General features: G+C 44.4%; 3 protein-coding genes across 3 annotated transcripts; all 3 read left to right on the plus strand.

The window, feature by feature from the left end:
* Nucleotides 1–4,369: 4,369 nt before the first annotated feature.
* Nucleotides 4,370–17,551, plus strand: LOC149359279 (uncharacterized). Its single transcript, XM_089569003.1, has 6 exons — nt 4,370–4,486; nt 7,634–7,785; nt 11,771–11,838; nt 14,707–14,790; nt 16,732–16,872; nt 17,422–17,551. Exons 1-5 carry the CDS (start codon nt 4,391–4,393, stop codon nt 16,869–16,871), a joined length of 540 nt encoding a protein of 179 aa, XP_089425129.1. The 5' UTR covers nt 4,370–4,390; the 3' UTR covers nt 16,872; nt 17,422–17,551.
* A 9,916-nt stretch (nt 17,552–27,467) lies between these two features.
* On the plus strand, nt 27,468–35,558 carry LOC149359280 (uncharacterized). Its single transcript, XM_089569004.1, has 5 exons — nt 27,468–27,578; nt 30,713–30,864; nt 31,814–31,881; nt 32,404–32,487; nt 35,419–35,558. Exons 1-5 carry the CDS (start codon nt 27,483–27,485, stop codon nt 35,556–35,558), a joined length of 540 nt encoding a protein of 179 aa, XP_089425130.1. The 5' UTR covers nt 27,468–27,482.
* An 11,945-nt stretch (nt 35,559–47,503) lies between these two features.
* Nucleotides 47,504–56,080, plus strand: LOC149359281 (uncharacterized). Its single transcript, XM_089569005.1, has 5 exons — nt 47,504–47,616; nt 51,103–51,254; nt 52,239–52,306; nt 53,003–53,086; nt 55,941–56,080. The coding sequence occupies exons 1-5, from the start codon at nt 47,521–47,523 to the stop codon at nt 56,078–56,080; spliced, it is 540 nt and encodes a 179-aa protein (XP_089425131.1). The 5' UTR covers nt 47,504–47,520.
* Nucleotides 56,081–72,089: the final 16,009 nt, after the last annotated feature.

Consider the following 72,089-nt stretch of genomic DNA (forward strand, 5'->3'; position numbering starts at 1 on the left):
CCCGTGGACTGAGTCAGCGCGTCTTCCGTGGTCTTAACTAGTGCAACTAGTGCTGAACTGCAGACGTAGAGTCGACGTGTAGGGCAATGTTGCACCTTTCATAAATTTTGGTCGAATTAGTGGGTTTTTCTTTAGGTTTTATTTCTGTGGTGGGGGAATGGTAGCAACGGTTCCAGATATACTGTATAAAAGACTGCGCTTATAATAAACTTTCTGTGGAAGTCGTCGCTTGTGCTGTGTAGTGTAAGTTTTGTGTCGTCGTCCATGCCAGGCGCTAAGGACTGCAGGCTCGAAAGTTCTGTCTTTCCGGTTCGCAAGGACTGTGTACGCTCGATTTGCTCTTAACGATCTGATTTAACATACTGATGACTCAGAATAGCACCGCGCCTTACTACGGTACTTGTGCCATGCTGGTGTCACTTGGTGCCCGAATTTTGGTGATGTCAACATGCGCGATGCGTGGCTGGGAATATTTCTAACCAAGCAAATAATGTCAAGAAGGCATTATGACTTTCCTCCCTGCGCAGACATGCTCTTCATGGAAACAAGTTTAATTGTAATATCGAGAAGGATATGACGTGCTGTCTGCCTCAGAATGTGCCCGTAAATTGAGCTGATGTACTAAGAGAACGTGTGGTGAAGTGCCGTAGAAGCTTGTCGACCTCCTATGTTGGACATTGCTAGTTTGACTCTCATGTCGCGCTCATGAGCCGCAATTCGTCTCAGGTTTTGTCACTCGTTTTCCTCCAACATATCCGCCCGAGTGGTGCACGGCGCTCAAGAATGCTAAAACCCCTTTGTAGCAAGCACTATCAGACACGCCATCTAGTCTGAGAAAATTACCAGCTGTAAATTAAATGCCTCATTTTTTCTTCGTGTACGCAACATTTCGCTCTAGCTGTGGTGATGATTAACGAACAGCAGTCCTGAATTTTTAATCGCATGCTGGTATTAGATGCGCTTTTGAGAAAAGGGCCTCAAGCTGATCACGTAGAGTCTCTGGACGGAAGTTCCTCTTCATATCCAACAAGCTGGTCTATCACGTGGCATGTCTTAACTTTTCCAGGACTGAGCAATTCCGTGATGGGTTTTCATTTTTGCTATACTGTAAACGATGGAGGCAAAGAAAAGAAAGGCAACTATGCCGAAAAAGCATTACTTGGTCATGATTTCACGGAACCTCAGCCTGGTACAAACCGCTGCTGCACGAAACTGTCAAAGAACGAGAATATCAAGATCCTCGCTAAAATCTGTTGTGTACATATCACCTTCTGGGGCACTGCTGGTGTTTTTCACACTGAGAGGCTGGAGTAGTAACCTGCTCTACTTCATTGTAATGCACAGCAACTAGTACGCGGTTTTCGATTGGTATGAGAGCCTTAAAATGCCTTTTAGCACTCCCATAGCGCGTCTTGCACCACTATAGCAGTTTTCCGGAGTGGAGCTATTTGAGAAATGAAATTTATCCTTGTCTGGAAAGAATTTTTCTATACCATAGAGATATCTATAAAAAGCCGATCCATTGGACAGAGCAATATTTTAGCATGCCACTACGTCACCTCTGATACATAATTCCATGAGTGAGTGATGAATGAGGGAGTGAGCGAGTGAGCGAGTGAGCGAGCGAGCGCGAGGGAGCCAGTAAGTGAGTAAGTAAGACATTGACTGAGGAGTAAGTTATTGTTGAATTTAAGCAACCTCCATTAATTGCTAATATTGTCGCCTCAATTGAGACAATGTGTGTTCTGGTTGACGCACTCATGCTATTAAGAACTCTAGATACAGTTGTCACATTGATAATCAAGACGGTTACTTCTACTGAAAAAGAAAGGCGTCTTCCATTGAGCGCGAAATACTACCACCCTGCAGCGCTTACAGTAACCTTGTCCAAACAAACTTACTGCTCTCATCTCCAAAACAGATCGTCGCCTGGCTTCCCTTCCTTTGCAATCTGGTCTCCTTTACGTGATGCCCCATTACCTGTTCTTCACTTTACATGTCCCCTAAAATTGCATTTTCTCCATCATTAGTCCCAGGATGTCGTAAATTTCGGACAGCTGTGTGATACTGGCCAAAATTTTAACCCAAAACGTTTTCATCACAAGAATTTTTGAGATCCTCTCTCTGATACTTCTCAAACCAAAGTATTCAAACCGTCATGTCATTCGAAAGAGATGAAACTGTTCAAGGCTGCAGAAGGGAAAGGCATTTTAAGCGGTTGGTGTTGAAGTCAATTTATGGGTAGCTTTACTTATCAGTAGCACATATTTAGAATGAAACTTTACTTTGTGCGCATGCGGTTTAGAAGGCTACCAATACCTCGATTCTGACACCAAGGGTGCAAATGTGTTCTTCACTGTCAGCGCGCCCGTTGGAGTGTCTATGCTGGAGGCCAGGTCCCCTACCTTCGAGAACATAAATTAATGAACTTCTATTCCTCTTTATCCATACAAATGCTCCCTTGAGCTCTCTCATCTTTTTTATACCCGTGTGAGGTGCTACGCTTGCGTGAGACACTTTGTGCGCAGACCCTCTGCGTACAGCTTAGGTGCACTGGCGTCTGCAAGGCTTCGTCATTCGGGTACTCAATCTTTATCACCAGATGAGCACGTGCGCAGTGAAACAGCGAGTTTGCATGAAAAGGCTTTCTCTGCAGTCGTAAATGTCTACAAGGCAGACATTTTAAGTTCTCACGTCATTTCGTATAAAAATTGGCCGAAGAGAAGACTCCTAAGAACAATGTGCGCATACAAGACTCAACTGTTGCTGTTTTCGAAGGAAGGGGATGGAAACATTGAATTAAACTTCAAATATTGATTGGTCTCAGCCCGTGAGCCCAATAGACTTAAGCACTGCTCGTCCCTTTTCCGCTAGTTTCATCTAGACGGCGGGGTCCTCGCTGCGCAGGGTGGCCTCCTAGCGATCTTATGTTGCGTGAAATGTTTCTTCCAAGTTGAAGTTTCTTGATCACAACCATGTGATATTAAAAATTGTGCCCGGTTCCCTACGTAAGGGGCAGGCCGGTTCTTAAATGTCGGGGCGCCACTTATTCAAAGTGACTGAATTGGGCAGGGTGTTAGTTTGTATAGTCCTAATTATCTGTTCTTCGTTCTTCTCCCTTATTGAGTTCTTGTTAGGTATAGTAAAAACTGTTCTGTTCACCCTATAGTATTCTGTGATGTCAGCGTGACTTAGTAGCTAGTTTAACGGGTTGTGAACAGAGTATGACGGCTCCATACTCAGGTCTTGGAAAAGCTTGGCTGGAGCCCCATAGTAAGCCATCTCGTTCCCGTGCGTGTTCGTGTGCCCAGGGGCCCAGATGAACAATACATTGTTCGGTTCTGCTTCGTTTAATATGTTCGAGCAGCCATCCCGTTCTCGCCCTCCGACGACATTTCGTAGTGCTGTTTGGGAGGATTAGTTAAAGCTAAGTGCCTGACGCATGGGCCTGGTATACAGCTCTTAAGCGGTCGCATGGGGCATAGAAAACGAAAACGGCTTTAAACTAAGTTCCGGTGCGAAACGCTTAAAACAGTTGCTTTTGCCATTTACCAGGAACTCTGTTAAATAAAGTCAGTGCAGAAGCGGAAAAAACTGAGATCAATCAGTATATTAAAGCATTTATAAGTTGATATTTACACGACCGCGAATATATCGAATCAATTCATCGCCGATGTGCTTTTGCAGGAATTTTTTTTTTGCACCTCAATCCCAGAAGCAATTAGAGAATAAGTTTTCTAGTTCTAAGGGTTTGCTTTCAAACTGAGTTTAGTTTCGGAGTGCTTGTTTGGTATAAAGCCCACTTTTAAGTTATAAATATGTCGGAGGCGTGTTAAATCCGCAAATAAAAGCTGTTTACCAACTTTATTTTTCGTCGATTCTGAAACAGCACAGCGGGGACAATCAGCGAAAACACACCTGCATGCGTTACGTTTTTGTCACAATGGTGTCGCCACAGGATTGACAGCTGTAAAATCGCGTAAACAATATCTAACAAATCTCTGTTTTTTTTTTATAGAAACTGAATCCTTATTTTCAAATTGCATTCAAGTGGTTTGGGATCGCTGCACCCGCCTCGCTGTAAGTGAAATAAGCAACGCATGTCTGCAAAGTGCCTTGGACACGTGGGCGGCGCTTAAAAACAATGAACCGCCTTTGAACTTTCAAATTGAATCAGGCTGCACGATAATAAGGGCAATTTTATCGGACGTACCTCTGAAGCCATTTAACTGATGTCATTAAAACATTGCAGCTGTACTGCACAGAGTACGATTTATTCGTCCCTTGACGGCAACGTCGCAAGGGCATTCCGGTCAAAAAAGAGAATATATAGCGTGTTCGGCAACAAGTTACCTACCTCTCCCGGCCACTGCAACTCGTCGAGTGAACCATGCAGCGCATTTACTTCGCTCTCATCTTTGGTGTCGCCATGCAGCTGTCGCTGGCGGCGGCTGATGAAGCCAGCGAGGTTCCAGACAGCATGGAGGTAATGTCCGGGGAAGGGAGGTGGGGGGGGGGGGGGTAGGGGGTAGGAATGTAGCATACCGTTACAATGCTTCGTCTTCTCTGTACGAAAGTACGGTCGCCTATTCATGCATGCGTCTCGTTTCTTACAAAATACATTGCCGATGTCCCAATATTTATGCTCCTTGAGTGCGTAATCCTAAGCTTTTTACGGCGCCCTACTCTTCGCTGCTAGCTGTATTCGCTGTCAAAAATTACAACATTAATGCCGCCATGTAGAACTGTTCTCCTGGACATGAAAGCAACGTAATTCCTAAAACAAGAAAAAAGAAATAGAAAAACACGCCCTAGCACTGTCAGCTAGTAGAGTATTGACATCAGCCCCTAGGGCAAGTTCTACGCTCCTCTGGGGATTTAAGTCGTCACGAATGAAGTTGAAAGCTAACTTTTCTGTTCTTACAGCGCGCCGTTGTTCCTTCCTTCACAAACCAGCTTTAATAGTTTGCTAACGCAGACACCTTTGCTGCCGCTGACGGCACTGGGTTAAAGGGATTGCTATTCGCAACGGCGTAAGAGAGCGTCACGAAGCCGCTTTGACTAGAGAACTCGCGAAAGCGGGCTCGTCGGGTTTATGAAACCGGTGAGGAACGGCAGACACGTCTGGAGCAGCAGATTCACAGTATCTCAAGCGGAAAAGGGCAGCGGATGCTGCCAACGTCTCCGCGTTGACATCGGCCACTGGTTCGGTTGACTTTCGCTCCGTATAAACTGGCTCAGCCGAGTGGAGCTACAGGCCTTTTTTACGGTTCCTTCACACATTAGCTGCGCGTTGTGATGGGCTGGAGATAAACAGCAATTAATACTGAAACCGCAGCACAACTTACAACGTATGGAGGGGCTTCGAAAGCTTAAACTTTCGTCCGAGTTGGCGTTCACCAAAAATAATTCTACACCATCGGCCTCAGCTGCGCTCGGAAAAAATGCTAGCGGGAAGGTGCCCGGTTTGCCTTTTGACGCATTAGAGCACTCGGAAACCTCAGCGCCTGCGAACCTAACGTGTTGTATACGGAATGCGGCGTCACTACACGACCACATTGAACTATATTGATATGAGATGGCGCTCTTTTTAGAGTGCTCGTACTGACTGCGTGAGAGCAAATGTAATTTAAGGTACCACACTCAAATAAAGGGGCAAAACTGTCACATAAAAACCGTATTCTTTGAAACGTATTCTACATAAGAAAAAACACGCCTGTTAGGCCACACTAAAAAAAGGTGGATAGACTATGCCGCCAATGGTAGCCTAACGTGGCTGCACACATAGGTTCAAAGGGAACGGTACGCGCTGCACCGGCAGTAAATAAGCGGGTGACACTAGGGAGTGTAGTGTAGCGATTGTAGGATGGGACACCAAGTTTGCGGTCAAGCTCTGAGAAACGTTATTGCACGCCAAACGTAGCAGAGTTTTTGCCCGGCCCTCCTAGATTTCTTCCGCAACAGATATGACCCGGTCAAAGTGCCCGAAGTAATTTGTTGCAAATACATCTTGGAAGAAACTTTTTCAATCCATGAGATGGTCCTTCGAATTTCGAAGTGGGATTAGTCGCGTATTAGGCTTTAGGCTCCGTACTTACAAGATCCCAGTAAAGACACCAAATTCAGCACGTCACATCCCTAATAGGATTATAATAACGTTTTTTTTTTAGGTGAGACAAAATATTTAAAGTAGAACACCATCTCCTCGCATCATTGTTGTCCCCTATAAAGCCATCGCCCCGCCCAACATCAACATGGCAAAGTACAAAGCCTATACTTGCGTTCCTCGCGATTATAAGTCGCTGGAAATAATTCGAAGCCTAGATAAAATTATTTCAACGTACGCAAACTGACGATACGATAGCCTCAGTAAGAATCTCTGAAGGCAGCATGCAAGTTTTATTAGTGTCTCAGCGTAGGTTAGTGTCGGTGCATTTGCTGTGGAGCATTTTCGACCGGACTTGGAAGAAGTAGCTCTGCAGTCAGGAATTAAGGTTCGGTTTAATATATCTTAACCGCCCTAAGTAGTTGATGTTTAGAGGTCTTGAGGAACTCCAGCACGAACGAGACAGTAGCAATAAGCCCTCATGAACTTTAGGCAACTTGCCAAATTTCCGTCTCGATTATGTAATAAAAGCCTGCACTCTTCAGTGACTGCTCTACAGGACGCATTCGGTGTGCCCGCGCGGTCGATCACAACTTCTTATAGTATACTGTTAACGGAATGCGGCCATTTTTGGGTAATACAGAGAAAAAAAACGTGCACGCGTTCGATACCGAAAACTGAACAATCCTTCCTTTCCTCTTCTTCACATGCAGGCTATATACAATCAGACATTGCTTGGTTAACCTCCCTGCGTGTGCTTCTTGGTGTTTATCTCATAGACTTCGTTTATTATTAAGGCAAAAAGAGAAGCCAACACACACACACACACACACACACACACACACACACACACACACACACACACACACACACACACACACACACACACAAACACAAACACGCACGCACGCACGCACACAAACACACACGCACGCACGCACGCACACAAACACAAACACACACGCACACGCACACACACGCACACGCACGCACGCACGCACGCACACAAACACAAATACAAACACGCACGCACGCACTACAAACACAAACACGCACGCACGCACACACACAAACACAAACACACACACAAACACACACACACACACGCACGCACGCACACACACACACACACACATATATATATATATATATATATATATATATATATATATATACATATATATATATATATATATATATATATGTGTGTGTGTGTGTGTAGAGAGAGAGAGCTTATCAATCCGTGCTTCAATTCAGAGGATTACCAAGCAGATGATCTCGGTAAAGCTTCAACACCAGTGGTCGCTTTGTGAACACATGGCGATGCTTATCATTAAAGTTGCTGAAAGTGTTAATAAATTATGAATAATTTTCAAAGCATTACTTTGCTCTAGAACTGCCGATACTGTTCAGAATTGGTTCTGTGCTAGATGCTTTTTAATTATCAATCGCTCTAACAATAATGCTTTAATCTAAGTTTTAATATTTTCTTACATTGCTTTACACATATACCTCTCCCTCACGCAGATATTCGACAAATTTCCGTTCGCCGTTGCCATTTCTGACAGTAATAACGACACCATATACGAATGCCTGACGGCTAAGAGAGCATGGTTTGACAAGGATGCCAAGAAAGGGGAATATATCTGGCTTCTGAAGGGTCATCATCAGAATCCCAAGTAAGTTCCTGCTTTGCAACCACAAGACGTCATCGACAACAATGCATTCACCAGTCTGCTTAGGAATTCTCCGTGACTGCTACGTGATTGTGTTAGCTTTTGCGGCACACAAGAAATTAAAGCTTTAATGCGCCTAACACCATCTCGAAAATGTAGCTTTCGTTTTGAGCGGTCAGCGCGAACCAAAGCACCCTCAAAAGAAGGAAGTCGATGTTACAAGAGCTTGCTCGTCGTCTTCCTCCTTTCGGTGGTCATCAATACTTCAAGATTCCTTTTCATGATGAATACTTAAAAATTCGCCCTACTCGCCGCCTTGTTCAGTGAAAATACCTCTTTGTTGCGATAAACAATCTCAACGCATTAAAGCTATATTTCTTTATAAAATTCTTTCTTCTGGAATCCAAAGGCACCGGACGAGTCACTTTTGCATTTCCTGCTAAAATTGAGCTGGGTTGGAAGGCCGAGTAATCATTGTTAAATGCAGTAAAATGGGTTATTCGAAGTTCCTGAGTTTTAGTTTTTACTTTGTCTTGGCCTGCAATGTGTTAGTAAACACATCTAATAACAACAAGCTGCGAGGTTTACCGTCCAAAACGGACATACAGGATACGACGGACGCTGTAGTGGAGGACGTCGGGCTAACTTAGATTACCTAGGATTCCTTAACGGTGGCTGACATTGCACAAAACTAATGTGTTTTTTTTTTGCCTGCACCGAAATGTGGCCTCCGCAGCCTGGGTTTGATCCCGTGAACATGAAGTCAGCAGCCGAACGCCAAAGCCGCAAAGCCACCGTGGCATGTTAAATGATGAAAATATCCTGCGTCCCTTTTTGATTTCACCCAGAAATTGTCAGTAAAATAATGTGCAGTGTTTTATTCTTAGAAACCAGATGATACGATAAACCTAGTCTTTCTCTTCCATTGCTGTCACTTCGTTGAAAAGTGTCTCGCATCGCATTATTTCACAAGTTGCACCATCATTCTGAACTCCGCGATCGCCTTATCCCACAGCCATTTCATGTATATCATCGTGCTGAGCATCATCATAAAGTTGGTTACGATTCCTGCGCCACCAAATATTCTTCTCAGTCATTCTTGCCGCGTACCTCGTGTGACTGGAACCACCTTACCGCCGTTATTGGCAACATCAATAATTACGCGATGTTCCGTGAAGCTATAGCTAGCATTGTATACTCGGTGTTTTTAAGTTTGTCTCTGTAATGTCTCTTGCCCTGAGAGGTACGATAACTAACTAACTAACTAACTAACTAACTAACTAACTAACTAACTAACTAACTAACTAACTAACTAACTAACTAACTAACTAACTAACTAACTAACTAACTAACTAACTAACTAACTAACTAACTAACTAACTAACTAACTAACTAACTAACTAACTAAGTAACTAACTAACTAACTAACTAACTAACTAACTAACTACCCCTGTCAAGCGCGCAAAATAAAGTGCACTTACGAAGAGTGTCACTTGCTGAAAGTGCACTCTAGCACAGCTAAACGGCGTAACATAAGTGCACTTGCCAAAGTGCGCACTCAAGTCGGAGTGCGTTCACAGAACGCACTTTGAGAGCTGAGTGCTTAGCCTCGCCAGCAGCGACTTCAAAGACACAATACGTATAGTGCATAAAAAGTACTTACAACTTCATTTTACATGCTATAGTACTGTTTTTAGAAAAAATTCGTTCGTTGTAGCTACAGGCGAAGCAGCAAAACAAAGGTACGAGATCCGATGCAACAACGCTGCCCGCCGCCATCTTGTTTGTTGCCGCAATTCTGGATAGTCTTGGCTTTTCTTATATTTCTATTTTTTTCCTTCGTTAAAAAATGTGGAACCTTGTTTTATTTGTGCTATCACGTTAAGCAATCAATTATTATGACTCCTTTTTTTCTTTTCCATCGACCTCTTCACAAATTTAGCTCATTTTCTGACGGCATTTTTTTTTTACTACGAGTGCACTTTGCTTTCCCGTTTAGCACCGCGTAGCCCAAAGTGTCACTCGGGATGCCGAAGCGCACTCCTCGTAAGTGCACTTAACTTGCGCGCTTGACAGGTCGTTAACTAACTAACTAACTAACTAACTAACTAACTAACTAACTAACTAACTAACTAACTAACTAACTAACTAACTAACTAACTAACTAACTAACTAACTAACTAACTAACTAACTAACTAACTAACTAACTAACTAACTAACTAACTAACTAACTAACTAACTAACTAACCAACCAACTAACTAACTAACTAATTAACCAAGCAACTAACTAACTAACCAACTAACTAACTAAATAAATAAATAAACACGTACTGAGAAATTCTCCATTATAATATATTAGTTCGATAGGAAGATTCAAGATCGAAGTTGATAGAGCAGGCATGGATTATTGCAGAAAGCAGCCAAGAAGCCAGTTTTGAAATAAATAAAAGATATGGCAGTAAAAAAAACGTTTATTATGTCAGTGTTGTATATGTATACACCGGGTCATTTTTCAGTACAAAAAAAAATTGCTTGAAGAAGCGAGAGAGATACGTAGGTGCTACCGGCGCATGTGCATCTTACAGAAAGGCGGAAAGTATGGGAGTCATAGATTGCTATTACAAGGTGATTGGTTAATTGGATTGATATAATCAACAGAATAATTTCTTGCTTTATAGCGCAAAGTATTGCTGCTAACATTAGTGCTGTTAACATCGAATGCGAGCCCAGCTTAAAATAATCACAATAGATATTGAGCAGACAAGGAAAAAGAAATGAAGGGCTCGTTAAGACACATGTAGTGATTGCTGCTTTCGTGGAATCGATATTGTGGTTATAAATATAGAGTGTAAAAAAGAGCTTTTATAAGGGCGTCGAGGTGGCTTTCCCAAGTCGCCAATTTATAAAATGGTACCGATGCTCGTGGTATCGCTGTCGAAATCACATTCACTTTCACATCTTAAGACATGGAAACTCTATCTCTATTTGGTGGGCTAAAAATTCGAAATACCGCATTTTCTAACTGTGATAGGCGAAAAAACTAAGCAAGCTTTGAGAGGCGCTGTTTTCACCTTCTTTATTTCAAATCACGATGCCGATTAGGAAAATGCGAAAACTTGGTTCGCCTTCGCAGTTTACGACCTTCATTTTTAACGCACATTCTTCCCCTTAAAACGGAATAAGAATAGATGAGGTAATTTCATAAATTTATATTCTTTCAGTGGATCTTTCGCATACGTCATTCTGGCCTAACAGTACAGTGCACTTGCACAGACGGCAGTAGCCAATCTCTCACGGTTGCTAAGGAAGAATCTGCATAGATAATAAAAATCATCACGTATAAGGGCCACAGCAAGCAGAAAGCATTGAATTAAATAAAATTAAAAATTCAGGGACTTGAAGTATTACGGAGATTGACATGGCTCTGCTATTTGGAAAGTGGTGGACGCCTGCGACAGAGAGTTCCCACAACAATGAATGAACATCTGCCTATTTGCCATGCAAGTGATCGAAAACTCTTGCGAATTCTGGTTGTGTAGATGTTTCGTTAATCATCTGAGAATACTGCGGAGGCATTCACAGAGGCAGTTTAAAACGACAGGAGCCTGATCGCAGAAATGGCAGGATATATATGATGCGCAATGTATACAAGAGTTGGTTATCTTGTCAGGTTCAAACAAGTTAGGTTATTCGAATGTCCCGCAGCCACTCGAAAACAGCAGGGCAACGGTGGAATTTAATACACAGCTTCCAGTGACACGTCCGGTGGGTGCCATGCGCCAGGGCTTTTCTTCATGGCACACGAAGCCTTCCCGACTGTTGGCCTCCAGATCTGGATTACAAATATACAGAGTGTCTGAAATTCCTGGCTGGTTCTAGTTTGAAAGGAAGTTTTTTCCCGTTACTCAAATTTAACAAATAGTGATGACTATAGATGGTAAGAAGTAAAAAGGGCTGGCGCTTTAACATTTTTTTTACCTCTCGCAGGAAGACCGTTGCTTTCTATGTCGCGGATGGAAGTAGCCCCGACACTTTCCTGTACATGGAAGGATCAGGTAACAACTTTCAAATATGTCTTCGTTCTTTGTGGAGATGCAGGTGTCGCAATGTCACGCACAAATCTGATCTGTAGCAGCCAAGCATAACATGCGAAGGCTAAATGAGGAAAGCATGATAAAGAAAATGCTAATCTGGGTAGCATATGCTAGCTAACCTGAAGAAAAAGTAGTGGTTTTGAGCACTTCTACGGTCATCAGACGAGAATGATTTCCAAAATATCTCAGAATTATTACTGCGATATGGGGGGTATCAGATAGTATTGACCCCAAACGCCAGACGAAAAGTTTGGGTATATTCGTTAATACTCGACTAATAAGGGTGGTGCCACAATTAATGGTAATAATGATGCTGGTGCCTGACAGCGCCGTTTCCCAGCAGGGATTGTGGCCGAGGAGCTTCAGTTCTTGCTTCTGATTAATTTCGACCATGTTTTGGATAAACTACTGAAAACTTGGGTGCCTGATTTTGCGGCATGCGCTTTCCCTGAATTCAAAATAGTTTCGATGCTCTGCTGCACTCAGTAGGGAACAGTCTGCAAGTACGTATATAATCGCTCAGAATAGAACTATGCTTTCCCTGCTGCGGCACCACAAGGACAAGGACATGTAGACGGAGTAACCACAACACAAGTGCTCACTAAAAACTGACAAAATTTATTAAAAGTACAAAATATATAGAAAAAACCAACGGTTACAAGCGCAGTCCAGAACAAGGTTACAAAAGCGCCAGGCAATAACACATGTTACGGCACCATGAATCTAGCTGTTATCATAGTCTAATGCTCTTTCAAGATAATCAACCTGAGCTTCAAGTAGCAGCAATGATGGAAAACTCACACATTCATCAACCGACTTCCTTATACGGAAGGCCTCCATAATCTCCCGGGAAGTCTTATCTATATGTTTTCGGAGAACGCGTGTTTCTTTGAACAATGGGACACACTTGCGGCTTTTGACATGCTTTGTCGTGAGTTCGCCATCATTGCTGCTACTAGACGCTGAGTTTGATTATGTAGAAAGAGCATTACGCTATGATAACAGGTAGATTCGTGGTTCTGTAACACGAGTTATTGCCTGGCGCTTTTGTAACCTTGTTCTGGACTGCGCATGTAACCATTGGTGTTTTCTATATATTTTGTTCTTTTAAAAAAATTTTTCAGTTGTTAGTGAGCACTTGTGTGGTCGTTACTCCGTCTAAGTCCTTGTCCTTGTGATGCCACAGCAGAGAAAGTATGAATTCTTACCTACTCACCTAATTCTCAACCCTTTAGAATTATACTATAGACGGTGTAGTATAGCTCAAGTTCTAGGCTGAGTTTTGAATTGGCAGCGGATGCGTGCAAATATGATTGCGAGTTTTTATGGACCTAAGATGAGTGCTCCGTGTATTCTCATCGCTGCTTTTTACAATAGCGAAGAGAAACGTGGGGATTACCACAAAGCAGTGAAATCAAAATTTCGCTCTGTGTGAGACCTCTCTGCTGCATTCACAATTTGAATATAGTAGTAAAAGTTGCAAACAATCATTACACGTTTTTCTTCGCGGTGTTTGCAAACGTTCGCAACATGGCATTATCCTTCTACTCACCAATCTTCAAAAATTGGAACACTTGAAAGCCAGTTTTCTGTTTCCTTGCGAAACGCATTCTTCTTATTAGCTTTCGTTTCCGCATACTGATTGATAATTGTTGAAAACTTCCAAACTACATTATTTATTACTGCTTAGTTGAGACCTAGAATGATTGCAGGTACACGAACATATTTTGGGCCTTGTCAGAGCCTAGTGACTGTGGAGCCTTTTCGCATAGCAAAAATATTAAAAGAAACAAAAACGAAAAAAGTAGTGAAAAATAGCTAGTGATTCCTTGAAATAAAAATAAAATGCTAAGCCTCAGCGTATTTCAGGTTCCGATGGAGATGGCGCAGCTAGCAACATTTTTTACCTTCCATTTTTATTTTCATTAATAATAGGTAGCCACTAACAACAACACTTATTTGCGGTGGAAAACCTCCCTCTCTTTTGAGAAAAGCAAAGGCACATAGCAAGTCCATTTTCTGGTTGACGCTTGAAGCGCGCCACGCACGCCGACTAGAACACTATTACCAAGCTCTTAGTTGGGGTTCGTAGGGGTACACCGACAAGGTGAACTAGATATGCGCTTTTCCTTTCCTCAAAACCCAGTCTAATCTTATTCGCGGTGTAAAGCCTCTCTCGGTTTTGAGAAAAGGAAAGGCGCATAGATAGTTCACTTGGTTGGACGCCTTAAGCGCGCCATTAAAGTAGTTACCACCTAGCTGAAGCTTGAGTTTAAACGAGGGTTCGTGCGTCTACTTGCACCGACTGCAACATAGCAGCTCATAATGCAATTCACAAGGTTAAGATGCTACAGATTGAGTAGAACGCCGCAGCTGGGATCAAACCCGCGTCTTCCGGGTCAATGGCTGTGGCGCTCAGCTGCTGATCTGGAATACGGGGGTTTGATCCCGGCCGCGGCGGTCGATTATGAATGGAGGCGAAATTCTAGAGGCCCGTGTACTGGGCGATGTCAGTGCACGTTAAAGAACCCCAGGTGGTCTAAATTATCCGAAGCCCTTCACTACACCTGCTCTCACGTTTTGGGACGTTAAAACTCCATAAACCGAACCAAACCGAGTAGTTTCAAACCGTTAATTCTGCATAAGAATGTGCATCATTCCTTAAGCATAGGTTCTATACACTAAGATGCGCAAGAGATAGCCTATATAAAGCTATTTTAATTTTATATTTGCATTTAAACCTCCATGTGTGCCCGACTATTCAAACTAGATTTCACAATATACAATTTCCGTGGCGCATTAACAACCATCTCTTCTGTGTGCTTACAGAGGACGCAAAACCCGAGGTTGGAACTTTCTACTACACGGACTATGAGACTTGCGCAGTCCTCGGGATGCCTTACGATGGAAAGCGTGAGTACACTGTACATTCAGAGCTTTCAAAGTAATGGCGTACTCTTCGCATCCGCTGCAAATAAAATGATTTATAAAAAGTTGCTCAACTCTTTTAGACTAGTGCTGACTGCTGTACAACGTAAGTGGTGTGTAATAAACAAAGAAAATAGCCAGGAGCGATTTTGGGCTGATTAGTGACAGCTGCGTTAAGTTAGCAGGTATTTCTCCGTTTTCTGGGCTAGTCAGTGTTCTTTCTGAAATTCCCACTTTCACATAAATGTATTTGTGGTAAGTAGCACTCGTAGCAACATTTTGACAAGTTTGCCACTGGGTAAATAATTTATCACATGCCTTTGTTGATGCGCGTGAATGCCGCATAGCCCCCCCCAAAAGCGAACGTTCAGTAGACTATCGGCACCGATCTGTGCCTTCATAAAGCCCTGGATTGATCTCAACGGGACACTGAGCAAATACTGCAGTTCGCTTGTATCTATATATTACCGCTTCCTAACTATAAAAACCTTAATCTCACTGCAAACCGAGTGTTGACCAGATAGGGAGGTGAAAAAATTAAGTTCATATGCTAGAATCATCGCCTGATTTCTCATATAATCTGCGGTGCGCCGATAGTATTTGCTGCCGCTCTCGGATTATAGGTATTCTACCCCGCCAATCAGAAACCGATGATTACGGAGCACATATTTGTTGGACAGAACAAAGCTCCTGATGTAACGTGCCACAGTCAGCCACTTTTTCTTTGCATCATCAGATAGTTTCTTTTCTGATACCCGTCGGTTTCTTCGAGATGCGATTTTAAAGAACCCAAAGAAAATATTGCATAGATAAGCTTGCTGTAATAAAAGACACGAAATTTTAGCATCTAATGGAATTTTAAAGGAATAAAACATGCACAAATATAATGCGAGTATTCCCGGTGCAGGTCATTTTTACATGTGAACTGCGTTGACACCCAGGTCAATTTTCTCACACACCGTAGAAGCTGGGCTCCTCTCCCGGGGAGTTTTAAACGAGGGTGACGAATTATTTTTTAGGTTTTAAAGTAGTGTTCGCAGTTTCCCCTCAGTCAATGAAATTTTGTCTCGGAATAAAAATAAATACAGCCACAAAGAGGCACTGAGTCAACTTTTACTAAAAAGAAGCTGCATGAAGTTGTCGACAGCGCCTGTTTAAGGCTATCGCACCTTGTGTGCCTATTCTTGTAACTGAACCTCACTGAACCAATTATTAAGGCGAAAGCCTTTAATGCCTCATACTGTCGTTACCAGACGCGACAGCAGCCGTGTCGACAGACGCGTCGGTAGGAATGTCGACAGACGCGTCGGCAGATTTGTCCGCCTTTCGGCGTCACTGCTTAAAAAGAAACTGCGCCGAGGGTGGGAATCGAACCAGGGCCTTCGGCATTTGAAGAGGAGACGCTACCAATCCGCCACGAAGGCTCAAGGTTCCAGCATGAATAAAGGCGCATCTAGTGAATGCATAGGTTTCATAAATAAAACAAAAGGAATAAAGTCAGCAAAAGAAAAAGAAAAAGAGAAATAAGAAAATAAGCAAAAATAAAAAGAAAATAAGATATGAAAATAAAAACTATAAAAACAAGAAAAGGAGCAAAAATAAAATGAAAAATAAAAAAGTAAATGAAAACAAACAGTGCGCCAGGAGACGCTTTCGCCTTGCAACACTTTAGGGAGCCAAAGTGCCCCCTGAATTTTTCTCATTTGTTCTCGGTGTGACGCTCTCGTATACGTTTCATGATTATTCGTCAAAAAAGAAATGACATGTTGTCAGTTCTGAAAAGTGGCTAGAGCCATAGCTACAAAAAGGCAATCGTTTTTTAGCCACAATTTTCTCTGCAAATTGCGATGAAAGCACATCTTCGCCTGGGTGATATGTACGCATCCGCAAGTGTTAAAGGGTACTTTTTTTTCCTTTGCCCCTCAGAATGCATCCTCTGGGCCTCCGAAGCAAGGAAAGATTCGCTGCCCCCGAAGTGCCTGGAGGAGTTCTCCAAGCATTGCGGTGTCGGAGCTCCGCTCTACAGCAAGGACATCTGTAAGGGAGAAGAAACTGCCCACTGGTGATGTACGTGTTTTTCGCATACAGTGTCGAACATTATTACTGCCCTAAATTCACATCGCTTTATCGGTATCGCTAGAATAGGGGAGTTTGAGCCAGCGAAAATTCAGCCGCTAATAGAGCACACGACTCAGGAAAAATCTGAAGCAAAATCACCGTAGCGCCCCTATAAAACAGTGCTTACCCCATTAAATATTTAGAATAGCATCTTCATGCATATCCATTTTGGTATCTTTTAAAAAAACGCTTACTTTCCAAAAGGCAATTTTATTCTAAAGAAACTACGTGGGTGACGACATGTCTGCCCTTTTGCAAGTGTTTACCGCTTCGTAGAGCAGTACGTTGGGCCAGTTGGTGTAGCGACATATTTTTTAAAAAAGTTTGCAACTGTGCGCTTCCCAACAGGCGCAGTTACATATTCGTGTGCTATCCGTTCTCGTGTTTAAACACTAGGTCACTAAGATAAGTTATCACATTGGTGGAATACGTTTTCAATTGAGGGTTCATTTTGGCTGTGCCAGTACTGAACGGCGTTTTTGTCTGATGTGCTTTCAGGCACGGTCAAGAAGCACCCGGCCCACTGATGTAACAACAGAATGCCAATTACAGTGGTGCCTGTTATTCTTTTCCTGGAACGAAGATCTTCTTCTCGAAAAATAAAGAACACACTAAAGCATTGAATAAAGCTTTTCTGCTTCTTTTTTCTACTTGCTCGTGTACTGTGCGATGTCAGTGCACGTTAAAGAACCCCAGGTGGTCGAAATTTCCGGAGCCCTTCACTACGGCGTCACTCATAGCCTGAGTCGCTTCGGGACGTTAAAACTTATAAACCAAACCAAACCATCTTTTTTTTACTTGATAAGTTCTTTGGAGCTTATAGCTCCCATTCAAGAGTTCTCTCTGCTCTTGAAAACGCATGATCCGGTCCTCGATGCTGATGTAAACCAGAAAGAAGATTGAGTCAAAGGTTCCAGTTGTCCGAAAGGAGGGGGGGAGGGGTATTTTTTATAAAGCCTTTATAACATATGTCCGAAAGGGGAGCCGGTCGTACCAACCGGAGCAGAGGGGGGCACACTTCTATTCTTCTTTCTTTTTCTTGCCAATTATAACATCTACATTCGAATGAGAAATATTGCGAACAGTCCAAAAGACCTTTTTCGCGACGTGTATAGTGTATATTGTTAGAAACGCTTTTACTTTTCGTATCCCGAAGTAAGGTCCATACCGCGTTCAGGAGATTACGTAAAAATGCGCTGGTGAAGAAGAGTGCGTGTGCTTCACCGTGTGCTTTCCATGTTCAGGAAGAATATGCTGACGCACTTTGGAGATTGTGTTCAGGAAAGTAATACTGGTGGGAAGCTTCCTGGTTCGCCGTTTGACGCATTAGAGCACTCGGCAACCTCCGCGCCTCCGCACACAACGACATAAACTACATTTGGAGAGTGGTATCAGATGGCGCTCTTTTTAGAGTGCTCGTAGTGACGGCGCCAGAGCGCACATAATTTTGGATACCACACTCAATTAAAAACAAGGGGCAAAACCAGCACCATCAAAATCGTCTTCGCTACCGCACTCTAATACATGCGAAAAGATACGCCTGTTACGCCACACCAAAAAAAAGGGGGATAGGCTATTCCGCCAATGGTATCTTTACGCGGCTGCACATACAGGTCGCGAAGGTAGCCGTACACGTTGCTGCTGCAGAAGAGAAGCAGACGGCACTGGGGCGTGCAGTGTAGCGATAGTAGAATTGGGGGCCCAAGTTCACGGTCAAGCTCTGAGATGACTCATTCCATGCCAAACTTAGCAGAGTTTTCGCCCGGCCCTGCTCGATTTCTTCCTCCAAATATAGGACCCTGTCGAAGAGTGCAAAGTAATTTCTTGGAAGTACATCTTGGAAAAAACGTTTTCAATCCACGTGACGGCACTTCGAATTTAAAAGTGGGATTAGCCGTGTATTTAACTTTAAGCCTCATACTACAAGAGCCCAGTAAAAATACGAAATTCGGCTCGCCACATCGATAACAGGACTGTAATAACGTTGTGTCTTTTTATTTGAGACAAAATTTTCAAAGCTCAACGCCATCAGCTCCGGTCATTGTTACACCCTATAAAGCCATCGCCCTGCCCGATATCATGGCGGCAAAGTACAAAATCTGCACTTGCGTTCCTCGTGATTGTAAGTCGCTGGAAAGAATTCGTAACCCTGATAAAATTACTTTCAGCGCATGCAAACCGACGACGCGATAACCTCAGGAACAATCAGTGAAGACATCATGCAAGTTTTTCTATTGTCTGGGTGTAACTTCAGCTCTGTGTATTTGCCGAGGTGAATTCACGATCGGACATGGTGGAAGTGACTGTGCCGTCAGGAATTACTTAGCGCTCTACATACTTCAGTTTTAGAGGTCGTGACTAATTACAGCGCCAATGAGATAGTAGAAATAAGATCGCCGTTAACTTTAAGCATCTTGCCAAATTTCGCTGCCAATTATGTAATAAAATCCTGCAGTGTTTAGTGTTTAGCTCTACAGGATGCATTCGGTGTGGCCGCAAGGTCGATCAAAACTTCTTAGAGTAGACTGCTGACTGAATGCCTCCGCCTTTTGGGATCAGAGAGAAAAAAAAAAGCGGGATGCCCGCGTTCGATATGGAAAACTGAACATTCCTTCTCTCTTCTTCTCTTCCTTTATATCCGCTTAATTTCTAGGCTAGACAGTCAGACATTACTTGGTTAAGCTCCCTGCATGTTTTTCTTGGTAGCTGATCTCATAGACTGCGTTTATTATTAAGGCAAAAAGAGAAACCAAGACTAATGTATATAAAGATGAAGACCCTTTAAGAAGAAAAGCAAGAACCATGTAACTTCAGTTTTGAAAAAGGACAGGCTCTTTCCGAAAGGTCGACTCCCAATGAATATATATATATATATATATATATATATATATATATATATATATATATATATATATATATATATATATGAAAGAAGCCAACAGCCACAGAAACCAAGGGGCACAGGGGATTTTTTCTTTAATTAATTTATTTATTTTGTGGTGTTGATCAATTTAGAATATTACTGAATATGTCATCGCTTAAAGCTAATTGATTAGAAAAGCAGAAGAAAAAACAACCACATGCCGCCGGTGGGATGCGAACCCACGACCTCCGAATTACGCGTCCGGTGCTCTACCTCTGAGCTACGGCGACGGCTGTCAAACCTTCTGCTTTCGGGGGTATTTATGTTTACAAGTAACCTAACATTGAGAGTGTTCATCAGCGCCACCCACGTTCATAAGCGGCGGACGTAGAACGTCCTGATTTACCGCAGGTGTGACGTAGAACGTCATCGAACGGAGAGGGTGGAAGCTGTGTGTGAGAACCCTCTTATGCTTCCTATGGCATCAAGGCTGCCAGAATCGAGGCCCTCGCTAAGCAATTAAGCAAACAAGGAAGGGGATTGAGGGGCTCATTGTAAATATGACAGAAGCCAACAGCCACAGAAACCAAGGGGCACAGGGGATTTTTTCTTTAATTAATTTATTTATTTTGTGGTGTTGATCAATTTAGAATATTACTGAATATGTCATCGCTTAAAGCTAATTGATTAGATATATATATATATATATATATATATATATATATATATATATATATATATATATATATATAGCGAAGTATACGCTTCGTTAAAGGAAGCATATTTATTCGACTCGACGTTTCGATCGGAAGATCGGTCTTCCGATCGGAACGTCGAATAAATATGCTTCCTTTAACAAAGCGTATACTTCGCTATATATTCTTGTAAGCAGTAAGGCACTTCATGCTTTCGCAGTATATATATATATATATACATATATGGAAAGAGAGAGAGAGAGAGTTTGTAAAATCCGCACCGCAATTCGGAGCGTTACCAAGCAGTGAATCTCGGTAAACCATCAATACTAGTGGTTGCTTTGTGAACACATGGCGATGATTCACATTAAAGTATCTGGAAGTGTTAGTAAACTACAAAGCATTTCCAAACCACTAGTTTGGTTTAGAACCACGCATACGCCTCAGGATGAGTTCTCCGCTAGAAGCCTCGATTATCAAATCGCTGTACATTAATTGTTTTACGCTATACTTTAATATTTTTTTACATTGCTTTACACATGTACCTCTCCCTCACGCAGATAATCGACAAGTTTCCGTTGTTCGCCGTTGCCATTTCTGACAGTAATAACGACACCATATACGAATGCCTGACGGCTTAGAGAGCATGGTTTGACAAGGATGCCAAGAAAGGAGAATATATTTGGCTTTTGAAGGGCCATCATAAACATCCCAAGTAAGTTCTTGCTTTGAAAGCACAAGACGTCATCGACAACAATGCATTCTTCAGTCTGCTTAGGAATTCTCCGTGAATGCTAGGTGATGGTGTTGGGTTTCCCGGTACACAAGCAATGACAGCTATAACGCGCCAAACATCACCTTGAAAATGTGCCCTTCATCTCGAGAGGTAAGCGCAAACCATGATGCCCATAAAAGAAGGAAGACAATGATAGATGCTCTTGCTCTTCGTCTTCCTCCTTTCGGTGGTCATTAATACTTAAAGCTTCCTTTTCATCAAGAATAGTTAAAAATTCGTCCAACTCACCACCTTGTTCACTGAAAATGTATGTTTGTTGCAATAAACAAACTCCAGGTGTTAAAGCTATATTTCTTTGTGAAATTCTTCCTTCCCAAAGCCAAAGGCACACGACGAGATACTTTTGCATTTGCTCCTAAAATTGAGATTCGCTGGATTGTCGAGTATTCATTGCTAAATGCTGTAAAATGCTAAAATAGGTTCTTCGCAGTTCCCGAATTTAAGATTTTACTCCGTCTTGGCCGGCTGATTGTCAGTAAACAGATCAAATTACAGCAAGCTGCGGTGTTTGCTGTTCCGAAGGGACATACAGGATAGGACGAACACTGTTGTGGAGGACATCGGGCTAACTTTGATTGCCTAGGTTTCCTTAACAGGGGCTGACACCACACAAAACATAATGTGTTTTTGTTTTTTGCCTCCACCGATATATGGCGTCTGCGGCCTGGACTTGATCCCGTGAACCTGTTATCAGCAGCCGAACGCGAAAGCCGCAGAGCCGCCACAGCATGTTGAGTGATGAAAATGTCCTGCGTCCCTTTTTGATCGGACCCAGAAATTATCACTAAAATAATATACATTGTTTTATCCTCAGAAACCGGAAGATATGAGAAATTCTCATTAATAATGCATTAGTTTCAAATTCAAGATTCAAGTCAAAGCTAATAGAGCTGGCATGTCTTATCTTACAAAAGTGTCCAGAAGCCAGATTGAAATAAAGGAAAGTTGTGACAGTAAAAAAATATTTTTTTAGCGTTGGTTATGTACGAAAACGGGTGATTTTTTTCGATATGAGTGAGTGAGTGAAAACTTTATTAGCTCTAGATTCGGTTGTACTCGGCGATTTTGAGATAGCTTCGTCCATCTTGCTCAAAGGTCGGTTGCCCTTAGTCCAGGGCTCCGCTGGATGCTGCTGCCAGCTTTGCTCGCCGAATCAAACCTTCTTGGTCGACCCGGCGATCGCTGGAGAGCACTCCCTCCCATTGCTCAGCACTCAGGTTTGTTATCACTGGTACCACGCTTATCCTCTGGCATGCCCACGTTATGTGGTACAGCGTGGATGGTTCTTGGCACCAAGGGCATTTGTCATTGTATTGTGTTGGATACATTTTGTTGAGTACGTGTAGGTTCGGGTAGGAGCCCGTCTGTAGCTGCCTCCACGCGACAGAGTCCTCTCTGCTAAGGGAGTTGTCCGGTGGTGGATACCGCTTTCTGCAGCCCTTGTAATAGTTTAGTATCGCCGAATAATCTTGGGGTACAGGTTCGTTCCTCTCGAGGTAGCCTACGTTGGATGCTCGGTAATAAGTGTACCCTCGAGCTATCCTGTCCGCCTCTTGGTTCCCTGTTACTCCCGCATGTCCCGGCGTCTATACTATCGTATGCCTGATTGGTTCTTCGTTTGTTTGTCGTTGTGTTATGTGGCCCCCAGAGCGGAGTATGCGGAGCGCTCTGTGCTCTATTCTGCCGCGTAGGTAGTTGCGGCATGCTCTTTGTGAGTCTGTAAGGATTTTTACAAAGTTTCAAAGAGTGGCTTCTAGCCCCTTCGGGCGCGAATTAAGATAAACACGAAAGAAAATTGCGATTCCTTCACATATTGCCTCTAAATAACAATCCGAAGTGAGTGATATGAAAAAAAAACATGTTTATTGAGCGAACAAAAATTTTTTTAATGTGTACGATTGTACACATGGCGCCTCTATGCCGCGAAATATGTCTATGTCCACTTACTCAAGGAACAACCATTTTCAGGTACTGTTAACTTTTTTCAAGTACTTAAGAGTGCATTTTCAATGCCTCTCAGCTTGCTTACTTGGATGGTTAATACTTTTTGTGATGAAATTCATAGTAGCAGTCCTAGGTGGCACTCAGGCAGAGGAAAACTCCGCATTTACAACAGTAGATTCGAGACTGACAGACAGCCCGCGTTTCGGCACCTTTGCTGAAAGTTGGCGTTGATGTGAATGGGCCAGTGGTTGTTTCCATCAAATCTTGTGGAGTTTGCCGGCAGAGGTGTGCCGACATGTGATTTTCGGGCAGGCTTTGCTGTGCTCGAGTGCTTGGTCTTCCCCTCCTGTTAGGCGCTGTTCTGTTGCTTGCAATCAAGCTTCGTGCAATGTCTGACTGAAACACCATTACATCCTTCACTTCCCTTTAGAGAAGTCCCTCTGCATTAGCATCGCGAATGTACTCAAGCCAACTGTTGCAGATGGAGAAGGAGATGAAGTTGGCGATTACTCTCACTGGCCATTTCTTTGTCTTTGAATGGCGGGGGTACAAGGACATCAAAAAGTCGAGCTTGTCCACGCCACCCATAAATTGAATGTACTGGGCGATTACCTGCGGACAGTCGATCTCAATATGTTTTTCTGCTGCTTCACTCCACCTCTTCGCCTTGGTGATGTTGCCTATTCCTACTAATGCAGAGACCATGTTGACTGGACCGTTGTCGTGCCATTGAACAATCACTACGTCTTCTTCTTCAGCAATCCTGAAGTCGTAGCTTCCGCGCCCCTCCTTTTTCAACTCCTTTTCACTCTTGAGCTCACAGCCTAGAAGTCTGTTGGCCCTGATCGTACCAGAGGCCAAAATCCCAAGCAATTGCAGCTCTCGGAAAAGCGGCACCGAAGAAAAATAATTGTCCATGTAGCATCTCATGTTGAGACCATGTGGGAGCGCCTCCACGAGCCACATCACAACTGAATGTGCCGGGTCATCAAAAATTTTATCTGGGAAGTACTCAAGAGGCTCAAGGACAGCTGATCCTCTGTTAGGAATGAACTTGCACTCAATGTCCACCGGTGAGAATTTCTTCTTAATCCACTTGACCACGATTTTCTTCCTCTTCGTTGGCGGTGGCTGCACATTCTCTTCATCGTCACTGCTACTGATGTTGTGGTCGACTAGCACAGGATCTCCGTTTGAAGCAGGCTAGAATAAAATAAAAGAGTGATAGAAATCATCATGAAGTAAATTTTAAAACTGCTTTTGTGTAGTGGCAAAACTTACCACAATTTCGGCAGATTCTTCGAATTCATCATCTGAGAAGGCCCCATCCGAGATGTTTCCATCGGCTTTTCTGGCCAAAAGAGCTTGAGGGGCGTAGTCGATGCTTTTTGACGGCATACTGAGTGCTCTCTAAGACCTATAATACATAAAAGATGTGCATAAGTTCTCCATTACCGCTTAGAAACGAAATAAAAAGCAGAAGCAGCGTTATCAGGAGGGGCGGCCTTGAGGCGCCATGTGTACAATTGTACACACGCATCTTTCACTCTGCGGCACACAGCCATCTTTAACACATGCAGCAAAAACATTTTGCACGTGAAAAGCCGAAACCTTATATATTACGTAATATAAACGCCATTGCTCTAAATAAAATTTAGAAACGAAAAAAGAAAAAGAATTGCAATGCACTCACGCGCTCCTCCATAAAAGGCGGTGGCGTCCATTTTCAAGTTTTGCTTGAGCTTCAGCTTTGGTGCGAAAAAACTAGATGGCGTTAGTTGTCCACTTAGGAGGCATGTTTACGTGCCCACGTGATGTACCATCCCGTTTGAAGCAAGGGCGGGAGCGCCCCGCAGCGCCAAATTTGATGTGTACAATTGTACACACCGCCGCTGTAGGGGCTAGACGAACAACTGTTTGGGAGGCATCTGGGAAGAAACAGGTGTTTTACCTTCTGACTAAGCAAGCGTGCCCCAGAGTAAGAGAGTGCGCTTAATACGCTAAATCATATTGTACGGCGTGAACTCCTTCATCTCTTCGGTCATAGCGCATTACTCTGGCTGGAGGTCACCCTCATCTCCATCCCTGAGCTTAACATCAATTTGCGCCTGTGGCGCATGTCCTGTGTTCGGAGATTATAATGTTTTTTATCTATATTTCCAAACTCCTCCATACGCTCTCGGTCACCGACGATATAGTAGACCTAAAATTCTTACTGTTTCCGCATTAAACATCAATTGCTTGTAATTTATACTAGTGCTTTGCTTCACTTCGCGTTATGCCATTGGTGAGGGGCAGCAGGTTCTTTACGTATGAGAGCAGCTACACTGACACGTTGCTTTTTCAGCATTCTTACTGCCCTCGTGAAGTCTCAGTTGTTGCAAGTGTTGGAAAATAAGTCTGTTGAAATAATCGCAACGATTTAGTTGAACTTACTGTTAAAAATGTGCAACTTCGTTTCAGGTGCCGTGTTTAGTGTTGCCAGTTCCATCATCGGTTCATATATTCAGCAGCGCGAGAACATTCAATGATGGAAGAGGCGGACAGGAAAGAGCGTCAACTAACAACTATATTGGAGAAGGCTGCGTCTAGAATATATACAGCTTCAAGGCAACGCCCACCTTGAGGTTATATATGTACGGACCACAGCCTTCGCCAATAATGCTGTTAGTTCAGCGCTCTTTCCCGTCCACCTCTTCTATCATTGAATGTGCTCGCGCTGCAGAAAATATGATCCAACACCAACTAGACCAACAACCTCTATTTTTCTATCATTGATACTGAAATTTCTTTTGTCTTGTTAAAGGCACAAGGAAAATCGCCTTACAGTAAGCGGATGTGATGCCTGAAAATGACAGAGTATGATGCGTGAGAATGATTGCGTTTGGTTTGGTTTATGGAGTTTAACGTCCCAAAGCGTGTCAGGCTATGAGACACGCTGTAGTGAAGGACTCCGGAAATTTCCACTACCTAGGGTTCTTTATTCCGCACTGACATCGCACAGTACACGGGCCGCTAGAATTTAGCCTCCATAGAAATTCGATTGCCGCGGCGGGGATTGAACCCGCGTCTTTCGAGAATGATTGTGTAATCTTTACCTAATATGTGCCGTTCCAAATCGGAAACCAGCAGCCATTTGGATCTTGCTTCAATAGAAATCCATCTTGAATGCGGAGCACGGTCCGTTCAAAGCTGCTGTGACATGAAAAATTTTGCAATGGTCAAAGTCTGGATATCATTTTGGGATTTTACTTTTAAGCCACACTTCCCTTTCACACTTGAAGCGCGCAAGCTGAGTTTTTTTTCAGGACAGAAGAAAATAAAATTACATGGCTCGTAATGCAAATGTTTGAAGCAGTTGCGTTTGCCTTCAACGGGAAAATAAATACAGTACTGTAATTTGCAGATCTGTGAACAGACACTCGGTAAAATATTAAAGAATCGTTACTTCGTGTTACGATGCCGAGAGTATTTCTTTGAACTTTTGTTTGAATAAGACTTTGCAAGAATGCTTTTAATTGCATTCATAATACTCGCAGATGCCATTAGCAAATTTTTTGAAGTTTTAAATATGGCTTCCCAGCGCACTAGGCTTTCTTGTACAGAGTACTAGCTGGTTGTACAGCGCAATTCAGAAATGCGAAATACGCCGGAGCCTCCCTGTAGAACGTACAAAACGAGCTCACGCACTGCGATCGTTCAGTGCTTCTAAAAGGATTCAGCGGCAACAAGTTAAAAAAAACGCCCAAGCATGCAATCCCCTTTATCATGATTTGATCGTGACGCAAAGTGCAGTTGTGTATACCAGAAAATATTATGAGAACAACAAGCGAAGCTTCTGTACAGAAAACTTCTGGAAGCTTTTAATCAGAACTATGGTATTTTGTTTTCATTGAATAGAACTACTTTGAGGTCGTTGTACCCAACCCCCGCGGTCAATGGCATATGCAACTCGTGTGCGCAAACAATATGGGGACAGGTAGCATGCATAAAAAAAAAGAACTGCCTTTTCACGAATCAAAGTTCATTATATGCGTATAATTGAATTCGGCTACGGGATATAATAAGAATTGTTATTCCACGTTCCGCAATGCTTGTTTAACTCATATCATTTAGACATGGCAGCTGGATTACACTATCTGGTTATACGACCCGTCACGACCACGGTCTAGGAGCTTCGAGGACAAGTTAGGGTATATAAAGAGTGTTGGGAAAAAGCTGCCTGACAAACCCGACCTTTGCAACACACGTGGAGTCGAGAATGCAGCGCATTTGCTTGGCTCTCCTGCTTGGCGTCGCCCTGCAGCTGACGGTGGCAAGAGCTGATGAAACCAGCGAGGTTCCGGACAGCTTCAAGGTAATACCATGGGGGAGTGCAGTGGTGTAGGTGAAGTTAAGGATGGCAGTTTCCCGCGCTCACGAATGCTGGATGATTCGTATAAGATGCAACTCTAATATACCAAATGTCATGGCTGCTTTCATGCTCACCCCTATTTTGAAAAGAACTTTTCATAGAGTTTCGGTCTCAATTATTTAGGAAAACACTATTCCCATTGTGTCATGTTAATCGGTTTGGTCCCAGCTTGCAAAAAATAGCCATCTTGATTAGGTCGCTGACTATAAAGACTATAAACCTGATGTATAGGCTTAGTTTCTTCTTTAAATACTTTCTAGGGTTTCCTTTATTCTTGGAGTACACTTAAAAATCAGTATGCTAGAGTTATTCCCTTAGTGTTTTTTCTACGAAGGCTTCGGCAAATTTTATAGAACGCGTTATGCCCATACTAAGCATTTTTCAGGGAAATATTGCCGCCCTTGCTCTCTCTGATGATGATGAATTTTGCTTTCATGTGGCGAAGTGTGACTTACTCTCTTTATTGATATTGCCGTTTATAACACGGGTAGTAGCTGTGCCTGCGAAAGTAGTTGTTACTCTTACAAGTTTTCGTCAGCGTTCGCTGCAAAGTTGTCAGAATTGCCGCATCGCATGTTTCAACACTTAACCACAGCGACCAAAGCCACCAGCGATCAAACTTTCTTTACTCATCTGTTATATAAGCGCACGTTGTCATCTGAAAGGTGGTCACGCAGTTTCAGGAAACTCGTTATTAGAGCAGTGGGAAAAATAAGGAGCAGCAAAATCCGCACTAACATATTAAGATAAAATCAGCGGAGCTAAATATTATTTCAGCGAAGTATAGTATAACGCTGTATAATATAATGCTATATACAAATAGAGCTGTGGCTGTATATCCTGCAGCTCCACATTACCTCAAAATGAAAGTTTGGTTTGTTCGCATGGCGTCTTCATTACGAAGATGAGATTTAGCTACTCTACTGTCCACAATATTGTAGTTTAGGCCGGTTATGTTGGGCGATTTACCCGTCTCCTATTCATCCATGTTAAGCCTAAAATAGTCTGCTGTCTGTATTGACACCCTGGCAGTTGCTGTGCCAAGCATATTTTATTTTGTGTAAAATTATGATTCCTGGTCATGCGAGCTCTGTTATTGAGTGTTCCGGTGCTCCAGTGCATGCCATGCAGTGTATACCATGCATACCATGCATGTCCTCCAGTGCATACCATGCAGTTGAACGTGTGCGTGTTTCACGTCACAGCTGTGTCGACAGGGTTAATATACTGTTCGTTCATAATGTGTTTGAATACGACTTCCATTCGGAAGCTGCATTAGCATGCGCCTTAGTGTGACACTAACGCTGTGCAATTATGTAATATCCAATGCGAATTAAAAGAATCCAGTTGACAAGAAAAACGACATAGCACAGCAATGCTTGTGTAGCTCGGACGGCTTACTGGGACGGCAAAGTAGAGATCAAGACTTGCCATGGCGCTTTGCAAAGTCAGCATTTACTTTCCAGTGTGTGGCATACGAGCCATCTTGAGTGTCCCATGTAAAGGCCACATATTGTCGTCCGCTCTCCCCCCGTCACTTTTTGAGCAAGGGTTGCCACCGGAAAAGCTGCAAATTCAACCAAAGGAGAAGACAGATCCGCATAATATCGAACAACCGGGAAGAAAACCCGAGAATAGGTTTGCTTTTAGCTACGGTATAAATGCCTTGCCGAAAACATCACTGGGGCCCTTCCTGACTGAGACGTACTTCAGAGTTGCAAGCTGTGCAACAAAATCCTCGAAAATTGCCTAATCTTAACTGTCATCGTGAGTACACGTTGCAAATAATAATCCAACATTTCCGCTTAGGCGATACCAATTGAAATATTTTTTTTACAGCTACCTAGGAAAAACCAATAGTTTTGCCTGTTTTATGATCCTTGCTGTTCTTGTTTATAAACCCCCCCCCCCCCTTCCCCGTAAGTAAGGCCCCGGGCAGTTAGGGCATGTAAATAAATAAATAAAACGAATAAATAAGAACGTAAGAAAGAAACGATTACGATTCAATAGCTATCTCGTATGTCTGGTGGAAATAACAGCCCGAACGGCAGCAACATTCCAGTTATTAGTGTCAGCACCCTTACAATCAACTTCGTAAAGGGGAGTTATGAAATCGCGTACTGCAAAATATTTTTTAATAGTGAGGTTTTGTAGTGCAAAACCAAGAGATTTGACTTTTTAATAATAATAAATCAGTGGAAGCAATCTGTGCGCGAAGATAACAGCACAAACTATAAGCAACTTGCATGAAAACAGGCTGAGTGCATACGCAAAAACTTCAGTGTGTTAATCTCCGGCACAATCACTGAATGAAGCATGCAATTGTCTAGGCTTAGCGAAATCTACGCCTCGTCTGGTGAATACGTAGAGGAAAAAAACACAAATCAGGTGGAAGAAGTAGCTGTGCAATCATCAGTTAAGGTTCAGCCTAATACAACTTGCACGCCGTGAGTCTTTTATGTATTAAAGGCTTTCGCTCTTCCAGTCCTGCAAGATGCATGCAGCATCTCCGTGCCGTATGTGAGAACTTCGTAGATCTCTAGACTGCCGGTTCCGACCTTAGTTGTCATAGGCCAAGGAACTTTATTAGAACACCGTAGTGGCACCAAGAGCTCAAGTGAATATTCACATTCATCTTCCCTTCTTTCTCTCTTTGTTTTTACCCTTTGCCACGTGTAGAATAAAATCATGCATTGCCTCGATAAGCTCCCTGCATATCATTTCTTCTTTGTTTGTCTCTTAGAGTGTTATGCAAATAGCGCATCTACATACTCCAATAACTATTAAGTATAAAAATTTTAAACCCACGCATCTATTCCTTGTATCAACATGATGCGGTGTGTCTGCAAAACTTGCAAGGAACACAAGGATTGCTTTGTGAGTGCAAGACAGTTTCTGTGAAAACTGTCGCAGAGTGGTAAGATATTGAGAGCTATTTTCAAAAACGTGATTTTGATTTGTCGCCACTGATTCTCAATATTATGCGTCCGAAAAACGCTTTTATTCACCATATGGTGTAGAACCGCCGCTCTTTCTCTGCAAAATGCCTTTTTTTTCTGTACTTCTCTCTTACGCAGTTATTCAACAAATTTCCCTTCGCCGTTGCCATTTCTGACAGTAATAACGACACCATATTTGAGTGCCTGACGGCTAAGAGAGCATGGTTTGACATGGGGGCCAAGAAAGGCGAATATATCTGGCTTCTGAGAGGCCATCATGAGAATCCCAAGTAAGTTTTTGCTTTCAAAGCTCAAAGCACCATCGGATAAAACACTCTGTGCAGTATGCTTGGGCTTTCTCAGCGCGGCGTCGCATTCTATATAGTAGGTTTCCGGAAAACGTCCAGAGTTGGGCTTCATGGCTGTAGACTGGTAATGAAATATTTTATGCCGTTTTTCCTCCTTAAAACTAAAAGAAACGATTTGGGACACACTCCAGAATAGTAATAGAAAAGAATTCGTCCACTGTTAAGCATTCTAATTTGAACTTCAATGAGGTGACATGTCATGTCAAAAACGGCGCGAAAATTACGGTGCTAGCAAGATGATAAGTCAATGGCTTTTCTGGGCATGAGAACAGAGTACTGGACACGAAAAAGTAAAAAGAGTTGCGAACTGTAGAAACAAAACGAACTATGCCGCTCCGTAAATTAAACAGCTGCCAAGGCCTGCAAGGGACAGGCTTGCTAAAACGCCAAAAGACAGGCACTACGCTTCCTAGTCAGGAAAATATTTCGTAATGAGTGCCAGTTCCTGTTATTCGTGTGCATTTTGAATATCTTGTGAATACCTCAGACATTGAGAACAGCAATAACACGACGGAAGGCAGACCAACTAAAGAGCAACAGATGCGAGTTGTGCTATCACGATTGTGCTATCACGAGTTGTGCTATCACGGACTTAAATAATTTAGTCCAGTCGTCCACCAAAGATTTAAATTTCGCATAGAAGGTCCAGGAACAAGTTCAAAGGCTCATTTTTTTGTGATATCTTATCTTCATAGCATGCGTAGCCACTTCGAAATTTGGGCTGCACAGAAATGCCGTGGAAAATATTGAGTGGAAGTTATATTTGCGAGTGCTGTTTGGCTTCTACTCAAATAATAATAAAAATGCTTAGCAGGGGCGGCGACCCTTGTAAAAAACTCGAGCGTTCACATTTCTTTGTTATTGTCTGCAGAAAGACTGTCTCATTCTACGTGGCGGAAGGAAGTGGCCCCGACACTTTCTTGTACATGGAAGGCTCAGGTGAGCACTTTCAAATATAATTTATGAAGAGGCATGTCTCAAAATTCCGCCGCACGAAGTGGACACATTCAAGCGTGGCTAGCTTGTAACAGCCGCTTGCAACTGCTAAAGCGCAGAGAAGAATGCATTATCAACAGACCGAAAGGTCGTGTAGATTGTGATGCTTGACTGCAAATAAAAAAAATTCATGACACAAAATTCATTACACTTTTAAATTCGTTACATTGTATCAAATGCGAGCTGTTTCCAAGACATATTGGAGTAGTTATTTTGCTACCGGCGCAACTGCCTAGTGAATCAGATAATACTGCCGTATTGCTGTTGAAGCAGGGCTTTAAACCTTTTCCGCAACAGAGAATTAATAATAAACATGCTTTATATGCAGATCAGGAATCGTATTGGAAGCGTATTTAGCTTTAGATATGCATTCCACTGCCTGTCTCTGATCAACAATGTAAAATGAATTTACTAATGTACAACTTTCATTGGGAACGCATAACAGTAGTGTCTGTGTACTTGCAGAAGACGCCAAACCCGAGGTTGGGAGATTCTACTACACGGACTATGAAACCTGCGGCATTCTCGAGATGCCCTACCATGGAAAGCGTGAGTACTGCACTCTAAATAACATTTATCTTCCTCGGGTGCAGGATAACATTTCTTCTACAGTGAGAGTCTCATGCTCGTCTTGCGGTTTGCCAGACAAAACTCCGGTTCGAACTGGTTCCATCTTCTTTATATGGTATGCATGAGTCATCACCTAAATTGTCGAGTACCTTCATTGGAATAGCATATGGCATTATTTAAACTTACCAGCTATTTCGCTTCAACCCATCCGCTAATTCTTCCTAATCATCATTACGACATTTGGTTAGATGGGCCTTCAACTTGCAAGTTTTAGCGGTCCTCAGATCTTCAAATTTGGCGGTCCACTGCTGTTTATGTGGTGTTGATGACGTCACGACGCTTTCAATCGCATTCATAGACCAGGGGAAGTCCTCATACCACTTCTGCAGCATTGGTGCAGCAGATAAGCGATACGCGACTGCCATTGCAGGCAGCTATTTGAAACCCAGCCACCGATGAGTACTGTGAGACCCAGGTTGCTATTCTATTGCTCCCGTAGGGCTCATGCATGGGGACACGACGGGCAGGCGGCCGTTGCATTGAATTTGCTGAAATCATTTCATTTCCACGGGGGGTGGGTGGCCCACAACCCGGTGGACAGGTTGCCACGTACCATGGTGGCCAGGTTCTGACGACCTCGCCAGTTCACGTGATCTCTCTTGACCAATCAGAAATTTGACAGCCACCTCGAGCACTTGGTCTGCAGTTTGCCCCCAATCTGAATGTCATGTGGTGATGACATCGCAAGTTCATCTGACCTCTCTCGACTAGTCAGAGAATTTCGTCAGAGAGAAGAAAGAAATTTTATGTCAGAGGAGAATGTAAATGTTTTCGCATTAATATACGGCAAAAAAATCGATACTAATTGTGGTTAACACTTTTCAATGTGACACCGCAGCTCTTAATGTCCAGGTCAGGATATATTGTCAGGTAAACAACTGCTGCGATGAGCGGCATCTAATGCACATTATTCTATACTTCCTCAGCCTTTTTCTCTATTCGTACGGCGCACTTTCAAGTCCTGAATACCAAACTTCGGCCTATGAGGGATTAAAGAGTGTGTCCAGCATATCGAGTTGGAAAAAATGCCGCCGTTTTGTATAACTGAAGGCAATAGTGCAATGGATAGAAGCAACATCGGCATCTGCACATCCGTTGGACATCCGTTGAAAACGACACAAAGTAAACATGACTAACCATAAAGCGATAAGAACGTGAAGTAACCTTTGAACGATTTGCTTAAATAAGTATTACAACAAAGAGCTTCGGTTTTAGTTTTACGATGAATGTATTTCACAGCACAAGGAAATAAATTCGCGACCTTAATCCCGAACTTCTTCTCGACCGCATGAATTAGACCCTCCTGGTGGAAGTGAACAGAACGCTGGCTTTCAAGTCAGATGCACAGCAGCTGATGCTTTAATACTATGATGTTCACATACATAGAAAGGCAAATATAGTTTTGACAGAGAGGCCACATTTAAAAATGAAGTCCTCTTTTATTTTGTTCTTATTTCGCTACCTACATGCATATTAGGCGCTGAAAATTGACCACGCACATTTTCAAAAGATTCGGGGAGTGCTGCCCAAAAACATTGCCTAACTGACTTCATCAAATCATCCCAAATCTAAAGGAAAGACGTAACCAATACTAAAGTGAATTTCCTAGCGTGAAATTCAAGAAGGCCTTTTTGTTAACCAATATTGAAGTAACTCTCCTAGTGGGAAATTCAACAAGACCTTTTTGTAAACCTGATTGCCTGCAATAGGGTATTCCAGTTGATTTTCATAGTCTATAGTTAATATACCTTTTTTTCCTTGAGTGTATTAATACTTCGGGCTTAAAATTTCTACTCGGGTACTCATCATGGCAATTCTTTAGAAGTCTGGTAACAGTTACCATGCTTTAATATTTTAAAGCGTTTTCCTTTCTAAAGCCCAGTTTTTGTCTTGCCAGTGCAATGTTAAAGGAAAACCGGCTACAAACTGAAGTTGGCGTCTATCCATAGATCAATGTGTTCTAACTAGAAGGACGGTGCTTTCACTATCAGCGGAACATTTGTTAGCTTGAAAGGACGGAATGAAAATTGCACTCAAGTCTCGCTGCCAGTGGCGGTTTTTGGCAAGCAAATTGCGGTGATGTCAAGGCAATTTTTTCATGCGGATCTCTGAGGCATGGCTTAAGCGTCATGCACTTTCAAAACGGGAGTAGATGAATTTTTTCAGACATAACGTCTCGGGTTTGAATTGCAATAACACACAAAAGTATGCATCCCTAACTTGAGTTTCCACATCAATGTGTACATATTTTTCCACTAAAGAAATAGTCTACAACTGAAGAACAATCATACTTTCGACTTTCATTAAGAACAAGAACTGTTTGTAGTTAACGTAAGTGCCTTATTAATGTTCCCTGTCCCTGTGTCCACGGTACACACGTGTTTCTTGACTGAAGTTGTTATATAGAAGCGTTTACACTTACACCTTCCACTTTACTAATCATAAAACAGCTGGAAAAGCGCTGTACCATGTTGTCAGTCCTGAAGGTCGACCAGAGCCAGGTCTAGCTGCAAAAAGGCAGCGTTTTTTTTAGCCACAATTTTGTTCGTATCTTCTAAAAACAATACAAAACAAAACATTTTTTCCTCCATCATCATCATCATCACCCTGTCTACGCTCACTGCAGGACAAATGCCCCTCCCATGTCTCTCCAATTAAAACTGCCTACGCCAGCTTCGGCCATCGTATCCCCGCAAACTTCTTTGTCTCATTCGCTCACGCAACTTTCCGCTGCCCCAGTTAAGATTCCATTTTCTTGGAATACGCTCCGTTACCCTTAAGTAGCAGCGTTTATCTTGCCTTCGCAATCTTCACAAAGAGTAATTTATCACTTTTTCCCGCATTCCACAGAGTGCATCCTCTGGGCACCGGTAGATAAGAAAGATTCGCTGCCCCAAAAGTGCCTAGAGGAGTTCTCTAAACACTGCGGCGTGGCAACTCCACTCTACAGCAAGGACATCTGCAAAGACGAAGAAATTGCCGACTGGTGAAGTACGTGTTTACGGCGTCAAGTATCGAATATCATCACTACTACACTAGCGGCGCATTATACTCTGACTATCGCCAAAATAGAACAATTTCCCAGGTATCAAATAGGCTGTTAAAAGAGGAAACGATTCCTAACCGATTTCATGCAGAATCACCACAGCGCCTGTCATGCGTTAGACGCCTTCGTAACAGTAAGATAGAAGAGCACCTACATGCAGTTAATATCACTTCAGTCAGAACAGTGTCAGATAACGAAGCTTCCTTCATGAAGATATAATTTAATTAGAACGAAACCATATTTTAGACAACATTTCTTCCCTTCTACTAGTCTCTCGGCTTCCGTCAGAGGCAGTTATGCATTAATGACTTAACTGTACTCATCTCTAGACGCTGGGTCACGAGGTAACCTATCATGTAGGTTGGAATATAATTTAATTGAGTGTGGATATTGTTCTGTGTCACTGCTGATCGAAGAATTTTCTCTCATGCTTTCAGAACAGCCAAGAAATTGGGACGCATTGTTGTATTGATGGCACTGCTCATAGAAATGGACGTGCTTTACTGCAAACGGTGAAGATTTTGTGTTTGCAAAATAAAGAACACTAAAAATGATTTGGTAAAGAAGAATGCTTTTTCACTTTCTTCTTTCCTTGTTATAAAGTTGTTGATAACCTAATATTTCTAATTCAAGGCTTTTCTGCGTTATTGAAAGTCCCTACTAGTCATTGATGGCTATATGAACGTTAAAAAAAGATTAAGAAAATAGGATGCATTCAAACGAGACATTTCTTGCGAAGAGCCCAAAAGAAACTTTTCTTGAACTGTTCAGTTTACACTGCTGGAAAATCGCTTTGTCCTTTTCTGATCTTGAAGTCAAGTAATTACTAAGTGCAAGTGATTCTCGAGAAAACATGCCAGCGAAAAACAAGGGGTCTGCTTCACAGAAATAGAGTTTGAGCAAGAGTAGAGGTAATGTGTTCAATAAAAGTTCGCATAATGAAAGAACTCTCCGGATAGGCAAATTTACGCGCAATACTCCATCGCTTTGCACTAAACACCTCAGTATTAAAAATCACTTTCGCAATTCCTTCTGTAGAGGTTACCATCAATTATTCCCTATTTTGTAGTTCGCTTTCTCTAATCTGGAGGCTCTATGAGTACGTCTTTGAAGCAGAATCTCGAGTCATGTACGTCTACAACCATAAAGATGTATTTATTCCGTTTTTCGAACATCGTATTAGCACTCGAGGAACTTGGTTGGATGCTAACATATGGGAACTGAAAGATATAGAATTTGGTTTCGTGTTCGCTCAGTGGTGCATTCAGCTCCTGTTTTGAGAATTTGTTACTTTAGGCACGGAGAACGTCGGAGGGCTTAAGTAAGCGCATGATCGTGGCGCCAAATTTGATTTGTCCTCAGTCATCATTTACGTTGTACGAATTGTTTTCATTTCTTTCGATCGCTTTGCTCATTTAAACGTAATTTCATCCTTTCTCGTCAGGCTGCAACTGTGTCAGTACATTGAAGCTACAACTGCTGTATCTACCTCTGATATGAGAGTACCTCCAAAACTCAACCCACCTCAATTCAGTCCTCGGAGCTATTTTACGTTCATGGCCATTATTGGCGCTGACTACTTTTCCTATGCATTTGTATCCGCACACAACTTCCCGTTCTTCGTCCTTAAGTTTGAACAGTGTTCCTATCTCCGACTACCCAATGTCCATTGACGACAAGATATGAGCGACACTAAAATATTCTTCTCATTATTCGAAAGACACAAAATCCTGCCTTGCGTGCTTAGGTCCTCAACCATCCTGGCCAATCCGTCTTCTGAGTAACTAAGGAGGGCAATGTTTTCAGCAAATATTAGATTACCAAGATATTCTCTATTAAGTGTTATCTTAAAGTCTAATTAATATAGTTGCCTCAGTACCTGTTGTAATCGTGAGGCGTTCATAACTGCACAGGCCGCAACTGCCTGCACTGCATCGTTCCTAATTGTGATTCTATTTCTTTCCATGACGAAAATTAAGGTGTGCCATGAAAGTAACTTTACCGCTTTATTACCACGTCCATGCATTTCGACCAGCATGCCAGCACCGAAGCCAGACACTATTTAACCTGCCACAGATATTATTTAACCGTCCACAAACGTTACATACAGCTTTAGCTGTTAAGTCAGCCACAAGACAAAATGAATTTTCGCACATGCTGTCGGTTTTGTTCCGGCGAGAAACTCGCTCTCTATTTGGCATCTTCAGAGGGTGTGACTACAGACCGGAGAGCAGGAAGACGGTGAAAATGTCTTCTAAACAAAACTCTTTATTTGATCTGACTTGCGCCTTCAAAGAACAGAATAAGTCGGCGCCGGAGTAGCAACAAGCGTGCTTGGTGGCCCTCGAACCGAATACCCGCCGCTCCCGGCCGTGCTGAATTTAAAGATGATAGCGAACTTTCGAGATAAAACGTGCAATGTTACTAGAACGGTCCGGAACAACGGAGATGCGGCTTCGCGGGGATGCGATCAGTCGAGACAAATCTGGTCTCTTCTTGCATCACAAGGTGAAAATGCAGCGCGCCGGCAGCTTTGAAGAATGAACAAACAGCCACTACAAAGACTGGCGGCAACAGCTAATACTTCAAAATACGACGTATCTAGCAACAAAGAAAAAAAAAAAGACAATTGGTTGATGAACGCTTAGATATGTTATTTTTCTAGGATTCAAATATCATCCGAACCATTTTTACGAGTGGCACGCGTGGTGGGCACATGCGCTTCACAGTTGCTATTGTGTACACGCACTTAGAGAGAAGTAACGTTCAGCACACCCAGTGCTACCGGCTAGCATACCCACCCAGCTCTGTTTCCATTGTCACCAACATGAGTTCCAGCCACCCACTCTATGACCAACATGTAACCAACAAGCCCAGTTTTGCCACAGTCGTTACCAACATGAGCTTCCATCACGTCAACCGCGCTACCTCCTTACGAGGTAGCATACTTTTAAAACGAGTGTTCCGAAGCGCTTTATTGTGCAGCCTTTAAGCGGGAGCATGGGGCTCAAAATGACTAAACCAGTATAAAAACAGTTCTCAAACAAGTTTTTTCTCGCTGCCCGGTCAGGAAAATGGAATTAATTTCCGAAAATGAAGGTTTACAAGAGTTCAGTAAAAATACAAAGCATCAGAACTTCATTCTGGAGCCCCGTGAACAATTGGAGCGCTGAAGTACCCTGCCAATTCAATTCTGTAGACGTGTAGATTACTGCTTCTTTATATGTTCCAGGAGTTATAATATAATTAAAATGTTGTTGGCAGTGCTAAAGTAGCTGGCAGTAGCAAGAATAGCAAAGAGACCTCCGTGCGATGTGCTTTTGTCATTATTTAGCCCTCGTGCGAGTGTCAGGGCACTTTTATTTTTTTTTAAAGCCCTAAAATATGTCACTTACTTTACCGACAGGGCAGTTTCCCAGCGAAGCGCGTGATTTCCGGCGTAATTGAAACCGCCACGGAACAGTTGTCAGATATGTTCAGGGAAACTGCGGGGCAGAAACCAGCACCGCCCCTATGTGTCTCGGGTATCTCTTACCTTTACTCCGCCAGACAGTCTGCCACGGGCAATCGATTGCATTTACATGATTGACTTGGGCAGCAAGGCGGAAGGGAATTCTGTATTGGATCCATCAGAGGGCCTATTGAACTCGCGTCATTCACACTCGGAAGGCGAACTGCGCTGGGTGTGAAGTGTTCGTTTTTGTTTTGTTCTGTTTTTTTTTTGCGCGAGCACAATGACCCAGCACACAAAGGCGAGAATAAAAAGCGTGTTCGTTAGCGAGTTCCTCAGAACTTGCAACCCCTGGAACACATCGATTGAACCACGCAGCGCATTTGCATCGCTCTCATTCTTGCTGTTACCCTGTAGCTCTCGCTGTAGGCACCTGATGAAGACAGCAGCGATGCTCCGGACGACTTCGATGTAACGTCCTAAAACGGGCGGACACCGCGGGAATGTGGTCAGCTTTTAAAAACCATGTCTAGACGTGTCCTCTTGACCCCAGTGGTTACACAGAATTGCAGCAGCGGACGATTTTGCCCGTGGTTCAGGTTTCATATAAAACCATCACCTAAGTACCTTATGTATTGGAGCTTAAACAGAGAATTATATGAACAAACTTAACTAAGTGTGCACTACCCTTCACCAGCAACTTTCTTTGCTCTAATTAAAATGTGGCATTTCATGCTTTCTCTCAACATTCACGGAAGTATACAAAGACATGTAATTTGTGAAAACAAAACCGGAATGTAGATATTTCCTGCTCTCACAGCACAACCTCATATATTGTTTTGCCACTGACATATAAAACAAGTTTCGCGCTCATTTTCAGCATGTAGCGTTCACAAAGTGCTAAATTACTCTTCGTTTTCTCTCGTACACTAGCTGTTTCATTGTCGGCAGTATGCCATCATTTACAACAAAAGTTGGAGGCTTGTCAAGGTTAAGCCCAGTGGATGTGAAGCAGCCTTAGTTTTGCATTCTTATTATTAACATCCTTAGCGTTTGGAGGCATCTTGACCGCATACACGCCCGGCGCAAAGACGCTGGCGCGGTTGCGGGCTCAGCGACAGACGCGACGGCGGGCGCGCGCCGCCTCATCCCTGGCGTGACGTCACATATCACGTGATGCAGCGATGGTGGCGCCGCTGCCGCGTCGCGCGCGACGGCGCGAACCGAAGCGTGGAGGCCTCCGCCGGGCGACGTCCGACGGCGCGATATGAGGCCCCATCTGCAGCCGGTGTGACATCATCACGTGACGTCACATCATGTGATCTCACTTCAAGGTCAATGGTGGCCACCGCCGGGCGTCGCGCGAAGGCCCGAAACCTACGTTAATAGGCTTCGCATAAAACGCTGTGCCGCGAAACGGCACAGTGCGGACCAGAATTGTAATAATTAAAACGTCGTCCGAAGCAACGCTGGAAGACGAGCCGCTGCTTCCAGAATACAGATGTCCTAGAACAGCAACGTGCAGTCAGAATTGATTTGCTTTATGCGTGTATATCAGATATTATTTGCAAGATTAAACGGGAGCGAATTGAAGCCTGAAGTGCTAGAGCACGTAATTCCAATTGGACCTAACTACGGCGATAAACCGTCTATTCTGTATGCTGTTACGACACCACTTGTTGTTCTTGAAGCAGTCAGTGCTCATGACACTGCTTTTTCCGGGCACTTGTCATTCACTCAGATATTCAGAAAATTCCCATTCGCCATTGCTACTGCGGACAGTAAAAACGGTTCCATATCTGAATTCATGACTCGTGGTTTGACAAGGATGCCAACAAGGGCGAATATATTAGGCTTTTGAGGGGCCATGGTAACCAACGAAAGTAAGCTTCAATTTTTCCAGGGCAAGCAATCATCGCAAACAACAGTCTCTGTTGCGTTCCCTCCATTTTTTATTGACGGGCAGCGTTCAGTATGTAGGGGTGCGTTTATTAGGCGTCCTCAAGAGACCGAACCGCCGTGCAGGATCTGGCAGCGTAGACGGTCGTAGCCAGCACCAAGAGAGCGGGGGAAACTTCGTCGTCGTCAGGCGCAGCGTAGTGTCGGCGCATAACTTCGTCGTCGTCAGGCGCAGCGCAGTGTCGGCGCATGGCGGTAGCGGAACCTGTCACAGTTGGCACACTACAGTTTCCCCCCGGTGAAAAGGAGCCATCCTGGCGTCTTAAGGGGAAGGAAGAACAGAGGGGTCGTAGTACGGCTTCAGTCGGTCGACGTGGACGGTTTCGCGGCCACGGCGACGCAAGTCCGCAGCGGGTGCAACAGGCTCAACAATATAATTGACCGGAGATGTTTGCTTGAGAACCCGGTAGGGACCATGATACCGATGCAGCAGTTTCCGCGAAAGGCCGGGAGTTGTGGGAGGCACCCAGAGCCACACAAGGGAGTCGGCAGGGTAGGAGGTAGAGGCCGCGGAAGTGTCGCGGTCATGTTTTTGCTGCCACTGGGTCTGCGTGGTAAACGAGCGAGCAAGCTGGCGGCATTCTTCGGCGTACCTGGCAGCGTCGGACAGTGGCGTGGACTCGGAAATGTCGGGTTGGTAGCGAAGAAGAGTATCCATCGTGCAGGGGGGCTCTCGGCCGTACAGAAGAAAGAAGGGAGATAATCCAGTGGTGGTTTGTGTCGCAGTGTTATATGCGTAGGTGACGAAGGGAAGAACTTGGTCCCAGTTGGAGTGGTTGGCGTCGACGTACATGGACAGCATGTCACTGAGGGTTCGGTTGAAACGCTCGGTCAGGCCGTTGGTCTGAGGGTGGTAAGACGAAGCGGTTCGATGGATAATGCGGCATTCCTTGAGAAGGGCCTCAAGAGCGTCAGACAGGAATACGCGTCCACGGTCGCTGAGCAGTTCTTGAGGAGTACCATGGCGAAGAATCAGGTTCTTTAGAAGAAAGGACGCCACGTCGCGGGCGGAGGCAGATGGTAATGGAGACGTTTCAGCATAACGTGTGAGATGATCCACGGCCACGATAATCCAGCGGTGACCAGCGGGAGTGGGAGGGAGGGGGCCGTAGAGGTCTATGCCAACGCGGTCAAACGGGCGGTCAGGGCAGGGTAACGGCTGCAGTGGAGCAGGCGAGGTGTGAGGCGGACATTTACGCCGTTGACAGGATGGGCAGGATCGCACAAAGTGGCGAACAAAGCGGTACATGCCACGCCAGTAGAATCGGAGACGCAGACGCGTATAGGTTTTCAACACGCCGCCGTGGGCACACTGGAGGTCTGCATGGAAAGCGGCGCAAATGTCGGTGCGTAGATGGCGGGGGATCACTAGGAGCCATTTGCGTCCGTCGAACAGGTAATTGCGACGATAGAGGAGACCGTCCCGAATATAAAAGTGACGGGCTTGACGTAAGAGGGAACGGGACGAATTATCAGTCGTAGGACTCGAAAGGAAGTTAATAAGAGAGGCGATCCAAAGGTCTTTCCGCTGCTCGGTGGACATGTCGGCAGTGGCAAGCGAGGACAAGTCGTAAGCAGACACAGGAGCAGGCGATGAAGCACTAGGTAGCGGCGAGCGGGAAAGAGCGTCCGCGTCATTATGCTTGAGGCCAGAGCGGTAAATGACATGAATGTCATACTCCTGCAATCGCAGAGCCCAGCGAGCTAGGCGCCCTGACGGGTCTTTGAGAGAGGCCAGCCAGCACAGGGCATGGTGGTCGGTTACTATACAGAACGGGCGACCGTAGACATAGGGACGAAATTTTCCAATGGCCCAAATGATGGCCAAACATTCTCGTTCGGTAACAGAATAGTTGGCCTCCGCTTTGCTCAAGGTCCGACTGACGTAGGCGACCACATATTCACGGAAGCCAGGTTTGCGTTGGGTGAGAACGGCACCCAGTCCAATACCGCTGGCGTCAGTGTGGATCTCAGTAGGCGCAGTCGGGTCAAAGTGGCGCAGGATGGGAGGCGAAACCAAAAGGCGGCGCAAGGTGTCGAAGGCGTCATCGCAAGCAGGCGTCCAAGCGGAGAGGTTGGAGCTGCCTGCGAGTAGCTGGGTCAGAGGAGCGATGATCGTGGCGAAATTCAAGATGAAGCGACGGAAGTAAGAGCAAAGGCCAACGAAGCTACGGAGCTGCTTCAGTGATTTGGGCTTCGGAAATTCGGCAACTGCACGAAGTTTGGCGGGGTCCGGAAGAATGCCGTCTTTAGAGACTACATGTCCTAAAATGGTGAGTTGTCGGGCAGCAAAGCGGCACTTTTTCAAATTCATCTGGAGCCCAGCGTCAGTAAGACAAGTCAGAACGCGCTCAAGGCGGATGAGATGAGAAGAAAAGTCCGCAGAAAAGACGAAGATGTCATCGAGATAGCAAAGACAACTCTCCCACTTGAGTCCACTAAGGATAGTGTCCATCAGGCGTTCGAAAGTTGCCGGGGCGTTGCAAAGGCCAAACGGCATGACGTTGAACTCATATAAGCCGTCAGGTGTTATGAAGGCAGTTTTTGAGCGATCTGCGTCAGCCATGGGCACCTGCCAGTAGCCTGACCTCAAATCCAGCTAGGAGAAATACTCAGCTCCCTGCAAGCAGTCCAGGGCGTCATCGATTCGTGGCAGGGGATAGACGTCCTTGCGTGTGATGTTGTTGAGCCGGCGGTAATCAACACAGAACCTGATGGAACCATCTTTCTTTTTTACCAACACAACAGGGGACGCCAAGGGAATGTGGGAGGGCTGTATGACACCCCGACGGAGCATGTCGTCCACGTGATCAGAAATGACGCGGCGCTCAGAAGCCGAGACACGATAGGGGCGCTGGCGAAGAGGGGCGTGTGTACCGTTGTCGATGGTGTGCGCAACGACAGACGTACGGCCCAAGGCAGTCTGAGGAAGATCGAAAGAAGAACTGAAGCGCTGCAGGAAGTATATCAAATACAAAAAAATGGAGCGCACTTAATGTCTGCCTTCAAGGACGTAACGTAGTGGCGTTGATGGACGCAGCAGTGTCTACTGCTTTCCACGCAGACATGTACACTGCATATTATGTGAAAGACCGCATTGCACAGATTTGAAGCCCCCAGTAGCCAAGCTTCTCCGAACGTGTCTGTCTGTGCTTTTCACAGAGATCTTGTTCGCAGTGCCATGAAAAAATTTGTAAAAGGATTTAATTTCCATGCTTTTGCTACTCCTATTTATTGCTGAATGCGCTTTGCATTGCCTTCTAATGCATTGATTTCTGAATCATCCTGAATATAGTAAAAAATCACAAACTATATCGACGTCATTTGTACGGAGATACTCAAAAAGGTCCTATGCACGCATACCTAAGAATCGCGCTGAATACCGCCAACGCCACACTGCGTCTAGGGAAGATGCACGGGGTAGCGGATGAAGAAGAAACAGCAGAAGCGGTTGCTAGGCAACGGCGACTCAGGGTCGTTTGGTAGCTGCACCGAAGCGAGCATACGCGGTGAGCCAAGCTGGGCTCTAGTAGTGTTCCTTTCGCAACAATATGTGCATCGCGACGTCAGTTTTTGAGCTATGACTCGCGTCTTTCCAAGCACTGTCACAGTTCCATCTACCCCGCCCGAGGTCGACGTCTCTCAGATGCACGCCTCCCGCGTTTGCAAGCTCCTTGCCTTCCAAGAGACTACACCTGAACAGCTAGAGCGGAGCAGGCGGGTGCGGTGGCGAGACTTGACGTCTCACACGCTTCCACCAGACGTCCGCGACTTCGGCTGGCTGCGAGGCTGGAGGGTCTTGCGTGCGGGAGTCCGCGTCGCAGCGTGAGGCATCTCACCCTCTTTGCGGTGTCCGCAGTGCGGCGAGACCGAGACTCTCGAGCACGCCTCGTTTTTGTGTGTAGTGGCAAGAACCTTTTGGCGACTTTTGTCGCGTATGTTTTTTGTTTCTCTCGACGCCCGCACAAGACCGCGCGATACGCTCGTGCGGCTGTGACTGTCTGTAGGCGCCTTTGTTTTGTGGTATCAGAAAGGCGCCGCTTCCTTACAGGGCCGACCCTAGCGGGCCATGTTCCCAATGTTGCAGCGAGTGCAAGCATGCCTGTTCCAGCACGCGTGCTTAGACAGGGTGACGCTGCCGGAAGAAGAGTTCCTGCGACGGTGGAGCACCCGCTTCATCGTCGAAAGCAGGGGCTGTGTGACGGTGTGGCTCCTGCCATATTCGCGCGTCGTCGTCATGCGATGTTTGTGCATGGATTTGGTGCGCGGTCTTCCTCCCGCGTGCTTCCCCCGCGCTTATGGACCCTCTTAACTCTTGTACTTTGGACACTTTGTGTATTGGACACTTACGTTGTTTGCGATTGTATGTGTGCCCACCAGGCGACATCTGTCGCCGTAATGTGTTTTTTTTTTGTTTTGTAGAGGGACGGCAGTCCCTTCTACGCTACTGGGTCCAAATAAACTTCTCTTCAGGGGGTAAACTGGTTTTTTGAGGAAAGGAAATGGCGCTCGCATATCTGTTTTTTCAGCCAACATCAGCTTTAGCGGACGCGGTTGTTGCGACGCGTGTCTTTTCTTTTCTTTTCTCTTTCCTCTTATCTTTGAACTCTCTTCTATCAGCACGTGGCAGCGGTGGTGGCTCGGCTCGAGCCAGTCGGCAGGCCCTTGCGCTTTCCTTTTATGCGAAGCATACTACTTTAGCTACCACTTCAGCCCTTCACCGTCGTTATGCGCCTCCAAATCACGTGATACATGACGTCACACCACGTGACACGATGACGTCACGACAGTAGAGAAACGGGGGCCCACCTCGCGCCGTCGCTGTGGTTGTGCGCCTCCAAATCACGTGATACATGACGTCACACCACGTGACACGATGACGTCACGACAGTGGAGAAACGGGGCCCACCTCGCGCCGTCGCTGTGGTTGTGCGCCTTAAAATTACGCGACACAATGATGCTTCGCATTCTCCAGGCTTAACCAAGTTAAGCCTCAGCCACTTTTTTTTATCCTTCACTCAGTTGCAACAACAACACAAAAGCGCAAGGAAAATCGCGTTACAGTAAGCAGATGTCATGCCTGAAAATGACAGATTATAATGCGTGAAAATGATCACGTTTGGTTTCGTTTATGGGCATTAACATCCCAAAGCTACTCAGGCTATGAGGGACGCCGTAGTGAAGGACTCCGGAAATTTCGACCAAATGAGGATCTTCAATGTCCACTGACATCGCACAGTACACGGGCCTCTAGAATTCGCTTTCATCGAAAATCGACAGCCGCGGATGGCATCAAACCCGCGTCATTCGAGACTGATTATATAATTTTTAACTAATAAATGTCGTTCCAAATCGGAAACCAGCAGCCATTTGGATATTGGTTCAATAGAAAATGATCTTGAATGCGGAGCACGGCCTGTTGAATGCTGCTGTTGACATAAAAAAATTTGCAATGGTCAAAGACTGGCTAACATTTTGGGATTTCTTTTGTACAGCCATACTTCCCTTCGCGCTTGAAGCGTCCAAGTTTACTTTTTTCAGAGCCAAAGAAAAGAAAATTGAAATGCTCATAATGCTTTAAAGCAATTGCGTTTGCCTTCTAGAAGAAATTACACAGCACCCTCATTTACAGAACTGAAAACAAGCGCTCGCTAAAATATTAAAAAATCATTACTTCGTGTTACGAAGCCGTAAGTATTTCTTAGATTTTTGTTATTTGAATGCGACTCTGCAGGAATATTTTTAATTCGATGCGTATTACTCGCTGATGTCATTAGAAAATTATCTGCACATGGCATTTAAGATGCCATGTGCAGATGCACTGAGCTTTCTTGTACAGGGTACTAGCTGGTCATTCAGCGTAATTGAGAATTGCAAAATACGCCGGAGCCTCCCTGTAGAGCGTGCAAAACGACCTCACGCACGGCAATTTGTCAGTGCTTCTAAAATAATTCAGCGGCAGCAAGTTGATAAAAAACGCCCAAGCATGCAATCCCCTTTATCATGATTTGATCGTGATGCAAACTGCAGTTGTGTATACCAGAAAATAATATGAGAACAACAATCGAGCCTTCTGTCCAGATAACAACTGGAAATTTTTGATCAAGACAATGTTATTTTGTTTTTATTGAATAGAAGTACTTCGGGGTCGTTGCACCCAGCCCCCGCAGTGACTGGCATATCCGACGCGTGCGGGCGAACAATATGGGGACAGGTGGCATGCATCCCAAAAAAATGAGCCGCCTTTGTGGGAATCAAAGTCCATTCTGTGCGTGTAATTGAGTTCGGGTGTGCGATGTCATATAAATTGTTTTTCCATGTTCCGCAAAGCGTGTTTATCTCTTATCATTTAGACATGGCAGCTGGATTACACTATGCAGTTAATCGACCCGCCACGACCACGGTCTAGGAGTTTCGAGGACAAGTAAGGGTATATAAAGAGTGTTGGGGAAAAGCTGCGACAAGCCCGACCACTGCTACACACGTCGAGTCGACCATGCAGCGCATTTTCTTGGCTCTCCTGCTCGGTGTCGCCCTGCAGCTGACGGTGGCAAGAGCTGATGAAACCAGCCAGGTTCCGGACAGCTTCGAGGTAATACCGCGGAAGGGACAGTGGGGTAGGAGAGGTTAAGGTGCTCACAAATTCTGTCCAGTCCTCTAGACTGCTTCCGTGCGGAGGGATGGCTGTTTCGCCCTCTCACGTATGCCCGATGCTTCGTATAAGGTGCAACTCTGATGTACCGAATGTCCTGGCTGCTTTCATGCTCCCTCGTATTATCCTCTGGACGACAAGATATGCTGCTATACTTTTTTTCATTTTGAAAAGAACTTTTCATGGAGTTTCGCTCTGAATTCTTTAGGCAAACACCACCCCCATTGTGTCACAGTGGTTTAGTCACAGCCTGCAAAAAATAGCTATCCTGATTAGGTCTCTGACTACAATGACTGTAAACACGCTGTATAGGCTTAGTTTCTTTTCTAAATACTTTCTATGGTTCCCTTTATTCTTGCGGGGAACTCAGAAACCAATATTCTAGGGTTATTGTCTTGGTTTTTATTCTACAATTGCTTCGGCAAACTCTACTGAACACGTTATGCCTAATTTAAGGAGTTTTTTTGAGGAAAATTGCCGCTCCCTCTGATGATGATGTGTTTTCCTCTGATGTTGTGAAATGTGATTTAAGCTCTTTTTTTATATTGTCATTTATAACATGGGTAGTAGCTGTGCCTGCGAAAGTAGTTGTTTTTAACTTGAGGACGCTCAGCCATCTTAGAAGTTTTGGTCAGCGTTCGCTGCAAAGTTCTCAGAACTGCCGCATGGCATGTTTCAACACTTTACCACAAATACGAAAGCACAAATTTATTTCCTCATCTATTGTATAAGCGCACGTTGTCATCTGAATGGTGGTCACGCAGCTTTATTAAACTCGTTACAAATGGTCACTTCTGGCCTCCTATTCTTCCAATGGGAGGTATGAGGCCCTTTGAAATCAATGTTTATTTTAATTGTCGCGTAGTTTTAAGGGATTAGGATGAATCTTTTAACGAAGGCGCTTTCCATTTTTTGTATATTTATTTTTCTTTATTGATACACAAAGCAGAACTCCGTATTGGGTTATTAGAGCAGTGGGAAAAATAAGGAGCAGCAAAATCCACACTAACATATTAAGATGAAATAAGCGGAATCAAATATTATTTCAGCAATGTACAGTATAACGCTGTACAATATAATGCTATATATAAACATAGCTGTGACTGGGTATTCTGCAGCTCTATATTACCTGAAAAGGAAGTTCGGTTTGTTCACACGGCATCTTCGTTAGGAAGATGACATTTCCAGAAGCTACTCTACTGTCCACAATATTACTGTTTAGGCCCGTTATGTTGTGCGATTTATCCTCTCCTATTCATGCCAGTTAGGCGTAAATAGTCTGCTTTCTGTATTGACACCCTGGCAGTTGGTGTGCCAAGCATTTTTTATTCTTTGTAAAATTATGATTTATGGTGGTGAGAACTCTGTTATTGAGTGTTCCGGCCGTGAAGTGCCTTCTTAATCTCCAATGCATATCTTGCAGTGTACCGCTTTCTGCCTTTCACGTTGCAGCTATGTCGACAGGGTTAATGTACTGTGCGTTTTTAATGCGTTTGAATACGACTTCAATTCAGTAGGTGCATTAGCATGGGCCCTAGTGTGGCACTAACGTTGTTTGGTGATGTCATGCCCAATGCGATTTCACAGAATCCAGTTGACAAAAAAAGCGACATAGCACAGCAACGCTTGGGTAGCACGGACGGCTCCCACGCGCGACGGAATGGGAGGCAAATTTGAGAATTCAATCCACGAAATGCTGTGCGCCTGACACAAGTGTACCTGTATGCATCTTGTGTCAAATGCTCAAAATGGTGATGAAGACTTGCCATGGCGCTTTGCAAGGGCAGGAGTTACCGTCCATTGTGCGACATACGGTCCATCTTGAGTGTTTAGAGTAAAGGGCACAGATTCTCGTCCGCTATCGCGGGGCACTTTTCGAGCAAGGGTTGCCATCGCAAAAGCTGCAAATGAAACCAAAGGAGAAGAGACGCCCGCATAATGTAGAACAGCTGCGGAGACAACCCGAAAATAGGTTAGCTCCGATATGAATGCCTTGCCGAAAACATCAGTGGTACCTTCCTGACTGAGAGATGCTTGAGAGAGGCAAGGTATGCAACAAAAGACTCAAAAATCGCTTAATCTTAACCGTCGCTGCGAGTACGCTTTGCAACCAATAATCCAACATTTCCGCTTAGGCGATACTAAGTGACATTTTTTTTTTACAGCCAACTAGCAAAAATCGATATTTTGGCATGTTTTGTGATCTTTGCGGTTCTTGTTTATTAAACCTCACCCCCGCCCCTTTGTAAAACCCCCGGGCCCTTAGGGTATGTAAATAAATAATTAAATAAATAAATAAATAAAAAACGCAGAAAGAAAATACGAGGATTCAATAGCTATCTGGTATGTCTGGTGGTAATAGCAGCCAAAACGGCAGAAACTTTCCACACCTATTAGTGTCAGCACCCTAACAATCAACTTCGTAAAGGGGGGTTATGAAATTGCGTACTGCAATCCATTTTTTTAATAGCAAGGTTTTCTAGTAAAATGCCAAAAGATTTGACTTTTAAATAATAGAAAATCAGTGGAACCAATCTGCGCGCGACGATAACTGCACGAACTACAAGCAGCCTGAATGAGATCAGGTTGCGTGCCTCCGCAAAACTGCGAAGTATAAATCTCAGGCACAATCCCTGAATGGAGCATGCCATTGTCTAGGCTTAGCAAAACCTACGCCTCGTCTGGTGAATACGCAGAGGAAAAAACTCAAATTAAGTGGAAGAGGCAACTGTGCGATCATCCTAATTCCTAAGATTCAGCCTAATTCACCTTCCACGCCATAAGTTCTTCAAGAATTAAAGGCTTTCGCTCTTTCATTCCTACAAGGTTCACGCAGCATCCCCGTGCCGTATATGTGAACTTAGTAGATCTCTAGACTGCTGGTGGCTACCTTAGTTGTCTGACAAAGCAATAATATTAGAACGCCCTAGTGCCACCAAGAGCTCGAATGAGCATTCACACTAACTTTTCTTTGTCTTTCTCTCGCTTTATCCCCTTTGCCACGTGTGTAATACGCAATCATGCATTGCCTCGATAAGGTCCCTGCATATCCTTTCTTCATTGTTTGTCGCTTAGGGTGTTATCCAAAAGACGCATTTATATATTCCAATAACTATTAAGTATACAAATTTTAAATCCGCGCACCTATTCATTGTACCAACATGATGCGGAGTGCCTGCAAAACTTCAAGGAAAGAATCACAAGGTTTGCTTTGTAAGTGCAAGACAGTTTCTGAGAAAAATGTCGAAGAGTGGTCATTTATTGGGAGATATTTTAAAAAGCACTATTTGGACTTGGCACCACTGATGCTCGTCAATATTAGGCGTGCGATAAACGCTTTTATTCACCAGTTGGTGCAGAACCGCCGCTGTTTCTAAGCAAAATGCATTGTTGTTGTTTTTAATTCAATACTTCTCTCTCACCCAGGTATTCAAGAATTTTCCCTTCGCCGTTGCCATTTCTGACAGTAATAACGACGCCATATTCGAATGCCTGACGGCTAAGAGAGCATCGTTTGACATGGATGCCAAGAAAGGCGAATATATCTGGCATCTGAGGGGCCATCATGAGAGTCCCAAGTAAGTTTTCGCTTTCAAAGTTCAAAGCATAATCGGATACAACGCTCTCCGCAGTATTCTTAGGCGTTTTCAGTGCGGCGTCGCATTCTGTATGATAGGGTTCATGAAAACGTCCACAGTGTTGGTCTTCAAGGCTGTAGACTGGAGATAATATAATTTATGCCGCTTTTTTCCTCACAACTAAAAGAAACTTTTTCAGACACACTCCTGAATAATAATGATAAAAAATAACAATTCGGTTACCATTAACCATTCAATTTTGAACTTCACTGAGATGACATGTTACGGGAGAAACAGAGCAAAAAATAAGCCGAAATGAATAAAGGGTACGGTGCTAAAAAAATGTTAGATCAATGGCTTATCTATTCTAATGAAAAAAGAGTACTGGACACAAAAAAAGAAAAAAGTTATTAACGGCAGAAACAAAAGGAACCATGCCACTCCGTAAACAGCTGTCAAGGCCTGCAAGGGCCAGACTTGCTAAAACGCCAAAAGACAGACACTACGCTTCCTAGTCAGGAAAGTATTTCGAAACGAGTGCCAATTCCTGTTATTCCTGTGCATTTTGAATATCTTGTGAATACCTCAGGCATTAAGAACAGCAGTAACACGACCGATGGCAGATCAAATAAAGAGCAACAGATGCGAGATGCGCTGATGCCGAAATTTAGTACTTATTTTTCGTTACATTTAATCTCATCGGCGCAGTTCAGAGTTTAGTCCAGTCGTCCACCAAAGAACGAAATTTCGCATAGAAGGTCCAGTAACAAGTTTAAAGGATCATTTTTGTGAGATCTTATCTTCATGGGATGCGTAGCCACTTCGAAATTTGGGCTGCAGAGAAATGGCGTAGATAATATTTAATATAAGTTATATTTGCAGTGCAGTTCGGTTTGCAGTCAAATAATAAAATAATATGCTTTCCAGGGACGGCGACACTTGTAAACAACAATAGCGTTGACATTTCTTTGTTATTTTCTGCAGAAAGACTGTCTCATTCTACGTGGCGGAAGGAAGTAGCCCCGACACTTTCTTGTACATGGAAGGCTCAGGTAAGCACTTTCAAATGTAATTTATGAAGAGGCATGTCTCACAATTCTGCAGCACAAAGTGGACACATTAAAACGTGGCTAGCTTGTAACAGCCACTGGCAACTGCGAAAGCTCAGGGAGGAATGCATGATCAGGACAGGGAAAAGTTGGGTAGATTGTGATGCTTGAGTGGAAATAAAAAAAATTGATGACATAAAATTCATTACACTTTTATATTCGTTACATTGTATCAAACGCGAACGGTTACCAAGACATATTGGAATAGTTACATTGCTAACGCCGCTATTGCCTCGTGAATCAGCTAATACTGTCATATTGTTTGTGAAGCAAGGCTTTAAACCTTTTCGGCATCGGAGAATGAATAATAAACATGTTTATATGCAGATCAGGAATTGTATTGGAAGCGTATTTGAGCTTTAGATATGCTGAGAAAGGCGGAAATTTGGCCGAGTGGGTGAGTATTCATGGTTTTGCTCACACGGCAACAAGAACGAGGCACGAGACCAAAGAGTGACACAAACAAGTGCTTGTTTGTATCACTCTTTCGTCTCGTATCCCGTTCATGTTGAGCTGAGAGCAAAACCATGAGCTTTAGATATGAACTCAACTGCCTGTCTCTGATCAACAACGTAAAAACGATTTATTATGTACAACTTTCACTGGGAAGGCATGCCAATAGAATCTGTGTACTTGCAGATGACGCCAAACCCGAGGTTGGAAGATTATACTACACTGACTATGAAACCTGCGGTATTTTTGAGATGCCCTACCATGGAAAGCGTGAGTACTGCACACTAAAGCACCTTTATTTTTGTAGGGTGCAGGATAAGATTTCCTCTAGAAGGGGAGTCTAATGCTCGTCTTGCGATTTTCCTGCCAAAATTTCGGTTGAAACTGGTGTAAATTTCCCTTATATGGCATGTATGAGTCATCATCTAAAATGTGCAAGTACCTTGCTTTGAAATGGCACATGGCTTTATATTAAACTTGCCCGCTATTTCGCTTTAACCCATCCACTAATTGCTGCTAACCATCATTAAGACATTTGGTGAGATGGGCCTTCAACTTCCAAGTTATAACGGTCCTCAGATCTTCAAATTTGGCGGTACGCTGCTGTTCATGTGGTATTGATGACATCACGACGCTCTCAATCGCATTTGTAGACCGCGGGAAGTTCTCATACCACTTCTGGAGCATTGGGGCAGCGGTGAATCGATACGCGACTGCCATGGCTGGCAGCTATTTGAAACCCAGACACCGATGAGGACTGTGAGACCTAGGTTGCTCTTCCAGAGCTCCCTTAGGGCTCACGCATGGTGATACGATGGGCAGGCGGCCGTTGCATTAAACTAGCTGCAATCATTTCATTTCCATGGAGGGAGGGTGGTCCACAACCCGGTGGACAGGTTGCCCCTCACCACGCTGGCCAGGCTCTGATGACCTCACCAGTTCACGTGATCTCTCTTGACCAATCAGCAATTTGACGGCCACCTCCAGCACTTGGTCTGCAGTTTGCTTCTAATCTGAATGTCAGGTGGTGATGACATCGCAATTTCATGTTATCTCTCTCGACAAATCAGAGAATTTCGTCAGAGAGAAGCCAGAAGTTTTATGTCAGGAGAGAATGTAAATATTTTGGCATTAATACAACGCAAGAAAAATGATACTAATTGTGATTCACGCTTTCCAATGTAACACCGCCGCTGATAATGTCGAAGTCAAGTTATATTGTCAGGTCAAGAAATGAGGCGATGAACGGCAGATAATGCATAATATTCTAAAATACCTCACCCTTTATCTATACTCGCTCGGTGCATATTTAAATCCTGGATACCACTCTTCAGCATATGACGGATAAAAGAGTGTTTCCAGCATATCGAGTTTGAAAAAGGGCGGTCGACTTCTACAACTGAAGGCAATAGTGCAATGTGAAGAAGGAACATCAGCATCTGAACATCCGTCAGACATCCGTTAAAAACAACACTAAGAAAACATGTTTAATAATAACAGAAAAGAACGTGAAGTAACCTTTGAACGATTTGTTTAAAGAAGTATTACAATAAAGAGCCTCGGTTTCAGGTTTACGATCAATGTACTCCACAGCATAAGGAAATAAATTCGCGAACCTAAAGAAGAACTTCGACTCGACCGCATGAATTAGACCGTGCAGGTGGAAGTGAACACGACGCTGGCTTTCAACTCAGGTGCGCAGCAGTTGATGCTTTTGTACCATGATGTTCACGTAAACAGAAAGGCAGATAATGTTTTGGCAGAGAGGACGCATCTTAAAATGAAGACCCTTCCTAATTTTGCTCTTATTTCGTTACGTAGATGCATAGTAGGCGCTGAAAATTGACCACATACATTTTTAAAAGATTCGGTGTGTGGTCGCCCAAATGACATCATAAAATCATCGCAAATCTAAAGGAAGGACATAACCAATACTGAAGCAAATTTGCTAGCGTAACATTCAAGAAGGCCTTTTTGTTAGCCAACATTGAAATAATTCTCCTAGCGTGAAATTCAACAAGACGTCTTTGTTATCTTGATTGCCTGCAATAGCTTATTCCAGTTGATTTTCGTTGTCTCCTGTTAAGTATATATATTTTTGTCTTGAGTGTATCAAAACATTGGGCTTAGAATTTCTACTGGGCTACTCATCATGATGCAATTCTTTGGAGTTCTGGTCACAGTTACATCGCTTTTAATATTTTAAACTGTTTTCCTTTCTAGCCCAGTTTCTTTGTTGACAGTGCAATGTTAAAGGAAAACTGGTTACAAACTGAAGTTAGCGCCTATCCAGAAATCAATGTGTTCTAACCAGAAGGATGCTGTTTCCACATTAACGGGAACATTTATCACCGAGAAAGAATGAAAAAAAATTACATTCAACGCATGTCTTAAGCGCCACGCACTTTGAAAATGGGAGTAGAAAAATATTCCAGCACTCACCTCTCGGGTTCGGATTAAGTTACATAAAAAAAGTTTTGACCCTTAAATGAAATTTCCCCAAGAATAAGTGGATATTTTTCTACCTGAGAAATATCTTCACACCCCACGAACAATTCCACTTTCGACTTTTATTAAGAACAAGAAGTTTTTAGTTAACGTAAGTGTGCCTTATTAATGTTCCTTCTCTCTGTGTACATGGTACACATGCGTTTCTTAACTGAGGTTGCTATATAGAAGCGCTTACACTTAAACATTCCACTGTACCAACCATAAAACAACTCTAAAAACAGCTGTGCCATGTTTTCAGTCCTGAAGGTCCGCAAGAGCCAGGCCTAGCTCCAAAAAGGGCAGCGTTTAATCAGCCACAAATTCGGTTGTATCCTCCGACCAAAAAAAGAAATGAACTAAATATTTTTTTCGCTCATCATTATCATCACCATCCTGCCTACGCCCACTGCACGACAAAGGCCGCTCCATGTCTCTGCTATTAACTCTGTCCTTTGCCAGTTGCGCAATCGTATCCCCGCAAACACCTGAATCTTATCCGCCAACCCAACTTCCTGCTACCTCTACTAAACTTCGATTTTCTTGAAATTCGCTCCGTTACTCTTAAGGACCAGCGGTTATCTTGCTTCGCAGTGGTGGCAAAGAGTAATGTATCTCTTTTTCCCGCATTCCACAGAGTGCATCCTCTGGGCACGGCCACATGTGAAAGATTCGCTGCCCCAAAAGTGCCTAGACGAGTTCTCTAAACACTGCGGCGTGGCAACTCCACTCTACGGCAAGGACATCTGCAAATCCGAAGAAATTACTGATTGGTGATGTGCGTGTTTTTGGCGTCTAGTATCAAATATCATTACTACGCTAGCGGCGCATTAAACTCTGGCTATCACCAGAATAGAAAAATTTCGCTGCTACCAAATAGTTTGCTAAAAGCGAAAACAATTCTTGACCGATTTGATGCAAAATTACCATAGCACCTGTCATGAATTAGACACCTTGGTAACACTAAGATCGAAGAGCATCTGCATGAAGTTAATTTCACTTCAGTCAGAACAGTGAAAATTAACGAAGCTTCCTTCACGAAGATGTAATTCAATTAGAACGAAAACATCTGGTATACCACATTTCTTCCTTTCTACTAGTCTATCGGTTTTCGTCAGAGGCAGTTATGCATTCATAACTAAACTGTACTTATCTCTAGACGCTGGGTCACGAGATAACCTATCATGTAGGTTGGAATATACTTTAAGTGAGTGTGGATTTTTTTCTGTGTAACTGGTGATCGATGTTTTCTCTCTCATGCTTTCAGAACAGCCAAGAAATATGGGACGCATTGTTGTATTGGTGGCACTGCTCATAGAAATGGACGCGTTTTACTGCAACCGGTGAAGATTTTGTGCCTGCAAAATAAAGAGCACCAAAAAGGATTTGGTAAAGAAGAATGCTTTTCTCTTTATTCTTTTCTTGTTATAAAATTTTTTATAACCTAAAATTTCTCATTTACGAATTTTCTGCGTTATTGAAAGCGCCTACCAGTCTTCAATGGGGATATGAACGGTTAAAAAATATTGAGCAAAGAGCATGCACTTGAACTAAAGACAATTATTTCGAAGAGCCCAAAAGAAACTTTTTTTGAACTGTACGGTTTACACTGCTGGAGAAACTTTTTTTTCTTTTCTGATCTTGAAGTCAACTAATAAATTAGTGCAAGTGATTCCCGAGAAAATACGCCACTGAATAACAAGCCGTCAGCTCCACAGAAACAGAGTTTGAACAACAGTAGAGATAATGTGTTCAATAAAAGTTCGCATAATTAAAGTACTGTTAATCAGCAAATTTACGCGTAATACTCCATCGCTTTGCACTTAACACCTCTTTGTTCAAAATCACTTTCAGAGTTCCTTCTGCGTAGGTGAGCATCAATTAATCCCGATTTTGAAGTTTGCTGTGCCTAATCTGGAGACTCTTTGAGCACGACTTTGAAGTAGAATCTCATGTCATGTATGTCTACAAGCACAAAGACGCTTTTACCCCGTTTTTCGAACCTCGTATTATCGCCTGAAGAACTTGATTGGGTGCTAATATATGGCAACTGAAAGACATAGAATTTCGCTTCGTGTTCACTCACATGTGGTGCATTCAGCTCCAGTTTCAAAAATTTCTTACTCTCGGCACAGAGAATATCGAGGGGCTTACGCACGCGCACGGTTGTGGCGCCAAATTTGAGTTGTCCTGAGTCGTCAGTTACGTTGTACGAAATGTTTTCTTTGGTTTCGTCGCATTCATTCCTTCTCGTCAGGCTGCAACTGGCTCAGTACACTGACGCTACATCTATCTCTGATATGAGAGGTGCCTACCTCTGATGTCAGAGGTACCTGACATGAGAGATATTCTACCTCTGATATGAGAGTACATGCAAAACTCACCCCACCTCAACTCAGTCCTCGGAGCCATTTTGCGCTCACGGTCATTAATTTACGCTGACTACCTTCCCTAAGCATGTTTATTCGCGCACGACTTCCCGTTCTTCGCCCTTAAATTTGAACTGCGTTCTTAACCGCTACTACCCAATGTCTTTTGACCACAAATTGTGAGCGAAACTTAAAATATAATTCTCATTATTCCAAAGACCCGAAATACTGCCGTGCGTGCTTAGGTCCTCTACCATCCTCAATAATCCGTCCTCTGAGTAACTAAGGAGGACAATGTTTTCAGAAAATATTAGATTACTAAGATGTTCTCCATTAAGCGTTATCTAAAGCTCTTCCTATTATATTTGCCTCAGTACCTGTCGTAATCGCAAGGCTTTCATAACTGTACCGGCCGCACCTGCCTGCATTCCACCGTTCCTAATTATGATTATATTATTCTCCATAATGAAAGCTGATGTATGCCATGAAAGCAAGTTAACCGCTTCATTACCCCATCGACGCCTTTCGATCAGCATGCCAGCACCGAAGCCAGACACAATTTAACCCGCCACAGTCGTTACATACCACTTTAGCGGTTAAGTCAGCCACAAGACAAAATGAACTTTTGGACATGGTGTTGTTGCGGCGAGAAATTCAATCTCTATTTGGCATCTTCAGAGGGTGTGACTGGAGACCAAAGAGCAGGAAGACGACGAAAATAAACTCTTTATTTGATCTTACTTGCGCCCGCAACGAACTGAATGAGTCGGCGCCGGAGTAGAAAGAAGCGTGCTCGTTGGTCGTCGAACCGACTACCCGCCGCTCTCGGCTGTGTTAAATGTAAAGATGATAGCGAACTTTCGAGATAAAATGTACAATGTTACTAGAACGTTCTGAAACAGCGTAGACGCGACTTCTCGTGGATGCGATCAGTCGAGATAAATCTGGTCGCTTCTTGCATTACAAAGTGAAAAAGCGGCGCGCTGGTAGCTTTGTAGAATGAAAAAACAACCACTACAAAGATTCGCGGCAATATCTGATACTTCATAATGCGGCACATCTAAGCAACAAAGAATGAAAGACGCAATTTTTTTATGATTCTTCAGATACGTTGTTTTCAATTGGATTAGAGAGCCTGTGGAAAACAAGCTTGATAGACCGACATTGTGAAGCTGTTGATCCTGCTAAATACGATTTCAGTAGAATGACCGTACAACTAACGGGATTGTACTCCCAGAGCGAGTGTGAACTTAAGCGGCACTCACTCAGTGCTGCCCAGTCAATTATGTACAAATATCGGGAAAACAGTGCCAAATCAACACGATGCATAACATCACACCTAAGCAACTAAGCAGGAGAAAAGATGCGATGCAGAGCTCATAAATAGTGCATCATAATACGACACACCTTATCAACAAAGCACTAGAAAAAAGGCAGTGAAGGGCACACACTGCGACTGTGTGCCACTCCGGCTCGAACTCGCTCTGGGCACACTTCTTTTAGGTGAAAAATTATTCTACTGAACACCTTGCATAAAGAACAGATTCACAATGTCGTTCCATCATGCGTGTTTTCCAGCGGCTATAAACCAGCGTCAGCTTTCTGGCGAATGAAGGAAGAAATCTTTAATCAACCTCTAAACAGAGCTCAGAATGAGACAAGGCTTTCGAATTCAAAGCACGTAATCAGTCTCATATGCTCTAGGAGGTTTCCTTGTTCCAGAAAGCCTTATTGTTGCTTTGTTCCTGCAGTTCTGTGCAACTAATAGGCGCAACCACGTGTGTCGAGTGAATTTGCCTCGCACGAATTTATCAAAGCTCGTTTGTGCGAACGTGGCGGATTTCACGTTTCTTCGCTGCCAACAAGCTGGTCTCTCGAGTAGGACTGTCATGACTCAGCTTGCGACCCGTGTTTGACCAGACGACGACCCCAAAGAAGGATGCCGCACTGAGAAAGTGCCTGCGGTATTTTCTCACGCTTCGCTGGCTGGGGATGAGCATTGCCGGCGAAGGACGCCCGGGGGCAGCGACCGACGGCGGACGGAACCAGGACGCCCGATCGTGGAAATAAAGGGACGGAACCGAAGGGATTACCCGTTTCCTTCAAGAGCAGGCCTCAGTGTAGACAGCTCGCAGCACTTGAGGCCCGTTGCGTCGCAAAGACCACATGTGTTTTCGGTGGCACGGAGCCGCTTGCAACCCTGTTGCTGCACTGCAGGAATTCGCAGCGGACTTGCAATTTCTCCTCTCCCGTTCCCGTGGGTTGACTCTGCCACTAGTGACAGCACACGCTACAGTGCTGTGAAAATTTGATTGGTGCCCAAGTTGGGGAAATGTGCCTCGTGTTTTAGTTGCCCCGCCTGATGGAGGGGCGAAACCTTAGGACGGTGCTGAGTGGGAAAGGACGCTCTGGGCCCTGTCGAAAGGGCTCATCCGGGCGATGGACGTCATGAACTCTTAATTTTTGACTCTCTTTCTTCAGAATGTAAATACGTTTCTTAAAAGTGCCATTAAATCCGGTTGTTTTCGTTTTCCCAATCTTCAAAGCATTAGACTATCCTCAGACGGAAGACTCAACAGGCTACCAAACGGAGCCCGGGTTCGAGATAGCCTGTGCGCCATGATAAATGATGTCAGAGGCGGGATCCTAAGCCTGGGCCACCCTACAACTGGTGGCAGCGGTGGGGTGCTGCTGCCCGGCCCGTAACAGGACGTTCTTAGTGTTCAAGGCTTGAGCAGCGTCGCGAGCTTACTTAATTTTGGAGTGCCTCGGCAAGGAATAGGCAGGTGCGCAGTTGAATGACTGCGACATTGGGGAAGCGCACAGGGCTTACTTCACAGGACCACGGCATGAAATCTGAGGCCTCTAGATTAGGTTATGAAAGGACGATAAGTACATCGAGGCATTCCCTGCTCGTTTTTGGAAACGGGGGCTGCTGTTGACATGCAGAAAATGATAGGAAAGGCACTTTGCCTTTATATTTCACGCACGAAGATTACGTCAGCAGGTGTGATTGGTAATACAGGCCTTGCAGCTTTCTGACAATGCGCCGTACCTTAGAAGCAGCTTTTCAATGCACCACACCTGTCATTACTAGGGGGAGTTTAATAGTCGCTGGATTTCATTTAATACACAAAACGGTATGTAATTATGGAAATGATAGATGCCTGAACGTTGGTGATATTGTCACGCGCCTAACGCGCCGCGCGGCCTCCGCGGTGAGTCGAAAACGACGACGAAGCGGCGGTGGACTCTCGAGGCGCGCTTGCTCTGTTCTGTGTCCTGGAACCTGGCTCTACAATTAAAAGGAGGCTCCCAGTCTTGGGTTCTTCCCGACGCTTACCTTCACGGCTCCTCTGGTCGTGACACTGGTGCAGGTGCGGGGTACTGCCGCCGAAGTTGCCCAATTCTTTGTGCACGAAAGCGTGCTTAGACACGCCGCCCCATCTGCCATCATTACTGACCGAGGCAAGGCGTTTACAGCCTGACTCCTAGGTGACATCTTAACGCTTAGCCATGCTGCTCATCGACCAACAACAGCGTATCATCCCCAAACCAACGGTCTAACGGAACGGCTCAAGAAAACATTGGCGGACATGATCTCGATGTACGTCGACGTTGAACACAAAACCTGGGATGAGGTCTTACCGTACGTCACCTTCGCATATAATACCGCGACGCAGGAAACCACCCAATTCACCCCGTTCCGTCTCGTGTATGGCAGGAAGGTCCGCATGATATTAGAGGCCATGCTGCTGTACGGCTACGCAGAGCTCCCCCCTGAAGCAGGCCACTTCGTGGAACAAGCAGAGCAGGCCCGTCAGCTGGCCCGCTTGCACATCAGGGACCAGCAATCCGCCGATGCTCAACATTGTAATCTTCGGCAAAGAGACGCGCACTACGAGCCGGGCGACCACGTGTGGGTGGGGACACTCGTGCGCCGCAAGGGGTTGTGCGAAAAGCTTATAAATAGGTTTTTTGCCCCGTACAGAGTCCTGCGCCGGCTGAGCAGCGTCAACAACGAAGTTGTCCCCCATGGAACTGTGATCGTCGGCCCTCAGCGTCAACGGTGGGCTCTCGAGGCGCGCTTGCTCTGTTCTGTGTCCGGGAACCTGGCTCTACAATTAAAAGGAGGCTCCCAGTCTTGGGCTCTTCCCAACGCTTACCTTCACGGCTCCTCTGGTCTTGACAATATTTAATATGCGTCAGTTAACCACATCAGCCTATAATGTAGTTAGACAGAATTGTGATTGGCTGACGTAGTCAGCGCTAAAACACGCAAGCGTCTAGTATGACACAAAAACGGGCGCATTCAAATTAGCTCATGTCTGTTCAGTGTATTGGTTTATATAATGCTCTAACAAGAAGCTGTTATGTCCGCCCATCCGGATTTTTGTATTGCACTACAAATGCTTCTCCGAATGAGCACCAATTAGGACTGCCTTGTGCCGCAGCACGGCCACACAGTCTCACAGAACTTCTTAATCTCCTGTCAGATATGAATCTCCGCAGCCATGTTTACAGATCCGAATGAAATCTGCTCTGTTCTGCTATGCGGCTGTGAATCAGGCTGCCCATCGTAGCATTGCAAAGCCCTTTTTTTCTGTCACTCATGGGCTGCCACCGCACGCAAATTTAGGGTGGTGGTGTTTCACTAACCGATGCCATTAAGTGGAAGTATTTAAATGCAGGCGGATTTTTGATGCGGTTAAGGGGTTTTTTCAAGCCAGACGTTTAGGGAAGATATGTGTTTTACATCAATTGTGTTCAAGAGCCGATGTAAGTGTCTCTGAGGGTGGTAGATAACATTTGTATCTGAATGAAATGATGAGGTCCAAGGCAATTTAGAAGTAGTTGTTTATCGACAACACAATTCCAGCAAAATGAAGCGTTTCGCCTCCACTGCGAGAGCATCAGTCGGAACTTGTCATCGTCCATACCTCTCCTAGAGTTTTTCCACCCACAATTTCTTTTCCTTCCTTCGTGGCGCTGGTAAAATCCCGCTCTGTAGGAGGCACCTTTAGTTAGCCTAACTGTTTTGGTTAGCCTAATTGTTTCGATCGGCATTGGGTCTCGAACGGCGGAGGGCGTTGTTCGCAATATAAACCTTTGTTGTGAAATGTCTTCCTTGGCAGCTCCGAGCAGCTATCACAAACATTTTCAAGAGTGGTGCCTTAAGAGGTTCGAAAGATTTGTTCACATAGCCTGCGGAGAAGAGTGCTCCTAATAACAATCATTGCATTGAACGTACGACACGTCTCTCTTTAGGAGGAAGCATACTTTTAAATCGAATGTTCCGAAGCGCCTTGATGTGCGGCCTTTGGGCGGGCGCATGGTGCTCAAAATGACTAAACAAGTGTAAAAGGAGTTCGCAAGCAAATTCGTTCTCACTGCCGTGGTCAAGGAAACCGCAGCAATTTCCGAAAATGAAGGTTTATAAGAGTTCAGTAACAATACCAAGCATCAATACTTCATTCTGGAGCCCCGTGAACAATTGGAGCGCTGAAGTCCTCTGCAAACACAATTCTGTAGACACGTGCAGTCTTTGTCCAAAGTAACCAAGCTGAATGGTTTACTTCTCATTTGAAGAGCAGAGCTTTACAGCTTTCCCTAAGGTCCAAAAGTTCTTTGGAGGTGAGGACAGGGGTTCTCCTTACCGTACAGAGATCTTCAGGGCTGGCATAATAGTTTAAGTAAACGACTGAGAAGCAAAACCATGCAGCCTGGTTACGTTTGACAAAAGTTGTACGTTACTGCTTCTTTATAAGTTGCAGGAGTCATTAGATAATTAAAATGTTGTTGTCAGCGCCAAAATAGCGTGACAGTAGCAAGCATAACAAACAGACACACAATAGATAATTAAAATGTTGCTGGAAGCGCCAAAATAGCGTGACAGTAGCAAGCATAACAAACAGACCTACAATCGATGCGCCTTTGCCATTATTTAGCGCCCTTGCGAGTATCAGGGCACTTTTATTTTTATTTTTTAAAACCCTTTCTGACATATGCCACTTATTTTACCGACAGGGCAGTTTCCTAGCGAAGCGTGTGATTTCCGGCGTAATTGAAGCCGCCACGGAACAGATGTCAGATATGTTCAGGGGAACTGCGGGGCAGAAACCAGCACCGCCCATATGTGTCTCAGGCATGTTTTACCTGTACTCCGCTAGGCAGTCTGCCACGCACAATCAATTGCATTTACATGATTGACTTCGCCAGCGAAGCGTAAGGGAATTCTGTATTGGATCCTTCAGAGGGCCCATTGAACTCGCGTCATTCACACACGGAAGGCGAACTGCGCTGGGTGTGAAGTGTTCTTTTTTGTTCTGTTCTGCTTTTTGCGCCAGTACAATGACACAGCAGGCAAGGGCCAGAATAAAACGCGTGTTCGGTAGCGAGTTCCTCAACACTTGCAACCCCTGGAAGACATCGATTGAACCACGCAGCACATTTGCTTCGCTCTCGTTCTTGCTCTTGCCCTGCAGCTCTCGCTGGAGGCGGCTGATGAAGACAGCAGCGATTGCCCGGACGACTTTGATGTAACGTCCTAGGAAGGAAGGGGGCCGGGAAATGTAGTCAGCGTTTAAAAACTATGTCCAGACGTGTCCTCTTGACACCTGTGGTTGCACAGAATTGTAGCAGCGCCCCGCTGCGGGGGCTCAGTGGTTACGGCGCTCGGCTGCTGAACCGAAAGACGCGGGTTCGATGCCGACTTCACCGGCTGAATTTCGATGAAGGCGAAATTCTAGAGGCCCGTGTACTGTGCGATGTCAGTGCACGTTAAAGAACCTCAGGTGGTCGAAATTTACGGAGCCCTTCACTACGGCGTCCCTCATAGCCTCAGTTGCTTTGGGACATTAAACCCCAATAAACCAAACCAAACCAAACCAGAATTGTAGCAGCGGACGCTTTTGCCCGTGGTTCAGCTTTCATATAAAAGCATCGCATAAGTACCTTAGATATTGGAGCTGGAAGAGCGAATTGCATGAACAAACTTATTTAACTGTGCACTACTCGAAACCGGCAACCTACTTTGCTCTAACTAAAATGTGGCATTCCCCGCGTTCTATCAACAATCACGGAAGTACACGAATAAAGTAGGGACTGGTGCGCAAAGTAAACTATCGAGCCGGGAAAAGAAAAATGGCATGTACATATGACCTGCGCTCACACTATCACCTCACAGATTTCTTTGGCACTGGCATGTGAAACAAGTTTCGCGGTCATTTTCAGCATGTAGAGCTCACAATGTGCTAAATTACTCTTCGTTTCCTCTCACGCAGTCGCCATTTCATTGTCGGCAGTCGGCAATCATTTACAACAAAATGCTCGTTAAACTGCACTATGAATACCAGAATTGTAATAAATAAAACTTCGTCTGAAGCAACGCAGGAAGGCAAGGCGCAGTTTCCAGTATATAGATGTGAAAGAATAGTGACTTGCATGTCGCGTCCGATGGGGACTGAGAAATTAGTCAGTATTTCTTTAATGCAATAAGATGTCATTTGATACAGTCAACTTTGGTGCTGGCTCCACTACGAAGGCACACTGTTCGTTTAAATAATGATCACCGTCATGGGCAGAAACGGATTGTTGGAAGCAAAAGCGAACAAGACATAGCTCTTTTACTACATTACAACACGTGTAAAACATATAGGCCACTATTGAATAAGTCTTTTTTAATCGGATAAAGTAGGGACAGGTGCGCAAAAAAATTTATCGAGCCGGGAAATATATATGGGTTAGCTTGCTTGAACATACCATCTGTCAATTTTTATGAAAAGAATTAGCTTACTATCCTTCCTGCTGATCACGCTTATGCCGCTTCGTGTTTTAGCAATGGACTACTTTGATGATAATGATTATTCGTTACCTTGCGAAACGATTTTAAGGCCTCATTGGAAAAAAAAATATGAAAACAAGTGGTTTCAGTGCTAAATTTCAATGACCTACTTTGAGTTCGAACATGCGTTCTAGCAAAAAATAACTCGGTCATGTGCAAGTCCTTCCCAGCTAATAGCTGCGCCGTTTTTGGAGTTAACTACAAAAAGGAGCATAAGCCTCGCAGCGAAAGCCATAAAAAATGAAGAGAAAAAGTTTAATACCTCAGCGCTCTTAGCAGCCGTAGTCAACGTGTTGTACTTTCGATCCCTCTTCCCTGTAGACCATATGAAGCACTGGAGCTGTAAACGACACCGACCAAGCGTCACGAGTGTGGCGTCATAACAAAATGCCTCCTATGAATGGGGTGCAAACCAAGGCCCTACGCACCAGGCATACTCCAACACTAATGGCGGTAATTTCCTGTTCGATAGAACACAAAAAAAAAATCCAGATTTGAAATAATCATCTAAGACATAATAAAACCCACATTTCTCCACACAATGGCTGGATATTGCTGGAAAGAATCCGTTTGCAGCGCAAAATTGGTTGGTTTGGTTTATGGGGTTTAACTTCCCAAAACTACCCGGGCTATGAGAGACGCCGTAGAGGAATCCGGTAATTTCGACCACCCGGGGTTCTTTAACGTGCCCTGACATCTCACACTACACAGGCCTCGAGAATTTCGCCTCCATTGAAATTCCACCACCGCGGCCGGGATCGAAACCTCGTCTTTCGGGTCAGCATCTCGAGCGCCATAACCACGCAGCCACCGCGGTGGCTTGGAGGGCAAAATTATTTGACGAACAATGAATAACACGATTGCAGCAAGTTTATTTATTTATTATGTACTTGTTCAGTATAAACTATCGACCTCACAATCTGCCGATTGCACCACCTTCTGTTAACTTGCTTGCCTACAAGGCCCTTACCCACTGGTAACAATAATGTGCTAGCGCTATTTTTGACCCTCATCATAGCCTCATCGCAAGCCGCGAATCCATTCACAACAGCACCACCACTACAAGTATTCCCTTCCCCTGTGCAGGGTAGCCAACCGGAATCATTTCTGGTTAACATCCCTGCCTTTCCCTCTCTCTGTCTCTCTCTCTCTCTCTCACACACACACTCACACACACACGCGCGCACATACACACGCGCGCACACGCACACATACACGCACACGCACACAAAGATTGAAAGATTGAAGCTCTTTATTGACATACTTTAAATTCGAACATTTCATCTAGAAAAAATAACTCGGTCATGTACAAGTCCTTCCCGACTAATAGCTGCGCCGTTTTTGGAGTTAATTGCCAAAAAAAAAACATAAGCCTGGGAGCGAAAGCCATAAAAAATGAAACTAAATATTTTCATACCTCAGCGCCGTAGTCAACGCGTTTTGCTTTCGATCCTTCTTACCTGTAGACCATACGAAGCATTAGAGTTATAAACGACGCCGACCAAGCATCACGATAATGACTATGGGGATTGGGCTGCGAACCAAGCCCCTACACTATAGGCGTACTGCAACACTAATTGCGGTGATTTTATTCGATGGAACACATAAATGAAAACCAGATTTCAAATAATCATCTACGACATAAGACTCACATTCATCCTCACAATCAAATCAACTTTATTCAGCATGTCTTGTCCTGAAGAACAGCTAAGAAATGCTAGGTTAGGAGCAAAAAGCTACAAACGCCGTAGCTTGACGAGGCTCCCACACCTGACTGACAAGGCCAAGAGACTGTCACGTTATTACATATATATATTTATGCAGAACTTACAACCAGCGAAAAAAAGTATGCAAAGGAATGTACAATAAGACAGGAGATATGTCTGAAGTAGTTTTGATTTGAGAAATTAACATGTATCTGTGTTAACTCGTCGCAGACTATTTAAACATATTAAGATTACAATTCAACGCACAGAAAACGAAAGAAACATATCTGGCAGTAAAAATGGCTGGACAGTGCTGTGTGTGTGCGTTAGCTTATGCGTGTGTGTATGTGTGTGTGTGTGTGTGCGCGTGCATGTGCATGTGCATGTGCGTGTGCGTGTGCGTGTGCGTGCGCGCGCGTGTGTGTGTACGTACACACGCCTGGGAACCTGTTCATCGAATTGTGAACGAACTGCCTACCATAGTGGGTGGCTCTTCAATTAAAGATTTGTCGCGAGAGGTCACTCAGAAACAGAAACCCGTGTCTCACACAAGCCCCACCGACAGAAGAACCTGCCATCGCAGTGCAGTGGCGCATCGCTTAACCTATGTACCATTGCGCCAGGAGTGTCATGAGGACTCACAGGGATATGTCTGAAGTAGAGAATGACCAAATCCGCAGATACGGGCATTAGCCTACTATCGCTATCCGAACAACTACGATCTGTAAATATTGGATCCGAAATCCGGGAGCGAATCGAAGCCAGAAGTGCCAGCGCACCTAATTGCGATTTGACCTAACAACGATCAACTGTCTTTTTTTTAATGCTGTTACAGCACCACTTGTCCTTAATGCAGTCAGAGCTCATGACACTGCCTTTTCCGGGCACTTGTCTTTCACTCAGATATTCGAAAATTCTCATTCGCCGTTGCTCTTGTGGACAGTAACAAAGGTTGCAAATCTGAATGCATGAGTCGTGGTTTGACAAGGATGCCACGAAGGGCGAATATATTTGGCTTTTGAGGGGCCATGGTAACCAACCAAAGTAAGCTTCAATTTTTCCAGGGCAAGCAATCATCGCAAACAACAGTCTGTGTTGCGTTATCTCGATTTATTAGTGACGGGCAGCGTTCAGTATAACAAACACAAAAAAATAGAGAGCACTTAATCTCTGCTTTTAAGGACGTAACGTAGTAGCATTGATGGATGCCGGCAGTGGCTCCTGTTTCCCACGCAGACATGTACACTGCATATTATGTGAAAGAAAGACCGCATTACAGAGATTTGAAGCCCCCTATTAACCAAGCTTCTCCGAACGTGCCTGTCTGTGCTTTTCAACAGAGATCTTATTCGTAGTGCCATGAAAACTTTTGTAAAATGATTTAATTTCGATGCTTTTGCTCCTCCTATTTATTGGTGAATGCGGTCTGCATTGCCTTCTTCTGCATTGATTACTGAATCGCAATGAAAATAGTGTAAAATAACGAACTAGATCGACGCCATTTGTACGGAGGTACTCAAAACCTTTCAATGCACGCGAACCTAAGCCTCGCACTTAATACCGGAATTTAGGTCTGGTTGTCGCTGAAAATTTGAGGAAGTAAAAGGCACTGTACCTCACAAGGTAAATGCAAGATGGGACTGGACTGTGCGATTATCGGAGGACTGATGCTAGGCAAAACTTCCAGACCTTTTTGCGCATGAGAACTTCCATCGGGCTCTCTGTTGGAGCTGGTTTGTGTTTAGCTGGTCGATCAGGATTCCGTTACGTTTCAGATTCGCTTTCTATGCCGTGAATTCGGATCCCCGTTCTAGATGGGCATTGAAATACACAATACGATCGCTTCTTTGCTGGCTAATTTGACATATTTGCCATCCTGAGGCACCAAACGTCGGCATGGCTGCGCTTAGTAGTCTAATATACTGTCCCTTTAAGCTTGGGGTTAGCACCAGGTTTGTGGTTGTGAAGAAATTATCTCGTGATCATTTGTATGGCGACCTCCCAAGCTATGCACTGAAATGAAGTTCGAATGCGTATTTCAGAGCTTTCTAACCTAACAAATAATATACTGTGCTGCCTCCTCTAATCCAACTAGCTAGTCGGCATATAGATTTCGTGCCGTGTATTTCTAGGGTTTCAATTACCAAAAGTTGTAGGGGTTCAACGCAGTTAAACTGAGTAGACGTGCGGATGCAGGTGTTCATTTTTCAGTTATAAAGGGCACTTAAGGTCCGCGTTCAGGGTATGACGTGATAGCAGAATTGGTCATTCTCTACTTATAATTCATAATGGCGGCGTGTCCTCATACCACTACCCAGCGGTTAAGAGATGCGCCACTGCACAGGCACGTGGCTGGTTCTAACACAGCCACCGGTAGGAATTGTGCGACCCATGTTGCTATTCCCGAGCAACCTCTCGCGGACAATCATTCAATTAGCTGCCACCTGCCTAGCATTGGCTACAGCAGGCGCGACGCTCCTCCGAAATTACCCCAGCTTCCTCCCCCCCATTGGCTGCCTGTAAGGAGCCAACGCCACACTGCGGGTAGAGAAGATGCACGGGGCAGCGGATGAAGAAGAAACAGCAGACGCGGTTGCTAGGCAACGGCTACTCAAGGTCGTTTGGTAGCTGCACCGCCACGAGCATACGCGACGAGCCAAGCTGGGCTCTAGTAGTGCTGCTTTTGCAACAATATCTGCGTCGCTATGTCAATTTTTGAGCTATGACTCGCGTCTTTCCAAGCACTGTCACAGTTGCATCTACCCCGCCCGAGGTGGACGTCTCTCAGACGCAGGCCTCCCGCGTTTGCGAGCTCCTTGTCATCCAATAGGCTAAACCTGAACAGCTAGAGCGGAGCAGGCGGGTGGGGTGGCGAGACTTGACGTCTCACACTCTCCCACCAGACGTCCGCGACTTCGGCTGGCTGCGAGGCTCAAGGGTCTTGCCTACGGTAGTCTGCGTCGCAGCGTGGGCATCGCACCCTCTTTGCGGTGTCCGCAGTGCGGTGAGACCGAGACTCTCGAGCACGCCTCGTTTGAGTGTGTAGTGGCAAGAACGTTTTGGCGACTTATGTCCCTTATGTTTTTTGTTTCTCTCGACGCCCGCACCAGGCCGCGCGATACGCTTGTGCGGCTGTTACTGTGTGTAGGCGCCTTTGTTTCGTGGCGCCAGAGAGGCGCCGCTTCCTTACAGGGCCGACCTCAGCGGGCCATGTTCCCGATGTTGCAGCGAGTGCAAGCACGCTTGTTCCTGCAGGCGTCCTTAGACAGGGTCACGCTGCCGGAAGAAGAGTTCCTGCGACGGTGGAGCACCCGCTTCATCGTCGCAAGCAGTGGCCGTGTGACGGTGTGGCTCCTGCCATATTGAGTGTCGCGCGTCGGTGTAGTGCGCGATGCTTGTGCACGGATTTGGTGGGCGGTCTTCCTCCCGCGTGCCTCCCCCGCGCGTATGGACCCTCTTAAACTCTTGTACTTTGGACACTTTGTGTTTTGGACACTTACGTTGCTTGTGATTGTATGTATCCGCATCGGGCTACCTCTGTCGCCGTAATGTGTTTTTCTGTTTTGTAGAGGGGCGGCTGTCTCTTTTATGCTCCTGGGTCCAAATAAACTTCTCTTCAGGGGGTAAATTGGTTTTTTGAGGAAAGGAAATGGCGCCCGCCTATCTGTTTTTTCAGCCAGAGTCCGCTTCGGCTGACGCGGTTGTTGCGACGCGCGTCTTTTCTTTTCTCTTTCCTCAGGCCCATGCACTTTCCTTTTCATCCTTCTCTCAGTTGCAACAACAACACAAAGGCGCAAGGAAAATTGCGTTACAGTAAGCAGGTGTCATGCCTGAAAATGACACATTATGATGCGTGAGAATGATCATGTTTAGTTTCGTTTCTGGGTTTTAACGTCTCAAAGCTACTCAGGCTATGAGAGACGCCGTAGTGGATGAATGGATGGAGTGAAACAACTTTATTACCCAAAAAAAAAATCTTCCAGGGTGGTCCCCTACTGGTCCAGGAGTCCACGGGCTTTTGCTTCACGTAAAGCCCGATCCACCAGCCATTTCTGGCCGGCGGGCTGAGCGGTCCGTAAAGCAGCCTCCCAGGAAGAATGAGTGGAGGACTCCGGAAATTTCGACCACATGGTATTCTTCAATGTGCAGTGACATCGCACAGTACACGGGCCTCTAGAATTTCGCCTCCGCCGAAATCCGGCTGCCGCGTTTGAGATCATACCCGCGTCTTTCGAGAATGATATATGTACTAACTTTTACCTAATATATGTCGTTCCACATCGGAAACCAGCAGCCATTTGGATATTGGTTCAATTGAAAATGTTCTTGAATGCGGAGCACGGCCGGTTGAATGCTGCTGTTGACATAAAAAACTTTTCATTGGTTAAAGACTTGCTAACATCATGGATTTTTTCTGTACAGCCATACTTCTCCTTCGCACTTGAAGCGTCCAAGTTGAGTTTTTTCAGGGCCGAAGAAAAGAAAATTGAAATGCTCATAATGGTTTGAAGCAGTTGCGTTTGTCTTCCAGGAGAAAATACACAGTACCCTCATTTACAGAACTGAAAACAAGCGCTTGCTCGAGTATTAAAGGGCAACTGAAGAGTTTTTAGAATTGGATCATTTTAACCGAGCCGAATTCTTGAAATTTGCAGGTAAAGCATGCGAAAACTTTTTGCGCTACGATCTGAAATGGTGATGTAATCGCCGACTAAAGGGACATCGGTGTTCAGGCTTCTCTGCAGTGCACAGCGACAGGCAGAGGCCCCAGTGATGACGTCACTTACGGCGGCGCAAAGTTTCCAGCGAGAAGCGGTTGTTTCAAGGATGAAAAAGAATGCCGTTGAAGGTGAAGCTCATGAAGCATT

Source organism: Amblyomma mixtum, chromosome 2 (genome assembly GCF_055824585.1).
Source record: "Amblyomma mixtum isolate Tamu chromosome 2, ASM5582458v1, whole genome shotgun sequence".
NCBI lineage: Eukaryota > Metazoa > Arthropoda > Arachnida > Ixodida > Ixodidae > Amblyomma > Amblyomma mixtum.

Excerpts from the sequence above, each read along its gene's own strand:
- LOC149359279 (XM_089569003.1), top strand. The coding sequence starts at position 4,391 with ATGCAGCGCATTTACTTCGCTCTCATCTTTGGTGTCGCCATGCAGCTG. Across the intron at positions 7,786-11,770 it reads GGTCATCATCAGAATCCCAA|GAAGACCGTTGCTTTCTATG; the intron begins GTAAGTTCCTGC and ends TACCTCTCGCAG. Across the intron at positions 11,839-14,706 it reads CCTGTACATGGAAGGATCAG|AGGACGCAAAACCCGAGGTT; the intron begins GTAACAACTTTC and ends GTGTGCTTACAG.
- LOC149359280 (XM_089569004.1), top strand. The coding sequence starts at position 27,483 with ATGCAGCGCATTTGCTTGGCTCTCCTGCTTGGCGTCGCCCTGCAGCTG. Across the intron at positions 30,865-31,813 it reads GGCCATCATGAGAATCCCAA|AAAGACTGTCTCATTCTACG; the intron begins GTAAGTTTTTGC and ends TATTGTCTGCAG. Across the intron at positions 32,488-35,418 it reads GATGCCCTACCATGGAAAGC|AGTGCATCCTCTGGGCACCG; the intron begins GTGAGTACTGCA and ends CGCATTCCACAG.
- LOC149359281 (XM_089569005.1), top strand. The coding sequence starts at position 47,521 with ATGCAGCGCATTTTCTTGGCTCTCCTGCTCGGTGTCGCCCTGCAGCTG. Across the intron at positions 51,255-52,238 it reads GGCCATCATGAGAGTCCCAA|AAAGACTGTCTCATTCTACG; the intron begins GTAAGTTTTCGC and ends TATTTTCTGCAG. Across the intron at positions 52,307-53,002 it reads CTTGTACATGGAAGGCTCAG|ATGACGCCAAACCCGAGGTT; the intron begins GTAAGCACTTTC and ends GTGTACTTGCAG.